Source organism: Salvelinus sp. IW2-2015, linkage group LG9 (assembly GCF_002910315.2).
Source record: "Salvelinus sp. IW2-2015 linkage group LG9, ASM291031v2, whole genome shotgun sequence".
Lineage (NCBI taxonomy): Eukaryota > Metazoa > Chordata > Actinopteri > Salmoniformes > Salmonidae > Salvelinus > Salvelinus sp. IW2-2015.
The window spans coordinates 668,881-740,969 of NC_036849.1; the positions used below are offsets into that span (position 1 = coordinate 668,881).

The 72,089-nt window shown below is 41.3% G+C and overlaps 1 protein-coding gene across 1 annotated transcript; it reads right to left on the reverse strand.

Moving 5' to 3' along the window:
- Positions 1-33,445: 33,445 nt before the first annotated feature.
- LOC111968411 (zinc finger protein 585A-like) lies at positions 33,446-59,278 on the reverse strand. Its single transcript, XM_023993904.2, has 4 exons — positions 59,182-59,278; positions 58,977-59,050; positions 37,033-37,771; positions 33,446-36,638 (listed from the first exon to the last, which is right to left on the reverse strand). Exons 3-4 carry the CDS (start codon positions 37,601-37,603, stop codon positions 33,823-33,825), a joined length of 3,387 nt encoding a protein of 1,128 aa, XP_023849672.1. The 5' UTR covers positions 37,604-37,771; positions 58,977-59,050; positions 59,182-59,278; the 3' UTR covers positions 33,446-33,822.
- Between the last annotated feature and the right edge of the window lie 12,811 nt (positions 59,279-72,089).

Below are 72,089 nucleotides of genomic sequence, written 5' to 3' on the forward strand. Positions count from 1 at the left end.
TATTGATTTGGAACAGCGGAGAGTTACAGTAAGTCGCAAAGAAGACAAGAGCTGCTTCCGCTATTCCAGGACTATTTCAACTTGAACATTTCAACATCATCAAAACACCTATGCTTAGTCTAATACAGTGACAACTAAAATATTCCAAAAACAATTTAGTCCAATCAACGTAAGCAAAATATCATGTGGCAGTCCATGGCACCGATTTCTCTCTGTGCGTGTGTGTGTGCATAAGTAGAAAAACCATGTTGACTCACCCTACTCCAATGCCATCGTTCTCTCTTTTATGTTGCCGAAACGGTCAATGACTCATACAGTACACACTTGTAGTTTTTGTTGTCCTAGGCTACCTGGTTAAAATGCTTGCTCTCTAGCCTAACTTCCTTTCATGGGCAATGATGAGCCAGCTAGTTGACATGAGCCTACTACATCTAGCTAACTATTGAATTTCCATCCTCTCAGGCCAGGAACACAATGTATGGATTTATGGTTGGATCAGAATCGCTGTTATAATCATTGGCCGGTACGGAGAATTAAGTAAAACCACAAGTCCAAATCCCTATCCCCCATCCATGGCTAAATTAGGAAAGGGCCAATTATATTTTTATAGGTAGCCACTGGAAGACAACAACACAACGAGATGCAACAATTACATTTTTTTCTGTCAATGACCTTTGGCTTTTGATGTGATTGGTGTGAAGCCAAATCCAAACTGGCTTCCCTTGACACTTTTTTTTGGTGTGCCAGGACCATTTACAGTTGAGCTCACTCAGTTTAGATGAGTTTTGAAAAAAAAAGAAAAATGAAAAAAAAAATTACATTCCCAAACTGTTGAGCCTTAAGGCTGCTCAACAGTTTCCTTTACACTGGGATATCATTTTTTCTGACCCCAAACGTACCTCTTCCACCACTGAAGAGATGTAGCTCAGTGGTGGAGTTCATGCCTTGCATGTTTGAGGCCCCGGGTTCAATCCGCTGCATCTCCATGGAACTGCCAATCTCAGTTTGCCATTCCTCAGCAAGAAAAACAAAGCTGCTAAACAAATCACATAGATTATTCTCAGCCAAAGAGGATGATGTCATGTTACAAGCAAATTTCAAGCATCTTTTTAAACGGGAGATGAGGTTTTAGTGAGTGCTCATTTGTGCTTTGGACCCAACTACTGTACAAGTAAAGGATGAGTCAACAACATTATTCAGGTTTGAGTTAACAGAATATGAGCTGTTAAGAAATGAGATTTTCACTGGACAGTTCATTTAAAGTCAAATTGTATTGAATTGAAGTAGTGTAACTGAGTTGTGTTGTCTCTCTTCCCCAGCTCAATTGGACCACGGCTCTCTGGCTCCAGACTGTTTCTTCGTTGGTTCTGCTGGTCTTCTCTGCTGTTTCGACACCTGGAGATGCCATGGGGATTATACATTTATTTTTTATGCACTCACGGATGAAAGACCCATCACTTCTACAGTATAGTCTACACTGCTGAGTCTAAATGCATTTGAGTAACAGCACTAATCAGCAACTTATTTTGGCTGTGGTTGTCTAGAGACAAAAGTACCTGATGACATTGACCTTGTCATACAGGACCACCGGAACCTTCCCCGGAATCTGTCACTGTCTCTGGCAGCTGAACTGAGGCTCAGAACCGAGGGAGATCAGATTTATTTTGACCATTATACTGTAGAATCAGGACATTGCACTTCAATTACCTTTGAGAATTGCCGCCGGTGACAAAAGACATACACACAAGGATGTAAAAACATGTAGGCACGCACGCCTGCACACGCCCATGCACCCTTCCCCACCCACGCACACCACTATTCACACATTGTCAGTGTATGACTGAATGTCTATAATAGGAATTGTCTCATGTCCCGTAGAATTCAGCACCAGATGTCTCATAACAGGCTATCCAGGTCCTTACTGTGCTGTCTACAGGGTGGGGGAGGCAGATACACTGTCTGTCTTTAATTAACGCCAGGTTTGACACTTTCTTTTAACGACTGTGCCAGAAAAAGATGTGTCCAGACACGACGATTATAATGCCAAACAATCAGACTTCAGAGATGGGAAACATACCCAAACACTTGGCTCATGCCGTGGATCATGTCTACCTGGTTCACAAATACCAGCCCTAAAAATAACAATTTCTCTACTGCTCGATCTGCAAAAACATAGCAAACTTCTAGACTTCAAAGGGCTAGACATTCCAATATTTCTGAATGTGATCTGATTGGATTTGCTTCATAGGGCAGGCTCCAAGTGATAATTGTATTTTGTAGCAACCACATTATATAATAATTTGATTATGAAATAAAGTTAGAATTTGGGAGAAGGTAAATTGATTCAAAATTTGTGCTATGGGGATACAAGGTTAAACAGAGTACAGTGGCAAATATTGGCACCAATTCACAAAGATACTGTGTACCATGGTGAATGAGTTAGAGATGGCATTATATGTCTATGAAAGATATCCAATCCTTTGGATGGATACATGGAAATCATTGCTCGAAGTCTTGGGAAGTGTGGGAAAAGATTGGCTTTCCATTCTGCTGGAAAAGCTGAGCATATCAAATACAGCAAAACAACACAGAGGTTTGTTGACATTAGGTTGACAATGGATTCTGTGTTACAGCATGCATGGACTTACTTTGCAAAGGGATTTGCTAACATAGCATTCTTCTTATGGTTCTAGCTGAAATTCAATTGAATTATATGCGTCCCTATAGTCCAATGGTCCTATGGTGTGTTTCATCCTCAGAACTTGTAATAAACACGATCATCTTTCCAATTTAATCAACAAAACCCAAATCCAACCCGCAATTATATGATGCCTGGGTGATGCCTTCTGCACTGACCCAAACGTAAAAATCATCACCATCTGATTCCACCCCCATAATCTTGTTAGGGAAGGAAACGGAAGAAACCTAAGGATTTATGACCTACAATTTGACCGTTGTAGCCAGGAGTGCCTCCACTCCCATCCCTAGCCTATTAATCTGCATTGCCCTGAGGAAGAGAAGATAGCGAGAGGAAGAGAGGAAGGAGGCTGGGCAGGAGCCATATCAGCATTCTGTAGGTAGCCTTCTCTTCTCACGGTCCTCGGATGATGCCAAAGTCAGGGCATGTTAAGACAGAAGCACGGGCCCGCTTAGCCCACACAGGTGAAACTTGTGCCCCCTCAGTTTTGTTCCTATTTAAAAAATTGAAAAAGTTCTAAAGATTGCGTGACAGGTTGGCTAAAAATCGGTGTCTCCCCTGCATTGTGTCAGCACAATGGACAGAGTGCACCACGGTGTGTAGGGGGGCTATGGAAAACCACTTGGGTGGTTAGGTATGACTCCTTTAGGTTTCCATAAGAAGCAGGGAAAAAGCGCTTCTCATCAGTGGTAGACTAAGTGAATAACATGATACGCCCCCACCTGTAATATCTTATTTAGATTTATAAGGGCGGGGTCAAGTTTACTGTCGAAGCTGCTTCACTCAACTCTGCCTCACGCTCCACTACTATAGAGTTTAGTTAGCTTCTTAGCTAGCTGTAAAAAGCGTTAGTGTTATTAGCCTTAGGCTATTTAGCAAGCTCGAACCAGCTAATCTGCCACTGCCACGATGTATATCAGAAATTGGCTTCGCCAAAGTACCCAAACAAAGCCAAAAGGAGGAGAGCGATGAGCAGCAGAATCAGCATCAAACCACAGAGGCCGCCACCAAGCCCAGCAGCGATGATCCTGCCGAGCTCCAGCAAGCTCCACGTGCAGAACCTACCCACCCTTCCAGAAGCGCCGCCAGGATAATGGCTCCACAGCCCCCTCCAACTGTTCCCGACGGCAGTGCAGGGGGCCTGCAGTGGTGATACCTCTGAATATTAACCACTAGACCACCAGGTAGAGGCTTGCCACTTGTGGCGACTCAACAGTTTCCTTTTCACTGAGATATCATTTTTTCTGTCCCCAAACGCACCTCTTGCACCACTGAGGGGATGTAACTCAGTGGAGTAGTCTATATTCATTACCAAAAGGGCCTTTACTGTGTAGGGCGCTGTCCATTATGCTGATACAGCGCAGCGGAGATGGGCTACAGATTTCGCGGCAACCTGTTACTTCAAAAGCACTCAATCAATGGTCTTGGAGTGTCGGCATTCTAACTTTATGTTTATTGTGGTATAGAATGGTATAAGCAGAATTCAATATAATTCCAATGCGAGAACCCCCCCCCCCCCCCCCCCCCCCCCCAAAACTGTGCCCTTTCAACGATTTCAACTGCCCCGTTGGCCACTTTATCCTGGTGGAAGGACAAGAGGACATAAGGCTTAGACTAGGTGAAAAATAGAATTACGATGGGAGGCAGAACACAGTGAAACCAGAACGGAACAGAACAGAACACACTTTTTGCCAGGGGCAGCTCCACCATGTACATTACGTGCCAAACAAAAGGAAATTGTATCAGAATTATGGATAACGTTTTCTCCAACAATACGCCATTGTACCAAAATGAAAACAAATAACATTGGGTTTAACTCTTAAGGCCCAGCACAGATCCTGTGGATGACGTCAGGAATCACGCTCGGTTAGGAGGTGATAGAGAGAGAGCGCTGGAACAAAACAAAAAACTCTCCCTGCCAGGTCTTGTTAGTGATGTTTGAACACCTAACTGCTAATAGTACAAAGTAATGGAAGAAACCCAGCCAAGTCTTGAGGGCTTTTGGCATTGTGTTCGAAGGGGCTTGACGTCATCACAAACCACAATGCTTTCAATATCCCCACACAAGACGTAGGACAGCTGACGCATATTGTAAGAAATAATCGCGCCAGCTTCTCTCCCTCTCTTCTCCCTCAGTGATCAACAACAATGCGCCAGGCCTATCTAACGGAAGAGGAACAAACATTGGGAAATTGAGCTGAATTCTATCACAGTTCTAAATCCTCTGATTGTCCCCGAGGTTCCCCCTCTGATCTCCCGGTGGAAATGGGCTCTGGGAAAGACGATAGGATCAACTACACAATGGTACAGGGTTCAGCCAAAAGTGGAACCGCTCTTTCTCTCTCTCCCTTTCTCAACTAACTTTCGCAACCTCCCACTGTCTCTCTCGCTCTCTCTCTTTGTACCCCCACCCACACCCATTTCTTCTTCTTAAAAGCTGCCCTATATCATGGTTGGACCAATGCAGTGTATAACTCCTTTTCTGGTGATGAAATATGACCCCCATATCCCTCCACGCCCCCCTCCCACATCACTTCCCCCTGCTCTGGATATAAGCTTAGAGTTTTGGATGGGAGCATGTTTTCTCTCAGTGAACCATGACCCCCCTCCAGCCCCCAACCCCTTAAAGGGCTACTTTGGGATTTTGGCAATGAGGCCCTTTATCTACTTCCCCAGAGTCAGATGAACTAATGGATACATTTTTATGTCTCTGTGTCAAAAATAAAGGACCCTAGAGGTAGTTTTGCGACCCAATGCTATCTAGCATTAGCGCAATGACTGGATGTCTATGGGTATCTGCGAGCATGCTAGTAGATACCCATAGACAGTCATTGCGCTATGAATCTTTTATTCAATGTGTTTCTATGGGCTAATAGCAGTAAGGCCAAATTCAATGTTTTATCAAATATACATTACCAGTAAAAAGTTTGGACACAACTAAGGGTTGTTCTTCATTTTTTATATTGTCTACATTGTAGAATAATAGTGAAGATATCAAACTATGAAATAACACATATGGAATCATGTAGTAACCAAAAATGTGTTAAACAAATCAAAATGTATTTTAGATTTTAGATTCTTCAAAGTAGGCACCCTTAGCCTTAATGACAGCTTTGCACACTCTTGGCATTCTCTCAACCAGCTTCATGAGGAATGCTTTTCCAACAGTCTTGAAGGAGTTCCCACATATGCTGAGCACTTGTTGGCTGCTTTTCTTTCTCTCTGCAGTCCAACTCATCCCAAACCATCTCAATTGGGTTGAGGTCGGGTGATTGTGGAGGCCAGGTCATTTGAGGCAGCACTCCAACACTCTCCTTCTTGGTCAAATAGCCCTTACACAGCCTGGAGGTGTGTTAGGTCATTGTCCTGTTTAAAATGATAGTGCCACAAAGTGCAAACCAGATGGGATGGCGTATGTCTGCAGAATGCTGTGGTAGCCATGCCGGTTAAATGTGCCTTGAAATCTAAATAAATCACAGACCGTGTCACCAGCAGAGCACCCACACACCATCACACCTCCTCCTCCATGTTTCACGGTGAGAACCACACATGTGGAGATCATCCGTTCACCTACTCTGCGTCTCACAAAGACACGGCGGTTGGAACCAAAAATCTCACAGACTGAAGGACAGATTTCTATCCGTCTAATGTCCATTGCCGGTGATTCTTGGCCCAAGCAAGTCTCTTCTTCTTATTAGTGTCCTTTAGTAGTGGTTTCTTTGTAGCAATTTGACCACGCGGGACTGATTCACGCAGTCTCCTCTGAATAGTTGATGTTGAGATGTGTCTGTTACTTGAACTCTGTGAAGCATTTATTTGGACTGCAATCTGAGGTGCAGTTAACTCTAATGAACTTATCATGTGGCAAAGCTGTCATCAAGGCAAAGGGTGGCTACTTTGAAGAATCTCAAAAAATAACATTTGTTGAACACTTTTTTTGCCTACTACATTATTCCACGTGTTATTTCACAGTTGTAATGTCCACTATTATTCTACAATGTAGAAAATAGTAACAAATAAAGAAAAACCCTGGAATGAGTAGGTGTGTCTAAAACCTTTGACATATACAGTGCCTTGCAAAGGTATTCATCCCCCTTGGCGTTTTTTCTATTTTGTTGCAATACAATCTGTAATTTAAAATGATTTGAATTTCATGTAATGGACATACACAAAATAGTCCAAATTGGTGAAGTGAAATCAAAAAAATTAGTTGTTTCAAAAAAGTATTATAAAAATAAAACAGAATAGTGGTGCATGCAAATGTATTCACCGCCTTTGCCATGAATCCACTAAATAAGATCTGGTGCAACCAATTACCTTCAGAATCCACATAATTAGTTAAATAAAGTCCACCTGTGTGCAAGCTAAGTGTCACATGATCTGTCACATGATCTCAGTATATATACACCCATTCTGAAAGGTCCCAGAGTCTGCAACATCAGTAAGCGGCACCATGAAGACCAAGGAGCTCTCCAAACAGGTCAAGGACAAAGTTATGGAGAGGTACAGATCAGGGTTGGGTTATAAAAAAATATCTGAAACTTTGAACATCCCACGGAAAACCATTAAATCCATTATTAAAAAATTGAAAGAATATGGCACCCCAGCAAACCTGCCAAGAGAGGACTGCCCACCAAAACTCCCGGACCAGGCAAGGAGGGCATTAATCAGAGAGTCAACCAAGAGACCAAAAATAACCATGAAGGAGTTGCAAAGCTCCACAGCAGAGATTGGAGTATCTGTCCAGAGGACCACTTTAAGCTGTCCACCTCATAGAGCTGGGCTTTACGGAAGAGTGTCCAGAAAAAAAGCCCTTGCTTAAAGAAAAGAATAAGCAAACACGTTTGGTAGACTCCCCAAAAATATTGAAGAAGGTACTCTGGTCAGATGACACTAAAATTGAGCTTTTTGGCCATCAAGGAAAACGCTATGTCTGGCGCAAACCCAACACCTCTCATCACACGAGAACCCCATCCCCACAGTGAAGCATGGTGGTGGCACCATCATGCTGTGGGGATGTTATTCATCGGCAGAGACTGGGAAACTGGTCAGAATTGAAGGAATGATGGATGGCACTAAATACAAGGATATTCTTAAGGGAAACCTGTTTCAGTCTTCCAGAGATTTAAGAATGGGACGGAGGTTTTACCGTCCAGCAGGACAATGACCCTAAGCATACTGCTAAAGCAACACTCGAGTGGTTTAAGGGGGAAAAATTTAAATGTCTTGGGATGGCCTAGTCAAAGCCCAGAACTCAATCCAATTGAGAATCTGTGGTATGACTTACAGATTGCTGTACACCAGTGGAACCCATCCATCTTGAAGGAGCTGGAGCAGTTTTGCCTTGAAGAATGGGCAAAAATCCCAGTGGCTAGATGTGCCAAGCTTATAGAGACATACCCCAAGAGACTTGCAGCTATAATTGCTGCAGAAGGTGGCTCTACAAAGTATTGACTTTGGGGGGTAGAATAGTTATGCATGCTCAAGTTTTCAGTTTTTTGTCTTATTTCTTGTTTGTTTCACAATAAAAAATATTTAGCATTTTCAAAGTAGTAGGCATGATGTGTAAATCAAATGATACAACCTCCCCCCAAAATCTATTTTAATTCCAGGTTGTAAGGCAACAAAATAGGAAAAATGTCAAAGGGGTGAATACTTTCACAAGCCACTGTATATACCCTACTGTTCAAAAGTTTGGGGTCACTTAAAAATGTCCTTGCTTTTGAAAGAAAAGCACATTCTTTTGTCCATTTTAAACAAAGTAGTACCTCCACTGGCACACACACACCGACATAAACATTCCATTTTTGCACCGTCTCTATGTCCGCTCACAGGGCCCTACACATTCAAGAACACTGACACTCCAAAACACACACAAACACTACCACACAAATAATATGCACATACATTTATACTGACTCTACACACACCCACTCACATAAAATCATTTTATACGCTGCTGCTACTCTGTATATCATATATCCTGATGCCTAGTAACCTTACCCCTATGCATACAGTATCTACCTCTCACTCCAGTATCCCTGCACATTGTAAATATGGTACTGGAACTGACTTACCCTGTATATAGTATGCTTACTTACTTTGTGTTCTTCACATTTCCTATTTTTACTTCTTGTGTGTTTTTGTTCTACCTTATGTTATGTTAGGTATTACATTGCTATTGACTACTGCATTGTTGGGTTTAGAGCTAGCAAGAAAGGCATTTCACTGTACTTGTGACATAAAAAAACATTAAAAAAGAAACAATCCCTACACCTACACGATGACCACACCGCCCGCGTTGCGTGTGCGAGCGTTGCAAAATAAATGTACACATACATGTTATTCAATAATTTCATCCAAACTGCTAACACGCATCAACGAGCGTCTGCGTAGCCAGTGCTAAAATAGAACTTGGTTCTATTTTTTGACGCCTGATGCGCTGCAAGTCATGCCTCTATCATCTCCTCATTGGTTTTTAGGAGCATATACAGTGGCAAGAAAAAGTATGTGAACCCTTTGGAATTACCTGGATTTCTGCATAAACTGGTCATCATATTTGATCTTGTCACGGCCGTCGTAAGAAGCGGACCAAAGCGCAGCGTGGTAAGCGTACATATTCCTTTTTATTAGAAATGACGCCGACAAAAACAATAAACAATACAAAACAACAGTGAAGCTTAAGGGCTATGTGCCACAAACAAAGTTAACTTTCCACACTGAAAGGAGGGAAAAGGGCTACCTAAGTATGGTTCCCAATCAGAGACAACGATAGACAGCTGTCCCTGATTGAGAACCCTACCCGGCCAAAACATAGAAATACAAAGTCATAGAAAACAAAAACATAGAATGCCCACCCCACATCACATCCCTGACCTAACCAAATAGAGAAATAAAACGGCTCTCTAAGGTCAGGGCATGACAGATCTGGTCTTCATCGAAGTCACAACAACAGACAAACATAGTGTGCTTAAACTAATAACACACAAATTATTGTATTTGTCTTGTCTATATTGAATACATGATAAGTGAATGTTCACACTGTGAATGTTTAAATATTAAACATTCACAGTGTAGGTTGGAAAAAGTATGTGAACCCCTAGGCTAATGACTTCTCCAAGAGCTAATTGGCGTCAGGATTCAGCTAACCTGGAGTCCAATCAATGAGACCAGATTGGAGATGTTGGTTAGAGCTGCTAGGCCCTATAAAAAACACTCACAAAATTTGAGTTTGCTATTCACAAGAAGCATGGCCTGATGTGAACCATGCCTCAAGCAAAAGAGATCTCAGAAGACCTAAGATTAAGAATTGTTGACTTGCATAAAGCTGGAAAGGGTTACAAAAGTACTAAAAGCCTTGATGTTCCTCAGTCCACGGTAAGACAAATTGTCTATAAATGGAGAAAATTCAGCACCGTTGCTACTCTCCCTAGGAGTGGCCGTCCTGCAAAGATGACTGGAAGAGCACGGCGCAGAATGCTCAATGAGGTTAAGAAGAATCCTAGAGTGTCAGCTAAAGACTTACAGAAATCTCTGGAACATCCTAACATCTCTGTTGGCGAGTCTACGATACGTAAAACACTAAACAAGAATGGTGCTCATGGGAGGACACCATGGAAGAAGCCACTGCTGTCCAAAAAAACATTACTGCACGTCTGAAGTTTGCAAAAGTGCACCTGGATGTTCCACAGCACTACTGACAAAATATTCTGTGGACAGATGAAAGAACATTTGAGTTGTTTGGAAGGAACACACAAGACTATGTGTGGAGAAAAAAAGGCACAGCACAGCACACCAACACCAAAACCTCATCCCAACTGTAAAGTATGGTGGAGGGAGCATCCTGGTTTGGGCTGCTTTGCTGCCTCAGGGCCTGGACAACTTGCTATCAGACGGAAAAATGAATTCCCATGTTTATCAAGACATTTTGCACAAGAATGTAAGGCTATCTGTCCGCAAATTGAAGTTTAACAGAAGTCGGGTGATGCAACAGGACAATGACCCAAAACACAGAATTAAAACAACAACAGAATGGTTTCAAAAAAATAAAATACACCTTCTGGAGTGGCCCAGTCAGAGTTCTGACCTCAACCCAATTGAGATGCTGTGGCATGACCTCAAGAGAGCAGTTCACACCAAACATCCCAAGAATATTGCTGAACTGAAACGGTTTTGTAAAGAGAAATGGTCCAAAATTCCTCCTGACCGTTGTGCAGGTCTGATCCGCAACTACAGAAAATGTTTGGTTGAGGTTATTGCTGCCAAAGGAGGGTCAACCAGTTATTAAATCCAAGGGTTACATACTTTTCCCACCCTGCACTATGAATATTTACACGGTGTGTTCAATAAATCCGTAAACATGGGCACCCTCATAGATATTATCCTGACCAACTGGCCCTTCAAATACACCTCTGATGTTTTCAATCAGGATCTCAGCGATCACTGCCTCATTGCCTGCATCCGCTATGGGTCCGCGGTCAAACGACCACCCCTCATCACTGTCAAACGCTCCCTAAAACACTTCTGCGAGCAGGCCATTCTAGTCGACCTGGCCCGGGTATCCTGGAAGGAAACTGACCTCATCCCATCAGTCGAGGATGCCTGGTCGTATTTTAAAAGTAATTTCCTCACCATCTTAAATAAGCATGCCCCTTTCAAAAAATGTAGAACTAAGAACAGATATAGCCCTTGGTTCACTCCAGACCTGATTGCCCTTGACCAGCACAAAAAACATCCTGTGGCGGACTGCAATAGCATCGAATAGTCCCCGCGATATGCAACTGTTCAGGGAAGTCAGGAACCAATACACAGTCAGTCATGAAAGCAAAGGCTAGCTTTTTCAAACAGACATGTGCATCCTGTAGCTCTAACTCCATAAAGTTTTGGGACACTGTAAAGTCCATGGAGAATAAGAGCACCTCCTCCCAACTGCCCACTGCACTGAGGCTAGGTAACACGGTCACCACCGATAAATCCATGATAATCGAATATTTCAATAAGCATTTCTCTACGGCTGGCCATGCTTTCCTCCTGGCTACCCCAACTCCAGGCCAACAGCTCCGCACCCCCCGCAGCTACTTGCCTGAGCCTCCCCAGCTTCTCCTTCACCCAAATCCAGATAGCAGATGTTCTGAAAGAGCTGCAAAACCTGGACCCGTACAAATCAGCTGGGCTAGACAATCTGGACCCTCTCTTTCTAAAATTATCCACCGCCATTGTTGCAACCCCTATTACCAGTCTGTTCAACCTCTCTTTCTTATCGTTCGAGATTGGAAAGCTGCTGCGGTCATCCCCCTCTTCAAAGGGGGCGACACTCTAGACCCAAACTGTTATAGACCTATATCCATCCTGCCCTGCCTTTCTAAAGTCTTCAAAAGCCAAGTTAATAAACAGATCACTGACCATTTCGAATCCCACCGTACCTTCTCCGCTGTGCAATCCGGTTTCCGAGCTGGTCACGGGTGCACCTCAGTCACGCTCAAGGTACTAAACTATATCATAACCGCAATCGATAAAAGACAGTACTGTGCAGTCGTCTTCATCGACCTGGCCAAGGCTTTCGACTCTGTCAATCACCACATTCTTATCGGCAGACTCAATATCCTTGGTTTCTCAAATGACTGCCTCGCCTGGTTCACCAACTACTTCGCAGACAGTGTTCAGTGTGTCAAATCGGAGGGCCTGTTGTCTGGACCTCTGGCCATGTCTATGGGGGTACCACAGCGTTCAATTCTCGGGCCGACTCTTTTCTCTGTATATATCAACGATGTCGCTCTTGCTGCGGGTGAATCCCTGATCCACCTCTACGCAGACGACACCATTCTGTATACATCTGGCCCTCTTTGGACACTGTGTTAACTAACCTCCAAACGAGCTTCAATGCCATACAACACTCCTTCCGTGGCCTCCAACTGCTCTTAAAAGCTTGTAAAACCAAATGCATGCTTTTCAACCGTTCGCTGCCCAAACCCGACCACCCGACTATCATCACTACTCTGGACGGTTCTGACCTAGAATATGTGGACAACTACAAATACCTAGGTGTCTGGCTAGACTGTAAACTCTCCTTCCAGACTCATATTAAACATCTCCAATCCAAAATCAAATCTAGAATCGCAACAAAGCCTTCTTCACTCACGCCGCCAAACTTACCCTAGTAAAACTGACTATCCTACCGATCCTCGACTTCAGCGATGTCATCTACAAAATAGCTTCCAATACTCTACTCAGCAAACTGGATGCAGTCTATCACAGTGCCATCCATTTTGTTTCCAAAGCCCCTTATACCACCCACCACTGCGACCTGTATGCTCTAGTCGGCTGGCCCTCGCTACATACTCATCACCAGACCCACTGGCTCCAGGTCATCTATGAGTCTATGCTAGGTAAAGCTCCGCCTTATCTCAGCTCACTGGTCACGATAACAACACCCACCCATAGCACGCGTTCCAGCAGGTATATCTCACTGGTCATCTCCAAAGCCAACACCCCCTTTGGCTGCCTTTCCTTCCAGTTCTCTGCAGACAGTGACTGGAACGAATTGCAAAAATCGCTGAAGCTGGGGATTTATATTTCCCTCACTAACTTTAAACATCAGCTATCTGAGCAGCTAACTGATCGCTGCAGCTGTACATAGTCTATCTGTAAATAGCCCACCCAATGTACCTACCTCATCCCCATATTGTTTTTATTTACTTTTCTGCTCTTTTGCACACCAGTATCACTACTTGCACATCATCATCTGCTCATCTATCACTCCAGTGTTAATCTGCTAAATTGTAATTACTTCGCACCTATGGCCTATTTATTGCCTTACTTCCTCATGCCATTTGCACACACTGTATATAGACTTTCTTTTTTTTCTATTGTGTTATTGACTGTACGCTTGTTTATTCCATGTGTAACTCTGTGTTGTTTGTGTCGCACTGCTTTGCTATATCTTGGCCAGGTCGCAGTTGTAAATGAGAACTTGTTCTCAACTAGCTTACCTGGTTAAATAAAGGTGAAATAAAATAAATGTAAAAAAGACAAGAAAACTTATAATTGTTTGTGTTATTAGTTTAATCAGACTGTGTTTGTCTATTGTTGTGACCTAGATGAAGATCAGATCAAATTTGATGACCAATTTATGCAGAAATCCAGCTATTTCCAAAGGTTTCACATACTTTTTCTTGCCACTGTACCCACGTGGGTGATTGGAAGTTGAACTGAGGCCCACACTCCAGTCCAGTTGGTGGTGGTAATGCCCCTTGAAGTTGGTTGCCAACCGCCTTATAAAGTCCACAGAAGAAGAAGACTGAAGGAGGAGAGATTACTAGAAACTAACTAGGTTTCCCCTTTTATCTGTGAATTAATTGTCAGAGTAGAGAACACACGATTTTGTATGACTGAAAATGGGTCAAAATTCTACAAAGATCCAGAAAAAAGGGACATTGTGCATTTCAGGTAAAATAACAACCCAATGTTTATATCCCAGGACAAATTAGCGAGCAACAGCAAGCTAACTAAATCAATTTCCATACATTTTTCATGGGTTTCGACCTGTCCCCAAATTAATATAGTTGGTTCAGAGTTAATTTTGATATTTCAACCTGCATGTCCTGATTACTTCTGGTGTGGATGGACAAAATCAACATGAGCGCACAGACGCACGCGCGTGTCGAGTCAGCATGTTATACAGACGTGCACACACCAAGGGCCAAAGTGACTGACGCACCTCCAAACCCGCTCTTCAGGAGAAGCCAATATAAAGCAAATACTTGGCCTACATTTTCCCCTTTTCCGACAAAAGCCCCTCCAACGCTAAACCACTCCAGAGTTCATAAACACTTAACTGACATGCCAAAAAGAGAGAGAGAAAAAACATTAATGGATTTCTCCAGTTTAACAAGATAACTCTTCCTGAGCAGATCTGAATGTGGGAGGACGGGAGATAGAGGATGGAGTCAGAGGGGCATATTTAATAACCCAGCCAACCCAGTCAGTATAGAATCAGCCTGGTGAACGGTTCTTTATGACTGGGTCCTGGTCTATCAAACCCAGACAGAGTACAATGCTGTCTACTGTATCTGGTCAGATATTCATCTTCTCCACTCCTCGCTGGTCCCCCCTCTCTCATAACCATAATGGAGACGGGTCTGATCCAGAACGTCCCACACACATGTACACACAGGCAAGCATACACGCACACACACACACACACACAAATGGGAATTGATGGAAATTATGTAAAAATGTACCACTAGCCACTTTAAACAATGCCACTTAATATAATGTTTACATACCCTACATTACCCATCTCATATGTATATACTGTACTCTATATCATCTACTGCATCTTGCCATCTTTATGTAATACATGTACCACTAGCCACTTTAAACTATGCCACTTTATGTTACATACCCTACAGTACTCATCTCATATGTATATACCTACTCTATACCATCTACTGCATCTTGCCTATGCCGTTCTGTACCACCACTCATTCATATATCTTTATGTACATATTCTTTATCCCTTTACACTTGTGTGTGTATAAGGTAGTAGTTGTGGAATTGTTAGGTTAGATTACTTGTTGGTTATTACTGCATTGTCGGAACTAGAAGCACAAGCATTTCGCTACACTCGCATTAACATCTGCTAACCATGTGTATGTGACTAATAAAATTTGATTTGATTTGATTTGATTTGACACACACCACAGTGGAAATCCTGTATGGTCCTCCATCTTGCCATCTTTCTTGGCTAAAGCTTTTCTCCAGACACGGTTTGTCTGCCTGGGTCGACTGCTCTATAGGTCTGGAGAGGTCAATGCAGACTACAGGAATAAGCTAATGGAGGTTGAATACATTAGTCATTGGCATTGCCTTTATAGGTCACAAGTGCACCTTTCTGTCTTGTCTCTGATGAATCATTTGAAACTCACAAGTGAAAGTCTACTGACATAAGGATTCAAATATTTAAATAGCTGAAAACGGACACAGGCAGCGAACTTCCTCTCTCTTCTCAACACTTTCTACATATAAAATAGTAGTCAGAGAATGAGGAAATCATGTATGAAACGATTTAGCTAAGTTGACTTGGAAGAATATCGGTTTCGTTCTACCCAGCAGAAAACAGACATTTATAAAAAGGCAGTTTAGTCACCGCATTCTCCACGGCTGAGTTTCCTGTATCTGTGAGTCTGCTGTGGAAATTTAATACACTCCGGGAAAAAAACTGTAAGTCTCAGGGTACCTTAGGAAACCACAACACAGTTTTGGAAAGAAATAAGACAGTTAAGTCGGTCACTGCCATCCACCGGAACGGTAGAAAGGTCGGAAGGCTGGAAGGAAGGGTAAGTCCTGTTGGACATAATGCCATAGGGGTCTAATTACATAGAAAACAGAGTGAGCAGTGGGAGTGTGGGACATCACTATGCCCTGGGTAGGAAAGTAGAAAGGGAGAAAGAGGAGAGGGGAAAAAGAAGACAAAAGGAAAGAGGGGGCGTGAAGAGCGAGACAAAAGAAATAAAAAAGAAAGCAAGAGTGGGAGAGAGGGAGAGATAGAGAGGCTAACTGGCTAGGAGAATCTGCTTTCCATTACATATCATCTCCCAGGTCAATATCCAACTCAACCATGCAAGCCTCCATTCAACAACACAATGGAACTCACAACGAGCCTGAAACCCTGCCATAAGTACAGCAATGGGGGAGTGTGTGTTAATATCTATGTGCAGGGTAATAAGTGTGTGTGTGCAGGCTTGGGAACGGAGCGCATTTTGAGGAGTGTATGTACAGTGCCTTTCGGAAAGTATTCAAACCCCTTGACTTTTTCCACGTTACAACCTTATTCTAAGATTGATTCAATTGTTTTTTCCCCCCTCATCAATCTACACACGATACCCCATAATGACAAAGCAAAAACAGGTTTTTAGATTTTTTTGCCAAATATATTACAAATAAAAAACTGAAATATCACATTTACGGAAGTATTCAGACCCTTTACTCAATACTTTGTTGAAGCACCTTTGCAGCGATTACAGCATTGAGTCTTCTTGGGTATGACGCTACAAGCTTGGCACACCTCTATTTGGGGAGTTTCTCCCATTGTTCTCTGCAGACCCTCTCAAGCTCTGTCAGTTTGGTCGGGCGGCCAGCTCTAGGAGAGTCTTGGTGGTTCCAATACTCTTCCATTTAAGAATGATGGAGGCCACTGGGTTCTTGGGGACCTTCAATGCTGCAGAAATATTTTGGTACCCTTCCCCAAATCTGTGCCTCGACACGATTCTTTCGACCTCATGGCTTGGTTTTTGCTCTGACATGCCCTGTCAACTGTGAGACCTTATATAGACAGGTATGTGCCTTTCCAAATCATGTCCAATCAATTGAATTGATCACAGATGGTCTCCAATTAAGTTGTAGAAACATCTCAAGGATGATCAATGGAAACAGGGTGCATCGGAGCTCAATTTCGAGTCTCATAGCAAAGGGTTAGAATACTTATGTAAATAAGTTCTGTTTTTTATTATTAATAAATATGCAAAAATGTTTAAAAAACAGTTTTTGCTTTGTGATTTTGGGGTATTGTGTGTAGAATAAGGCTGTAACATAATAAAATGTGGAAAAAGTCAACGGGTCTGAATACTTTCTGAAGGCACTGTATGGGTGTCAACAACCACAATATCCACCCATACAGTGCCTTCAGAAAGTGTTCAGACCCGTTGACTTTTTCCACATGTTATTATGTTACAGCCTTATTCTACACACAATACCCCAAAATGTAGTGTGTGTAGCGTGCAAGTCGGCCATGTTTCCATCTAGGTATCATTCCAGTTCTTCTTCCACACAGTGAAGGACACTTAGCTAACCACAACATGTTTTCAGGTATGGTATGGTATTCTCTTCAATTCGAGAAGGTTCCTCCTTTACAACAGTGTTTTATTGTTTTATGTCACTATCAGAGCGGTATCAACAATCAGAGTTTTCTTTCCAGGACCCTGATTTCCTGATTTTCTTTTTGGCTGTAGCTCACACACTCCAATGCCGTTGACATGGTGAGGTGGGGAGGTGGAAGGAAACAAAGAAAGAATGAATGAAAGAAAAAGAGAGAAACAGGAGTGTAGTATAAATAGAGTCATTTTGGTGTGGGAGCGGAGGGATTTCCTCCACCCCTAAAACAATGGGAACACCAGGGAGATTCAATGACATCATAGCCTTAGCGGTAGGTAGCCAAGCAGTTAAGAGTGTTGGGCCAGTAACTGAAAGGTCGCTGGTTTGAATCCCCGAGCCAACTAGATGAAAATCTGTGTCCTTGAGCAAGGCACTTAACCCTAATTGCTCCTGTAAATGTGTCTGCATACATAGGTTTGGTTTGTTCCTAGCAGAATTCGGCTGGGCAGAGTGAATGTCTGTAAGCATACTCCCTTAAAATAACTTTGAAAGTGAGAAAAACGAGGCAATATTACTGTTATTAATTATGAAGTTTTTGCCGAGGTCTTATTCGCACAATTTTACATCTAACTAAGATGTTGGGTGCTATATTTCTCAAGTGAAAAAAATGTCATGAAAACTAGACTGGGAAGCACACGGCAAGCTTAAGTCTGGATAAGAATGTCTGCTAAATGACAAAATTGTTTAAAAAATAAGACAGAGAGAGAAGAACCTTCAGCTAGGAGGCCTTAGCACCATTCAGTCATCTAAGTTCACATGGGGGAGCTGACATCATGGCTGAGGTGTTACAATATTCACTGCTCCGTCCACAGCATCCAACAAAGGAAGCTTGATAAACACAGGCCAAGGGTCCCTGGGTCTGTAAATCACCTCTGTGTGTGTGTGTCTGGCATCTGGAAGTCCCACTAACCTTGACGCCTCAGCAGCTCGGTCCTCCTTGGGTTCTGAGACCCACAAAACGGATACAGCAACATAACTTTGACTGTGTGCCATGTCAACATCTGCTAGAAGCTAGTGAACGGCAGCTGGAGGGTCTACCCTAGCATGACCTGTGATATGATTATGTTGTAATTGATGTCACATGGCCGAGCGGAACCAATCAATAATGCCTCTCGTTATAAACAGGAAGTGTTACGTTGTACACCGTATCCTGCCGGCAGTGTTCTACCAGATAAAACCTGGCTCAAAAACAGCATTATCTGGGTTTCATTCAAAAACACACGCAGTCTTCCTCCCTGCCCTGGAGGAACACGATACAGAGGAAACACACTTGGAGATTTCTCTTTTCTTGTTGTTAGGACATCCTTTGACGTCCTCTCCCCCTTTCTCCTCCTCTTTTTAACCCAAGGAAATTATGGGTCAGGGCTGTTGCAGTGCCTGATGGAGTTCTGGGGAGTACGATCTGACCTGGACCTCTGTTCCCAGTGGTGTTGCCTCCCCACACTCCTGTCATCGTCAGGAAGGTAACCAAGGTTACCATTCTGCAGAGAAGAATATTCTGCATGTTTTACGTCGCAGCAGCCATTGCTTCCAGAGTCCCCCTGGCAGGCAGCAGGAAGATCAATTTGTATTTTAGATCATAATGAATAAGATTATATGCACAGGGAGGTCCGGATCCTAGATCAGCACTCCAACTCCGACCCACTGAATACGGGCCAGGAAAAATGAATAACACAATTCCAAATACAATCTATTGTTTACTGTATGACTTTTCTCAAAGACATTCCCAACCCATTGAGAGAGCTATATGACGGTGATGATAAAGTTCATATTCACTTTACATATACATCATTTGTTACAATTTTTGTCATTTAGCAGACACTTATGCAGAGCGATTTACAGTTAGTGCATGAATCTTCAGCCTGGTCTCATAGACTAGACGTAACATAGTAAAAGTAAATCCGGGACACTCAAATTAGTATCATATGTTACGTTTGGTATGGTTACATAAGACAGATGGTTACTTAAGGCAAAACCGAAAGTAGGGTTGTTGGTCAGGGTGGATAGGTAGGCATATAACCCGAATGTCTAGCAACCCAAAGGTTGCGAGTTCGAATCTCATCACGGACAATTTTTGTTAATTAGCAACTTTAACTACTTACTACTTTTTATCTACTTTGCAACTACTTAGTATCCCTTCCCCAAATAATAGCCTTAACCCTTTTAGCTAACCCTTCAAATTGGAACTGACAGTGTTATAACTACTTTGCAGATTTGAAAGAAACAATGATATATCATCTGTAACAAATATACAATTCCCAGTTTATGCTACGAAACCATTTATAAGACGTTTTAAAAGTAGGTTCAATTTGACTCAATATTCCATGGCGTACACTAAGGCATTGTTGGCAGAACGGATGGATGCAGTTCAATGCATGATTAATATAATTCACCAATACATTTCTTTGTAGTACAAAAAATATTTTTATCAGGTTGTAAATCATAGCTGGCCTGGTACATTGTTTGCTGCCTCCATTCAGGATGCACTGTTTCAGTTTCAATGACTCAATATTTTTGACAAAAATAGACGAATGTAACTAAGGCTGAGAATGTCAATTCAATCAAACTAGCAAGCGCATTGATCACAATCAGTCATAACGTGGCTAATATCTTAGCGCATCTAATTATGTAGCAAGCTAAAAACACAGAGCCTAACGTTAGCTAGATAGCTAGCTGCTACGAGGACGTTATGTCATTGGATGAGTGGTTGAGTGACTGACTTTTTCCCTCGTATAATTTTTCAGTGGCTACACAGCTAGAGATGCACGTGTCATTTGGGTAGCTAGCAAGAAATGTGAAACACTAGTTATACGGAACGATTGTTATCCAGTTAGCATATCGCTTGCATTCGCAAATTCACTCTGGCTAGCTGTCTACTCTGATTTCAGAGCATACTTATCTGAGTGTGCCAGAGCGCAGAATAACTGATGAATTTACAAATGCACAACACCAACTGAATATGACCGGTGTCAGTAAACATAGGCAAAAAAGTAAAAGTTAGTCACGAATGCTATATATAACATGTTAACAGCCTAACCAGCTCTGCTAGGGTGAGTAAAATGGTCAGTGAGGTGTTCTCTCATTTGTGTCTGGACGTAGCTAGCTAGCAAACTTTACCCAGTTAGCTTGAGTGCTTGTTTGGGACAACGCATGCATTGGCAGGCAAGCTGCAGAAGGACGAGTAGGCTATTCCCTATCATTTATCAGTGCAATTTCGACAACCAACTAGCTGAAAACATTTGAGAGGGTTTATTTCATGTTTCATTGTTAGATTTGAGCTCATTTTGCTCTGGCTAGCATTAGTTGTTGATCTTGTTGTTGATGTCCATATAGGGAAAGATAGCCTACCTTATGGTTGTTTGATCAATAGGACTGTAAATCCTCCAAATGTAAGAAGACTCCTGTGGTATTTAGCTACATATTTGCAGAAATCCATTCAAGTGTATTTTGTTGCTTTTGCCGAATGTGTTCTAATGATCTAAAGTTGCACTGTTGCAACTTCCTGTAAACACACAGTCCAGTTCAAAGTGAATTATGGCAGGCCTTTGTGGTAAATGGCTTGTTTGCCTATAGGCCTACTGCTCCTCTGATTGGGGTAGACTCTGGTCCTGGACAAGACATGCTGTATTAGGTTTTATTTACTGCAGTGTCTATTAATTGTCCAAACACAGGCCACTTTCTCGCTCTATATGGCTATAGAATTTTCCTTAGTACACAAAGATCAAAGAATTTATGAAAATGTGAAAATGACCATGCTCACTTGTCAGAAAATGTAAAAAATATTAAATACATCCTGTCATATTTTTCCTGGGGGGTATATGAACAGATTTGAATTATTTCATGTTGCTATAATGCTTGCAGTTTCACTTTAAACTAACTCCTAAACTTAACCACTAATCCCTAGCCTAGCTAACATTGGCCAGCTAGCTAACATTAGCCACCTAGCTAGAATTCGTAACATATCATACATTTTTCAAATTCATAAGATTTTGTAAATTGTTAACATTCTCCATTTTGAAAATGTGCAATTTATAATACAAATTGTAATTTGTAACATATGAAATGGGTGATGGACATCCACAAATTAATATATATCATACAAAACATATCATACTAAAATGAGTACCTCAGATTTCCGTACAGAATAATAAGAAATGCTCTGAGACCTGGTTGGAATCATTGGATAGCTAGGTGAGACAACCACATATCACAGACATAGTAAGTCAATTTTTCCCTCAATAAAGTAGCTATCAGCAAAGTCATTGCTAGTACAAAAAGACAAATACAAGTTCAAGAAAGTCAAGGGTGTTACTTTAAATGCTGTCTCTGGTCCCTCTATGCACATATGTCAGAGTCAAGGCCCGCGGGCCACATCCGGCCCGCGAGAAGGTTTTTTACGGCCCCTGGGATGATCTTGATTTATTATTAGAACCGGCCMGCAGACCGCAGCAAGCCGGCAGCCCGCAGATCTTTTACACGCACCAATACTACATTTCCCACAATGCAACGGTGACGCACCGAGCAGTAGGCTGCTTCATTTCAATATTTATTGGCACAGCAGTCGTCAGCATCACAGTAAAATTAACTTTCAGATACCCATCAAAAATGGCAAAACGGAAGGTGGACACTTGAGAACCGGGGTTTCAAACAAGGTGGGAGTCGGAGTATTATGTTCACGGAGGTAGCTGGAAAACCTGTGTGTCTTCTGTGTGGAGAAAGTGTGGCGGTACTGAAAGAGTATAATTGAGACGACATTATGAAACGAAACACGCGGACAAAAACACAGAATATGGACATGGAACAAAGGCTACAAAAGGCAGAGGAATTAAAACGAGGCCTCAAATCTCGACAGGCTTGTTCAAAAAGCCAAATCACAAGGCCAGGCTGCTGTCAAGGCCAGTTTTATTTTGGCAGAAGAGATCGCTAAAATCAGCCGGCCATTTACGGAGGGGATTTCATCAAAAACTGCATGATTAAAGTTTGTGTGACGAAGTTTGCCCAGAAAAAAGGCAACTTTTTTTAATGTGGTCTGAGCAGAAACACCATTGCCGAGAGAGTAGACCGTTGTCCATCAATCTAAAAGAGCAGCTTGTGAAAAAGGGAAAAAATTTCATTGCATATTCCTTGGCTGTGGATGAGAGCACCGACATTTCTGACATTGCCCAGTTGTCAATTTTCATCCGCGGAGTGGACTCCGAGCGCACAGTTGGCTGATAAAATAGGTATGCTTTGCCGCTGACTTTTCGACGCCGATTTGCTGATTTTGAAGCACAAAAAAGCAGGTTGGAACTGCTCGGTAACCCATTTGCTGTTGACGTGGAAGCTCAGCACAAAACCTCCAAATGGAGTTGATTGACCTCCAATGCAATGATGCACTGAGGGCAAAATATGCGGCAGTGGGTGCTGCGGAGTTCGCCCGTTTCCTCCCCGACACAATGCCCAGCTGCGCATCCAGGCTGCTCAACCGTTGTCTATGTTTGGCAGCCACATACCTGTGTGAACAACTGTTTTCTTTGATGAACCTGAACAAAACATCACACAGAAGTCGATTTACTGCTGAACACTCCACTCAATTCTGAGGATTTCCTCAGCTCAGAGCCTTACCACCGACATTGATGAACTTGTGGAAAGATGGGAACACCACCAAGTATCACCCTCAACCTCAAACAAGTGAACATATACTGTGCAATCACATATTTAGAGTTTTTACTCAGTTCAAGTTTAAAAGTTAAAGTTTAATATTTGTTTTCACTGCATGTTACTTCTCCTTAAACAAAGTGTTGTTTTTGATTAATAGATTTTTGCACTTTATTTTATTGTATTTCAATCCAATTATATTTTAAAAATATTTCAGTTGAGTGGATGATAGAAAATTGCTATTATTGTTTTTTTCTTTGAAGTAAATTTAGCCCACTTTTGCTAAAATAGAAAAATATAGCTACTGATGGTGCCTTGAATACCGGTTTCTTTCATTTAATGTTCATGTTATGGGGATTTTTATATAAAGGAAATTTGTCTTTTGTGTCTGTTGAAAATTAAAGATTACTGACAGAGCCATAAGAAAATATTGCTTTATTTATCTGATCATATTGGAATATATTTGTTAGGTTTTCAGTAGGTTCAATTAGGTTCACTAGACTATATGCGTCATTTAAAAWTTTTTCAATGAACATTCGAACAGTCCGGCCCTCGGCTTGTAGCTAAATTTTTTATTTGGCCCTCCGTCCATTTGACTTTGACACCCCTGCTCTATGTCATGGCTGTGAGAGGTGAGAGTGTGTAGAAGTGTAATCACATGATATAGAGATTGAACCCTGTCTTGGCCTGACCTCATGGGTCAGGTTGGAGATTTCATGGTCGATAACTCAGGAAGTAGAGTTAAAAATCCTATATAGGTTTTATATATACGGGATTCTCCAACACTTTGGCCATCTGTTGTCCCCTGCACCATCGAAAGACAAGTCAAAGGGTAACCAGAGTTTAAAGCTGTTACTTTCCCTATTTTCTTTCAAATACGAGGAAACTCCCTGCGAAACAGCTGTGAAGAAATACCCTGCTTTTATCAAACGGCTCTCTGCTGTTTCAAGTGCATGTCCCGGCTCGGCCAGCGTGGCGGTCCCGTCTGTTTGGATAGCGCTGAGTGTTTCCTGGTTGTGATTGGGACCAAACGGCTCAGGGTGAGAAACAGCCGCCATGGAAGAAGGAGGAGGGGACATGAGGGGGAAGGGTGGGAGAAGTGTGGAGATGACTGAGGCCTCTGGGGGTTTGACAGGAGTAAGGGAGGGGGAGGCAGGTCCATCACCACTCTCAGAGCATCTAAATGGGTCACAAGGTGTTTCTGTAGTACCTTATTTGAACAGTACCTACATAAAAATGACCTTATAACACATTCATAAGCCACCCACAATCCTTGCATAAAGAGTTCTAGGTTGCTCAAGGAAACCTCCAACTAGACTGAAAAAGCAGTTAGTGGGGGAAGGGAGGTAGCAGTGTATAATTTTCTATACTTTTGCATATTTTATCAGATCTTCAACCAAAACCTAATATTTGTTCACTCAGGTTACCTTTAATAACACAAGAATGACACTCTTATTTATTTAATAAACAAAGTTATGCAACACCCAATGCCCCTGTGTGAAAAAGTAATTGCCCCCTTACACCCAATAGCTGGTTGTGCCACCTGTAGTTGCAATGACTCCAACCAAACGCTTCCTGTAGTTGATGATCAGTCTCTCGCATTGCTGTGGAGGAATTTTGGCCCATTCTTCCTTGCAGAGCTGCTTTAACTCAGTGACATTTGTGGGATTTTAAGCATGAACTGCTCGTTTCAAGTCCTGCCAAAATATCTCAATTGGGATTGGGTCTGGACTTTAACTAGGCCATTCCAAAACTTAAAATACAAAAAGTTATACTTTTAAATCATCTGTCCATAGAACATTCTTCCAAGAGTCTTGATGATCATCCAGGTGCTTCTTGGCAAACTTGAGGCAAATTTTTTGGACGACATGGGTCCCATTATGCCTGGCGAAAACCAAAGATTGCATTCCACAGTAAGAACCTCATACCAACGGTCCAGCATGGTGGTGGTAGTGAGATGGTTTGGGGATGCTTTGCTGTCTCAGGACCTGGACGACTTGCCTTAATAGAAGGCACCATGAATTCCGCTTTGTATCAGAGAATTCTACAGAAAACTGTCAGGCCATCCATCTGTGAGCTGAAGCTACATGAAAATGGCTAAAAAGCAACACATCTGAAGTTTTAGAATAGCCTAGTCAAAGTCCAGACCTAATCCCAAATGAGATGTTGTGGCAGGACTTGAAACGAGCAGTTCATGGGAGTCCCATAGGGCGGCGCGCAATTGGCACAGCGTCGTCCGGGTTAGGATTTGGCCGGGGTAGGCCGTCATTGTAAATAAGAATTTGTTCTTAACTGACTTGCCTAGTTAAATAAAGGTTGACATAAAAAATATATATATATATAAATAAAGTTGGGCAAATACTTTCACGGCACTGTACGTTTCAGCAATTACATAAACATATGTTTTATAGAGCATCTACACCCATGATGGAAACAATTAGATATGGTTTTCTCATCTGCCCATACATGAGCATTGAGGTCAAACAAACCCTGGATGCACTAGATCAGTCCAACAGGCCTGTCATCAACAAAGCAAAGCCATTGTTTGGCTTGGCCAGTGTTTTCCCCTTGGATTTACCCTGAACAGCTCAGCAGCGAGGGGGAAAAGAAAGCATCGTCTTTGCCAGAGAGGGTTATAGGCATAATTGCTGTTGGATTGAAATACAAGTGATGATGGAAAAGGTATCATGAGCCGAGAATCTCAACATGAACACATTAAGAGCCATTCAATCCTGAGCACTTTTCTGAGTCATGATATTCCATGTGTTGTATTAATGAGGATATGCAGTGGCGAGCTTGTAGATAACGTCACATTCATTAGTCAGGCCATGAAAAGAAGTGCAGTGAAACAACAAAGAAATGCTTCGTAAAGAGTTCTGTTTTAGATTCAAAACAATCTGGAGATATACTCTTAATTAAACTGTTGTTTACTGCGCTTTGTGGTTTGACCTTATAAATTCAGATAAAGCACATGACTGTAGAAAGATTAGGCATACACATGCTTTGTGGCTTTACTATGCCTCACCACCAGTAAACAAACAAACGCAATTTAAAGCTCAGCCATAGCATTCTATCCCAGACAAACAACCAACACCATATGGTATCCTAGAGAGGAGAGACGTTCACCATCTACTCCTTATGACAGTCTAAAGTGGAGAAGAGGTCAAGTCTCTGGGCTGTGTAAATATACCTCTGGCTCTGCCCCTTGAAAGGGCTTTATTAGGGTCTCCCCTTAGCGAGTCTCGGAGTATCCCAAATGGCACCCTATTCTCTATATAGTGCACTACTTTTGATCAGTGACCTTAGGGCTCTGTTCAAAAGTAAAATAGGGTGCCATTTCAGATGCAGACACCGAGTCTCTTTGATGAACTTGTGCCAGAGTTTGTCTATCAACCCAGAAACCCCTCTTTGAAAAGGGTGTTTGTTGCCCCAGCTGCTGGAATCTCATTATACTGAATTCCTTGCTTTTTTTGTTTAGCACTTTACCCCACAACATGGGGGAAATGCATTAAGGTCAGTAACATTATTAGCCCGGGATGAGGAAGGTCACCATGTGACCTCACAGTGGCATGGCCCCCCACGGTGTGTGACAATATGATGCGTAAATGGATGCGTTGAGGTCAAAATGAAAGGGACCTGACACCACTAAGGCAAATGAGCTGAATACCTGAGATGGAACAAGGAACCCTTGTTCCATCTCAGGTATTCAGCATCTGCGAGGCGTTGTCTATGTCATCTCTGCTGTTCTCAGATGATGAAAGACAACTGACCAATATATCTCTGGGGAATTTTGTCTACACTTTTAGTGAAATGTATGCCGTGAGGCATAGAGACAGAGTTACAAATTCCAACACCTCTAAAGTATAATCAGCATTTCTGCATATCACGACCACAAGACAATACCCCCTGAGAAACTAGAGCGAAGGAGAAATAATGTGCAACCAGTGGAGGCTGCTGAGAGGAGGACGGCTCATAACAATGGCTGGAATGAAGTCAATGGAATGGTATCAAACGTGTGGCTTCCATGTGGTTGATATCATTCTACTGACTCCATTCCAGCCAATATTATGAGCCGTCCTCCCCTCAGCAGCCTCCACTGGTTGCAGCTACCTCCACCTAGCATGATACCGTACCTCACTACAGGTCATCCAGGGACAAACATTAAAAACAAACCCTTTCACCGCCATGTTAAAGAGGAGATAAACATAGGTTCCAGGATAATCAGAATTCCATTCATACTGAGACATATGACACAGGCTAAACAGTCCACATAAAACAAAGTTAAGTGGAAATATTGGCAATGGATCGGATCTTACGATAGCAGAACACTGGCTTGAATACAACCGATTGACACAATCTCAATGCCACTAGTCACAGATATCTTGTCTCAGAGCATTTTGTATTACTCTGTACATAAATTAGAGGCACTCCATTTAGTATGATATGTTTTGTATGGAATGTAATCATTTGTGGATGTCTATCTATTTCGTATATGTTAAAAATTGTAATTAGTATGATGTTACGAATTTGTTAAATGTAGATGGATAACACTAACGTTAGCTAGTTGGCTAACATTCACTGGGCTAGGGGAAGGGTTAGCTAAAAGGGTTATTAAGGTCAGTGGTGTAAAGTACTTAAGTAAAAATAAGTATTACTGAAGTAGTTTTTGGGGGTATCTGTACTTCACTATTTAGATTTTTTACAACTTGTATTTTTAATTCAATACATTCCTAAAGAAAACATTTTCCCTGACACCCAAAAGTACATTACAATTTGAATGCTGAGCAGTATAGGAAAATGGTCCAATTCATGCTCTCATTAAAATAATGTCCCTAGTCATCCCTACTGCCTCTGATCTGGCAGACTCACTAAACACAAATGCTTAGTTTCTAAATGACGTCTGAGTGTTGGAGTGTGCCCCTGGCTGTCAAAATGTTGTTGTTTTTTAAAGGAAATCATGCTGTCTGGTTTGCTTAATATAAGTGCATTTAAAACCAGATCGTTTTAGACTTTTACTCAAGTAGTTTTTTACTGAGTTACTTTCTCTTTTACTTGAGTGATTTTATATTAAGGTTTCTATTAAGGTACTTTTTCCACTTCCGGTTAAGGTTAAGTAGTTGCAAAGTTGCTAATTAGATACAATGCTAACGTTGTCCGGGATGAGATTCTAACATGCAACCTTGGGTTGCTAGACATTTGCGTTATACACCCGACCAAACACCCTCTTTTCATTTTTGCCATAAGTAAACTTCTGTCTTATGTTATGTTCTGTCCCGGATTTACATTTACTATGTTACATCTAGTCTGAGACCAGGCTGGTCAAAGAGCCATCTCCTCGATGAGCTAAGAGGTTGGAGCTCACTGCTCATATCCAGATTGTATCACATTCGGCCGTGATTGGGAGTCCCATAGAGCGGTGCACAATTGGCCCAGCGTCGTCCGGGTTTGGCCGGGGTAGGCCGTCATTGTAAATAAGATTTTGTTCTTAACCGACTTGCCTAGTTAAATAAATAAATATCTAGGCCAAAGTAGAGCCACAGCAAATGCTGGTAAAACATCTGTACCCCCCTGCCAAAACACATTTCCTCAATGATTCAAAAGCCATTGGTAGCACTAGTGTAAAGGAACCAGACAAACCCAGTAAAATGTTGAAATAAAAATAATGTAAGAGTTTAGCCTTTAGCCTTTCTCCATGCTTGACATCCACTGGTCAGTCAACCATGAATTACTGCACACATCAGCTTACACTGAGCAGCTTTAGCCCCATGATCACTGCAGTCTCACAATGCAGCATTAGTTCTCCACATCTGAGTAAGAAGTTACACTGGTTACCACTTCAAAACAAAGTAGAAATACTAAAAAGTCTTAGTTTCTATAGAAATTAAATCTGATTCATTATTTCATTTGGTATTTCTAATTCTGTAGCCGTTGCACTCAAGGTAGAAGTTTCTTTAAGTTGCCACAGATCTCCCTAGAGAAAAGTGGTAATTGTTATTGAGTGGAGGGAGAGTGTTGTATTTCTTCTGCCCATTCCGTTTGTGGCATTTTGCATTTTGCTTGGTACATGTATGTTTTGTTGTTTATATGTTAAAAAAGTACAGGAATGTCTTGTACATATTTGAAGAAAGAAATTAATCAATGTCCACCCAGTGAGCAAAGACGTTAGGTTAATTTTCAGTTCTGAATCAAAAGTAGAAAATACTTATTTTTCGGACTTTGAAATCAGTTACATTTTTTTTGTTCTGAATCAAAGTTGAAAACACGTAATTTACGGACGTTGAAAATATGTATTTTTTAGGTCATTGATTCTATGGCCAAATTTCATCTGTACATACAGTACATTCTCAATGAAGCATTATATCACAATATTTTTTGATCCATTTAATATAGGAAAGAGGAGCCAACTAAAGATCGCAACATAAAATATTTATTGCTCCCATCTGTTACATGCACGAATTAGTGATGGGTCGTTTGCAAACGAACGGCTCTTTTTGGAGAACGCCGGGAACCGAATCGCTTCGGTGAAAGAGCTCCCTGATTTGCATACTGCTACTACTGCTTTTTGAGCTCAAAACAATGATTATCTGCAGATAAGTTACAATTATTTTGCTAAAGCGTGTGAATATCACTGCAGAAACAATAAATAGTGGGGAGATTGTTGCAGTGAGTTAAAAATAAACATACTTTTTTTATTCAGGTGATCTGATAATTTGGCCAGGTAAAGATGTATTTGAATGCACATTTCACAATCTGACATAATGATTGACTGCTTTTTGGGGTTTACATTAGAGATGAGCAGTTTTTTCATGGCTCTAGGTACATTTTTAAGCATTTAGAACACAGAGCCATTCAGGAGCCCAGAAAAAAAAAAAAATCAATACACATCACTAGAATTTATTTTATGGTTTCAAAAGCTTAAAAACTGTCACCAATGATGGTCAAAGTAGCCCGACTGACATTAAACCTGTAACAGACCACTTCAACTACCATAATATTCTCAGTAACGATTGTTGTTATCTACCTTAGTTGAATGCACTGCTTGTAAGTCACTCTGGATAACAGCGTTTGCTGAACGACCAAAATGTAAATGTTAAAACAACACTTACAAAGCATACTGGGTATTATTACAATGAGCTCCACCCCCAGACAAGTAAACATTTGGTTGACTCGGAACAGACCAAATCTGAACGAATCGTAGCTGTCTAGGCTGTTTCACAAGTATGAACAGCACAGTACTGCACAGTTTAGTACAGTAGAGCACAGTATGGTAAAGTAGAGTTGTATTCAGCAGAGTACAGTATAGTATGGTACAGTATAGTACAGTTTAATTCAGTAGAGTAGTTGTATTCAGTAGAGTACAGTATGGTGCATTAGTTTATTTCAGCAGAGTACAATACAGTAGTTTAGTGCAGTAGATTGGAGTACATTAACGGGTACAATATTGTACATTATACTGTACTATACTGAAGTATAATTTACCCTACTGTATTGTACTATACTATGCTGTACTATACTGTACTATACTATGCTGTTCAAACTTGTGAAACAAAAATCTGAACCAATTATAGACGTCTATGTTCTGGCCAAATCGGAACTACTCTCACCCACCAGCTGGCTCACTCTCTGTCGAGCGGTCTGGTATCACAGAGCTTCAGACTCCCAGTCAAGTCCAGTTCTATGGCAGGAGCGCCGCAACCAGCCGTCGGTTTTAATTGGCTGATCTCAGTCCGTCGCCATCTAGCACTACCCTTAGAAACTCCCCCCTACATTGTGGACGATTTAAACAAGGAAGTGAGTTTGGAAAAACTGAAAGTACGCATCTTTGAAATAGTTCTCGCATGTAAACTTAATATGTCCGAGCTCAGAATCAAATTGGGCTTCCCAAAAATAATATGGTCAATGTGATAAATAAAACGATTCTTGCCATTTTTCAAAGTCAGTAGCAGTCTGGCTTCATCTCCCGCCTCGATTTTAACCACACCACTTTCAAGTCCCACTTTGTAGCAGTTTTACCAAGCTCTATGCGCCAGCAATTCGAGCCTGGAGACCATGTTAAATCTGAACCACATATGGGCCACATATAGGCTGGTCCGGACCGGATTTGAACGAAACGTATGCTTGGTTCAGATTTGGTTCGGACCAGATCAAATCAAGGCCAGTCAGAGAGAAGAAGTGTCATCAATCCTCATCCCAGTTTTTCTCCATGTGGGGCAGTGATGTTTCCATGGAGATCCACCACAGACCGCTGAGATCTCCACAGCTCCAAACCTTAAAAATGTGAAAAACATGGGCCGTCCATTCATCACTACAAAACAGACTTGACATTTAACCAGAGGGACTCAAACTGACAAGATGATTTATTGTCTTGAAGGAGCAGGACATCTCTTGCCTTCACCACACAATTTAAAGGTAAAACCAAACAAGGGCATTAAGCAAAAACAGAGATCAGCAACAGGTGGAGTCAATAACAAAGAGACGGAACAGTAACTGTTATTTTCTCCCATAGTCTAGTGTTTAGCCTGATTTTAATGAAGTGTAAGCCGGCTGAACTTACTACAACAGTGGCCTTATAGACTTTAACCAGTGTTTTTTCTGGTTACGTCACATGATCAGGAAAAACTCAGGGAACAGACCCAGTATTCACTTACTCAAGCATTATGGCGAGGTCACAGGCACAGCCGTTTCCACAGTGACCACACAACTGCCCAAAATGGCTGCCATGCACGATGCACCAGAGATGGGTGATACTAGCGGGTGTGTCACCGTCTCCTCAGAGGTGTGGTTCAGTAAACGGAAGCAAATCTGTCAGCGCCGCCAGCCCTGTCCTGTTATTAGGGAAGCAGCTGCATCACACAGGAAAGTTGATCAGTCAAAGGAGCCATTTACCAGAAATGTGAGCGATTCAAAACATTGGCGCAACTTTACTGTCCTACATCATTCAATTCCCCTCATCTAGAGAATAAGCTTTCTGGCGCACGCAATATTCTATTATGTTCTCCCTTTGGTGTTACTAGTAGAGTTAGTCCTTGTTTGGTAACTACTCATTCGCTCAGATAAGTTGTCATGAGAATCATTTTAGTGTTCTTGTTTCATTTTCATGACCTAGTAAACTACATCTTGTTTATGGAGAGTTTATCAAGTTTAGAATTTGAGCTCAACAACAACCCATGTCAACCTGGAGACAGAAATCTAGAACCTGGAGCCTGTCATCCATTGAGTAAAATGCTTGCAGCCCACATGGACCTGGCCTCTCTCTGAAACGGGGGCAAGTGTTATTGTGGAATGTTCTGTTTAAACGATCTCAAGGCCCTGTGCTCAGCTGGGGGGGGGGGGGGCCGGGGTTAGTTAGGGCTTGTTCTACAATGGGTTAGAGGGAGAGAGGGGTGGATATTGATGAATGGGGTAACAGGGGGTAGTTTCGACCCTGGCTGCTGTTCACCTTATTGAGCACTAATGAGACGCAGACTCTACTGTACAACAAGAGAAAGCCTCCTCAATACTCCTCTTCTGAAAGTTGCCAGCCTGCTTTCAGGCATAATGTAAACATGATATATGAGACAGAGGCCAACTGAGGCACATAGTATGGATTCCTGAGTGTTCCTGAGATTATTTGAACATGTAATGGACCCATAAAAAGTGACTGACTTGAACTGTGTAAATAGTTCAAGTTTATCCATTCAATACCATCTGAAGTTTTCATGTAAATAAGTTGTATTTTCCTCTCTGCTTATAAACATATGGCTTAAAATAAACAAAACATAAAAAATATAAAGTTACCAATATGACAGCAGTAAATGTGCAATCAATAAGCTTTAAACATAAATGGTTGGGTGCTTTTCAGTGAGGATGAGAGAATATGTTCAAATGTGGTCAAAGCCAACACTGCCATCTGCTGGTGAAATTAACAGTGTGCACAATTGAGACATTCACAATCATTGATTGTGGGAGACTACATCCTTAGATCTGTCCCTATAATACAAGCATTCTAGGATAATATTAGCTTCAGGATGAGCACACTAGAGCCGACCCGTACTGGCTCTGACATTTAATTTTCAGTCCTTTCTAGCAGGGTTCCAGCATATATGGATGTGTTACCAGGCCAGTGCGACTTGACTCGGCTCAGTAAAGGTACAATTATTACACTGTGTCCATGCAGTACATTTGAAAGGACTGGATGGGTGTCACAGGAAAAGTATCTTTATTATCTGACATCGGAATAATTGACCAAACAGACATTTAAACCACTTCAAGTTACAGTTGAGTAGGAGACTTGTAGCTTATCTATTGTGATTGCACATCATCCTACGCTAACTAAACAGTATATTCACATGCCAACTACAAAAGGTGATCTAAGCATGGTAGCAAAGTAAAAGTCTAAATATGGTAACATTACCATTCCTTTACCACTCCTTTTCCATGTTCAGGCCATCATACGAGGCTATTCAGATAGGACAATGATTGTGTTTTGTGACCTGGTGTCTCTTAAAAAGGTCCCCAATTGGGAAATGTTGATCCCATAGTCAAAGCAGTGGTATGGCTTCTCACAAGTTTAGATTTTACAGGTTTACAAAACTCTTTTCATATCCAGTACAGTCATAAAGAGATTCTCCAGTGTGGGTTTGCTGATGTGCTCTAAGGCCAGAAATCTGCCTGAAACGCTTCCCACAGTCAGAGCAGCGATGTGGTTTAACTCCAGTAGAGCGCATGTGAGGAGGCCTATGCGTAACTTGGTGTGTTTTTAGATAATCTACCCGGGTGAAACATTTCTCACAGTCAAGACATTTATACGGTTTTTCTCCAGTATGTTCACGCTGATGTATCTTTAAGTGTTTTCCGTGGCTAAACTGTTTTCCACACTCAGGGCAGACATAAGGCTTCTCCCCAGTATGCATTCGCTGGTGGTCTGTAAGGTTGCCTAGTTTACCAAAGCTCTTTCCACAGTCAGAGCAAAGGTACGGTTTTTCTTGTCTATGTATTATTCTCTGATGATTTTTCAATTGGGTGGAATTATTGTAGCTTTTCTCACATTCAGGACATTGGTATGGTTTCTCTCCATTATGCGCCATCATATGAACTTTCAACCGATCTGATCTTGTGAACTTCTCATCACAATGCGTACATTGAAAAGGCTTCTCTCCAGTATGTAACCGCTTGTGTTTTTTCAAATTACCTTCTGAAGAGAATCCTTTCCCGCACTCAGAACAGTGGTGAGGCTTCTCTCCCGTGTGTATCCTTTCGTGTGCTTTTAGGTCTTCTTCTATAAGGAAGGTAAGACCACAGTTAGAGCACAGGTGAGGCTTCTCTCCAGTGTGTTGTTGTTTATGTCTCTTAAAGGGTCTCCAAGATGTAAAACTTTCGTTACAGTCTGGACAGTGGTGACGGGGCTTCTCTCCAGTGTGTGTGTACAGGTGATGGTTAAGACCTGTTTGTGTTGTGAAAGTCTTTTCACACTGAGAGCACTGGTAAGGTCTCTCACCAGTGTGTATACGCACATGTTCTTTAAGATGTGATCGTTTTGAGTATCTCTTTTCACAGATGGGGCACTGGTGAGGCTTTACCCCAGTGTGAGTTCGCTGGTGGGCATTAAGGTTGCCCAGTAGAGCAAAGCTCTTTCCACAGTCAGAGCAAATGTAAGAAGATGCTGTATGCACTGCTCTCTGGTGAACTTTTAATTTGCTAGAATCATGGAATTTCTTCTCACAAACAGGGCATTGGTAAGGCTTCTCTTCAGAATGTATTTTCATATGATCTTTTAACTGGTCGGCTCTGGTGTACCGCTTATCACACTGTGTGCAGTGGAAAGGTTTCTCTCCTGAATGTAACAGCTTGTGTTTCTTTAAACAACCTGCGGTAGAGAAATTTCTCCCGCAGTCAGAGCAGTGGTGAGGATTCTCTGTGTGAATCCTTTCATGTGCTTTTAGATCTTCTAATAAAGGGAAACTAACACTACAGACAGAGCATTGGTGAGGCTTCTTTCCAGTGTGCTTGTGTCTTTTCAATTCCAATGCATTTAGGAAATATAAATTGCAATTTTCACAATGGTAAAGTTTCTCTCCAGAGTGTGAGTACAGATGCCGCTTAAGATGTATTTGTTTTGTGAAAGTCTTCGCACACTGAGAACACTGGTAAGGTCTCTCACCAGTGTGTGAACGCAGGTGTTCTTTGAAATGTGAAGCGCTATGGTATTTTTTCCCACATTCAGGGCAGTGGTGAGACTTTTTCCCAGTGTTTGTTTGCTGGTGTTCTGTCAGGTTGTCTTGTTGAGCGAAATCTGTTCCACAGTCAGGGCTACGGTCAGGTTTTTCAACAGTATGGGCCATCTCTTGACATTGTTTTTCTACATTTATGGTAATTGATCTATTCTCAGAACCAGGCTGCTCCTCAGCATGAGTCTTCATATGTCCTTTCAACTCCTCTGAAGTACTGTACCTATTCTCGCAATGCAAACAGTGGAATGGCTTCTCTCCAGAATTTACTTGCAGGTGTTGAATAAGATCTGAGCTTTTTTTGACAGCATGTGATATTTCCTGACATTCTTGTTCTTCATGTCTGGAACTTTGTGACCTATTATCAGAACTAGGCTGCTCCTCATGAGTCATCATATGATCTTTTAACTCATCTGACCTATTGTACCTCTTGTCGCATTGCAGACAATGGAAAGGTTTCTCTCCCGTGTGTAACAGCATGTGTTCCTTTAAAGTTTCGTCAGTGGAGAAACTTTGATCACAGTCAGGGCTGTGGTGAGACATCTCCACCTTGTGTAATAACAGGTGGTCTTTAAGATTTGACTTCATTTTAAAACTCTTCTCACACTGACCACATTGGTAAGGCCGCTCCCCAGTATGTGCCATCATATGAACTTTTAACTGGTCTGATCTGATGAACCTCTTGTCACACTGATGGCAACAGAAAGGCTTAATCCCTGAATGTAGCCGCTTGTGTTTCGTTAAATACCGCACTGTAGAGAAAGTTCGCCCGCAGTCAGAGCAGTGGTGAGGCTTCTCTCCAGAGTGCACTGGCAGGTGTTGATAAAGATTTGAACTATTAATGAAACTCTTGTCACACTGTGAGCACTGGAAAGGCCTCTCACCACTATGAATTCGCATGTGTTTTTGAAGACCTGCATTGCTAGAGAATCTCTTCTTACATTCAGGGCATTGGTAAGAACTCACAGAAGAGAAACTATCATCGCTATCTGAACAGTGGGAAGACGTCTTTCCAGAATGTGGCTGCACGTGTCGTTGAGGGTGTGATAGTTTTGTGGAGCTCTTCTTACGTCGAGGGCTCTTTCCTTTGTCAACTTCCTGGTGTTGCACGCCTGATGCAGACAATGCCTCCACTGATGAGTCTGAGGACTCAGGAGGACACACTCCTGTCCGAATGACAACAGAAAAACATGTCAGTAGCTGCAACAAGTTACACTATATCAACTTCGGAAAGGAAGAGGTGCAAAGCTCGCTCACAACTTTTTAAAATCTTATTTAAACAACTATTAAAAGATTGATGTTTCAGCCTTATTCAATGGACTTCATCTGAACATCAAGCTTTAACTGTTTAAATAAAACATGTTCATGATGAGCGAGTGTGCACTTTTGCCTTTTCAATGCACATTTTTTTGGGGTCGCACCTCAACTTACGTCGGTTAATTAAGCACCGTCCACTTCTTTCCACTATATCAACTTTGAATGATAATATCAATTAATGAAGTCCAATGTGACGTCATTACCACTTGTAGTGGATCTTTAATACAATCTGTCTATTCATACCTGCATTAGCAAAGACTGAAATCATATCCTCCTCCTTTTCCACTTTGATGTTGAATCTCTGCCCCAGCATAAACCTGCAGTCCTCCAGCAGCACCGTTGCATCCTGCTGTAACGACTGGGCTCCACTGTCACAATCAGGAACCAGTGACTCCCTCTGCTGTGGTATAATGAGCCACTCTGGAGCTGGATCCGCCGGCTGCCTGTTGTTGGGTAACCAAGCCCCTCCCTCATTCGGTTCACCATCGCAGCTTGCGTGTGAGCTGTCCACCTCTACCGTCGCTGACTGGTTGGTACTTGTAGGCACATCGCAAGCATCTATCTGTATTCCTTTGATGTCTTCTTTCAGTTGGAGTAACTGAGAGATTCCCTGGTCCTCTGAATCCAATATATTTACATTTTCACAATACTCCCCTACTATACGACGCAACGAGCGTTGACTCTTCCCTTTGACTTCTGATCCGTCCTTGCCCCCTATTCCACAACGTCCGCACAAGTAATGTAAATTGTCCTCAGATAAAGTGTATAAACTCAGTTCAATTTCGTCCAGCAACGTTTCCCTCTCCCGACTCATATTGCCCTACTCACGTCACAACCACGACTGGTTAGACAGCTAGCTTTTGTAACGTCTCGGGACACTTTGCCCACTTCCCGTGTGATATGTGCTGATGCTCACGTGAACATAAAGCTGAGCGTTGCCTCCAGGGTGCCCAGAACTTATCTAGGACATGTCCTCGCTCTCCTGAAATAAAATCACACACAGAACGAGGAATGAAAATCAGCCTGCCTCCATTTGTTACCCACTGACACTGTATGAGCTTAAGGTAAACAAATACTAAAAATGTTTACTGAATGGCATCACAAGTGTTTACACCGAAACAGTAACATTGTTTAAAACAATATTTATTGACTTGTTCCTGGAGTGCCACAGGTAGGCAACTGTAGGGTTGTGTCAACCATCACATCTGATTTAAATCACTTCATCAAACAGTGGTGAAATTCAACACACCAGTGCCCAGTTTCCCGAAAGAGATGGAGCTTACCAGTACTTCCGAATTTGGTATACCCACAACAGAATGCTGTTGGTCCCATTAAAATGATTGATGTCAGTAGACCTCTGATTTGCCTGCTCATCCAATGAGCCAAGATTACATAATGTTCTATAAGGAAATGGCAAGCATTTTTGAAACTGAGATACAAGTTTGAGGTGGTTTTTTTCCCCCCTCCAATTTAAGTTTTTGTCAAAAACCTTATTTGGGTAAGAGTTAACAGAAAATGAACTTTTAAAAGTGAGATTTTCACTGGACAGTTACTTTCAGCTTATGAATGCTTTAAATGATGCATAGTTCCTATAAAAACAGCCAAAGATGTCACATGCATTTCCCAATACTTTAAAAAAATATTTTACCTTTATTTAACCAGGTAGGCAAGTTGAGAACAAGTTCTTATTTACAACTGCAAACCGGCCAAGATAAAGCAAAGCAGTGCAACAAAAACAGTTAAACAAATGTACAGTCAATAACAAAATAGAAATATGTATACAGTGTGTGCAAATGTAGAAGAGTAGGGAGGTAGTCAATAAATAGGCCTGAGGCGAAATAATTACAATTTAGCATTAACACTGAAGTGATCGATGTGCAGATGATGATGTGCAACAGATGATGATGTGCAAGTAGAGATACTGGGGTGCAAAAGAGCAAGAGGGTAATTAATAATATGGGGATGAGGTAGTTGGGTGTGCTATTTACAGATTGGCTATGTACAGGTACAGTGATCAGTAAGCTGCTCTGACAGCTGATGCTTAAAGTTAGAGGGGGAAATATAAGTCACCAGCTTCAGAGATTTTTGCAATTCGTTCCAGTCACTGGCAGCAGAGAACTGGAAGGAAAGGCTTGGCTTTGGGGATGTGTTGGCTTTGGGGATGACCACTGAAATATACCTGCTGGAGCCCGTACCACGGGTGGGTGACGCTATGGTGACCAGTGAGCTGAGGGTGGGAGGGTGCGGGCAGCGATCGGTTGAAGAGCATGCACTTAGTTTAACTAGCATTTACCAGCAGTTGGAGGCCACGGAAGGAATGTTATGGCGTTAAAGCTCATTTGGAGGTTTGTTAGCACAGTGTCCAAAGAAGGGCCAGAGGTATACAGAATGGTGTCGTCTGYGTAGAGGTGGATCAGAGAATCACCAGCAGCAAGAGCGACATCATTGATGTATACAGAGAAAAGAGTCGGACTGAGAATTGAACCCTGTGGCACACCCAAAGAGACTGCCAGAGGTCCGGACAACAGGCCCTCCGATTTGACACACTGAACTCTGTCTGAGAAGTACTTAGTGAACCAAGCGAGGCAGTCATTTGAGAAATCAAGGCTGTTACGTCTGCCGATAAGAATGCGGTGATTGAGAGTCGAAAGCCTTGGCTAGGTCGATGAAGACGGTCTTTTATCGATGGCGGTTATGATATCGTTTAGGACCTTTGGCGTGGCTAAAGTGCACCCATGACTAGCTCGGAAACCAGATTGCATAGTGGAGAAGGTACGGTGGGATTCGAAATGGTCGGTGATCTTAACTTGGCTTTCGAAGATTTTAGAAAGGCAGGGCAGGATGGATATAGGTCTATTACAGTTTGGGTCTATAGTGTCTCCCCCTTTGAGGAGGGGAATGACCACGGCAGCTTTCCAATCTTTGGGAATCTCAGATGATATGAGATGTTGAATAGGCTAGTAATAGGGGCTGCAACAATTTCGGCAGATCATTTTAAAGAGGGTCCAGACTGTCTAGCCCGGTTGATTTGTAGGGATCCAGATTTTGGAGCTCTTTCAGAGCATCAGCTGTCTGGATTTGGGTGGAGAAGCTGGCGGGGCTTGGGCAAGTTGCTGCAGGGGGGTGCTGAGATGATGGCAGGGGTAGGAGTAGCCAGGTGGAAAGCATGGCCAGCCATAGAAAAATGCTTATTGAAATGATCGATTATCGTAGATTTATCGGTGGTGACAGTGTTTCCTATCCTCAGTGCAGTGAGCAGCTGGGAGGAGGTGCTCTTATTCTTCATGGACTTTAGTGTACCAAAACTTTTTGGAATTAGTGCTAGAAGCAAATTTCTGTTTGAAAAAGCTAGCCTTAGCTTTTTTAACTTCTCTAGGGTAGGGGGCAGCATTCGGAATTTTGGATGAAATGCATGCCCAAATTAAACTGCCTGCATCTCGGGCCCAGAATATATGATATGCATATAACTGGTAGATTTGGATAGAAAACATTCTAAAGTTCCCGAAACTGTTAAAATAGTGTCTGTGAGTATAACAGAGCTGATTTGGCAGGCGAAAACCTGAGAAAAATCCATTCAGGAAGTAGTTTTTTTTTGTTGGTTTTGTAGTTTTCTATTCAATGCCAATACAGTATCCATTGACTTAAGACTCAAATTGTTTCTATGCCTTCCACTAGATGTCAACAGTCTTCAGAAATTGTTTCAGGCTTGTATTCTGAAAAATGAAGAAGAGCAGTCTGAATGAGTGGACCCTGCCGTGTCACAGAGCGTTTTCCTGCGCCAGACCGAGAGAGTGCGTTTCTTGTTTACCTTTTAAATTGACGACGTTATTGTCCGGTTGAAATATTATCGATTATTTAGGCTATAAACAACCTGAGGTTTGAATATAAACATCGTTTGACATGTTTCTATGAACTTTACGGATACAGTTAGGATTTTTTTGTCTTCCTGTTTTGACTGCGTTTGAGCCTGTGGATTACTGAAGAAAACACAAACAAAACAGAGGTTTTTGGGTATAAAGAGACTTTATCGAACAATATAAACATTTATTTAGTAAATGAATGTCTGCTGAGTGCAACCATATGAAGATCATCAAAGGTAAGGGATTAATTGTATCTTTTATCTATTTCTAAATTGTGTAACTGTTCTACCTGGCTGGCTACTGTTTGTAATGATTTGTCTAGTGGGCTATGTTCTCAAATAATCATAAGGTATGCTTTCGCCGTAAAGCATTTTTAAAATCTAAAACCGTGGTTGGATTTACAAGCAGTTGATCTTTAAACCTATGTAAAATATGTTTTGTTTTCTGAATTTTTATAATGAGTATTTCTGTATTTGAATTTGGCGCCCAGCAGTTTCACTGGCTGTTGAAGAGGTGGGACGCTACCGTCTCACGTGCCCAAGAGAGGTTAACTGACGGAGTATATTGGTTCCTGACTTCCCTGAAAAGTTGCATATCGCAGGGGCTATTCGATGCTAAATACACCATGTAGAGAGATCGTTCATAAGTGTGTCATTGGTGCATGTGTTGATACAGACAGGACTGAAAAGCAGGGCTGCTCTCTGAACAGCTTTCTCCATTAAAATCGTACCTTTACAATTATTTCACAATACTGACGAAGAATCAGCGCCAAGAGAGATATTACCACCTTTATCTGCAAATATTGAGGCAGCTTCAAGGGGAAGAGAAGTAAAGCTAAGCAAAGCGGTGCATTCAATCCACTAATACTAAAACGTGCATTTAAGATAAACATAAATATTTGTAGTACTTTGAACAACGTTTATTTGAGGATGTTTGAGGTATGGTCAGCATTGTAAACAGTCCATTCTGGGACATCGACATGTCTTAAAAGAGTCAGAAAGCTTAAATTCTTGTTAATCTAACTGCAGTGTCCAACGTACAGTAGCTATTAGAGTAAAAAAAAGACCATGCTATTTTTTGAGGATAGTGCAAAACAATAAAACACTTATCACGGCAACTGGTTTGATACATTCACTTCTGAAGGTAAATAACATACTTACATTCAGTAATCTTGCTCTGATTTGTCATCCTGAGGGTCCCTCAGACAAAATTTGGCATAGTTTTGTTTGTTAAAATCCATTTTTATATTCAAATGTAGGAAACGTAGGAACTGGGTTCTACAGTTTGAACCCCCTGCTGTCTCTGGCTCCACCCCAGCCATCTAAATGTAGGAAGGTTAGTGTATTTTCTGTAGGGAAGCTAATGATCCATCATGTATGACATTCCTGGGAGTGTGTAAACTATGCTTTTTTATTACCATAGCATGTTTGTATGTTCTCTATAGTAATGTACTTGAAAATGTATAAATTGACCAATTCAGCACATTTGGGCAAACTCCTGGCAGACCTGATACAAAATATTGTGCAGTGAAGTAATTCTTCACTGGATCAGTCAAACTTTGCCCACCCACTGCTGCCATCTTGTGGACAACATCTAAATTACACCTAGAATCCTCTCAACGTATGGCTTTTCTCTTGCATTTCGAAGATGAAAAGGCATCTTTTTTTGTTGGTATTATCTTTTACCAGATCTAATGTGTTATATTCTCCTACATTAATTTCACATTTCCAAACTGTTTCCTTTGAAATGGTATCAAGAACATGCATATCCTTGCTTCAGGTACTGAGCTAAAGACAGTTAGATTTGAGTATGTCATTTTAGGCTAAATTTTAAAAAATCTAAAAGTGTCCGATCCTTAAATGGGAAATTAAACAATTGTTCAACATATTCACCATCTCCAGCACCACCCCAAAATCAACATATGTGAAAATGGTGCGTTTCTATGTTCCGTAGTAAAAAAAAGTGTTTCAAATGACAACCAAATAGTAGGCCATGCCTAATCACAAATTAGTCATAATCACACAATGCACACCAGGGTCATTAGAAACACTTATCTTCCTCTGTCTTTTTTACAACAAAACATAGAAATGCACCATTTTCACATATGTTGATGTTTGGCGATGCTGTAGATGATGAATGTGAAGTTTCCCTTTAAGGTAGGAAACTTTATACAATTTGTTTTCATGTTCTTTATTATTTTCCCGATTGATTAAGATGATTTAAAAAATGAACTTTTGACACCTAGTGAGAGAGCTAGCTATCTAACATTGTTAGCTAACAGGTAGGGTGTCCAATCAAAAATACAATTTGACCACTGGGTAAAACTAAGAAAATGAATGGTCCAAACGTTATGTCGCGATCATAAGCCAATCAAAAGTTAGAGTTTTTACCCTTGTAGGACAGCCAGAATTAGGGTGTCTAAATCAATGGAGGCCTGAGAAAAAGTGGTCAAAAATCTGGAAAATAGTAAAGCGTCACCTAGGCTTGACTGTGTGCAAGAATTAAGGCTACTGGCTAACTGACGGGCTTACTTTCCCGTTGAACGTGTCATCTTCTCGAATCCACAAGACATAAAACAATAGAGGTAAGATGCATAGAGTTTGAGACATGTAGTATTTTCATATTTTAGTATACACTTCATATTAAATTTGAAATTCTCTGAGATTTCTCACAAAAACAAGCGTATCGCTTGGAAATGTCAGAGCACAGAGCGTATAACAATTTGGATTTTATTTTTACATTTAAATTGAACTAATGCCATGCTAATTTAGCTTTTTGAGACCCACCGAAACAACTTTGAAGACGACAACCACTAAATTTTAAATCCTCAAAAGTTGTTCAAATAAACCTGCAATGTAGGCTTGGGCGGTATTCAGATTGTCATACCGACCTTGTGTCATACCAGGATATTCGGTAATACCGAATATGGGGCGTTGCTTTCAAATCCCACTGATACTCTGTAATTCGAAGGCTAACAAGTACATGTAAAATCTCGTAGAGAATGGTAACTAAATGCTAATGAGCACATTGAACATTTTCTGACCTAAACAATAGAAGTAACTAAAAAATGCTACTCAGTTGGCTGCATGCACAAAACAAATATTAGCCAGCAAGGCTATTGATCCAGGAGGGGATGCTCTGCAGTTACCAAGCGAATGCTTGATTTTGGAAGAAGCCAACCCCTTAGCTAGATAGCTAACATGCTACTAAATTAGCAAAACAAATGCAATGCAGAGCATCTAGCACATTTTAAACAAACATTTTGTTGTGAATTCCATACTGTAATTAGATCAGTTTATAGCAGCATGTGCAAGGTGGTTACCAACTTAATTAGAACAGTAAACGGTATTTTTTGTCATACCCGTGGTACACGGTCTGATATACCATGGCTGTCAGCCAATCAGCATTCAGGGCCCGAACCACCCAGTTTATAATTACAATTATAAACTGTGGTTTGAGTCCTGGATGCTGATTGGCTGACACCTGTGGTATACGGTCTGATATACGGTCTGATTACGGACTCCTCTTTGAATCTGCGTATTCCTCCAGGGCTTAGCTGTCCTGGATCTGCACAACTCTGCGAGGGCCTGGGATCGGGAGAGACACTTAAGTGTTTTAGTACTATATCTCTTGACACAATGATGAAAATAATCATGGCCTCTAAACCTTCAAGCTGCATACTGGATCCTATTCCTACTAAACTGCTGAAGGAGCTGCTTCCTGTGCTTGGCCCTCCTATGTTGAACATAATAAACAGCTCTCTATCCACCGGATGTGTACCAAACTCACTAAAAGTGGCAGTGATAAAGCCTCTCTTGAAAAAGCCAAACCTTGACCCGGAAAATATAAAAAACTATCGGCCTATATCGAATCTTCCATTCCTCTCAAAACTTTTAGAAAAAGCTGTTGCGCAGCAACTCACTGCCTTTCTGAAGACAAACAATGTATACGAAATGCTTCAGTCTGGTTTTAGACCCCATCATAGCACTGAGACTGCACTTGTGAAGGTGGTAAATGACCTTTTAATGGCGTCAGACCGAGGCTCTGCATCTGTCCTCGTGCTACTAGACCTTAGTGCTGCCTTTGACACCATCGATCACCACATTCTTTTGGAGAGACTGGAAACCCAAATTGGTCTACACGGACAAGTTCTGGCCTGGTTTAGATCTTACCTGTCGGAAAGATATCAGTTTGTCTCTGTGAATGGTCTGTCCTCTGACAAATCAACTGTACATTTCGGTGTCCTCAAGGTTCCGTTTTAGGACCACTATTGTTTTCACTATATATTTTACCTCTTGGGGATGTTATTCGAAACATAATGTTACTTTCACTGCTATGCGGATGACACACCAGCTGTACATTTCAAAACCATGGTGAAGCCCAAATTGCCTCGCTAGAAGCCTGTGTTTCAGACATAAGGAAGTGGATGGCTGAAAACTTTCTACTTTTAAACTCGGACAAACAGAGATGCTTGTTCTAGGTCCCAAAAACAAAGAGACTTCTGTTAAATCTGACAATCATCTTGATGTGTTAAAGTCGTCTCAAATAAAACTGTGAAGGACTCGGCGTTACTCTTGACCCTGATCTCTCTTTTGACGAACATATCAAGACTGTTTCAGGACAGCTTTTTTCCATCTACGTAACATTGCAAAAATCAGAAATTTTCTGTCCAAAAATGATGCAGAAAAATTAATCCATGCATTTGTTACTTCTAGGTTAGACTACTGCAATGCTCTACTTTCCGGCTACCCGATAAAGCACTAAATAAACTTCAGTTAGGCTAAATACGGCTGCTAGAATCCTGACTAGAACCAGAAATTTATCATATTACTCCAGCGCTAGCTTCCCTACTCTGGCTTCCTGTTAAGGCAAGGGCTGATTTCAAGGTTTTACTGTTCACCTATTAAAGCGTTACATGGGCTTGCTCCTACCTATCTTTCCGAGTTGGTCCTGCCGTACATACCAATACGTCGCTACGGTCACAAGACGCAGGCCTCCTAATTGTCCCTAGAATTTTCTAAGCAAACAGCGGAGGCAGGGCTTTCTCCTATAGATCTCCATTTTTATGGAACAGTCTGCCTACCCATGTGAGAGACGCAGACTCGTGTCTCAACCTTAAGTCTTTACTGAAGACTTATCTCTTCAGTTAGGTCATATGATTGAGTGTAGTCTGGCCCAGGAGTTTGAAGGTGAACGAAAGGCTCTGGAGCAACGAACGCCCTTGCTTCTCTGCCAGGCCGGTTCCCTCTCTCCACTGGGATTCTCTGCCTCTTAACCCTGTTACAGGGGCTGAGTCACTGGCTTGCTGGTGCTCTTTCATGCCGTCCCTAGGGAGGGTGCGTCACTTGAGTGGGTTGAGTTACTGACGTGATCTTCCTGTCTGGGTTGGCGCCCCCCCTTGGTTTGTGCTGTGGTGGAGACCTTTGTGGGCTATACTCGGCCTTGTCTCAGGATTGTAAGTTGGTGGTTGAGGATTTCCTCTAGTGGTGCGGGGCTGTGCTTTGGCAAAGTGGGTGGGGTTATATCCTTCCTGTTTGGCCCTGTCCGGGGGTTTCTTCGGATGGGGCCACAGTGTCTCCTGACCGCTCCTGTCTCAGCCTCCAGTATTTGCTGCAGTAGTTTATGTGTCGGGGAGCTAGGGTCAGTTGGTTACTGGAGTACTTCTCCTGTCTTATCCAGTGTCCTGTGTGAATTTAAGTATGCTCTTCTCTAGTTCTCTCGTTCTCTCTTTTTCTCTCTGAGAACTGAGCCCTAGGACCATACGTCAGGACTACCGGGCATGATGACACCTTGCTGTCCCAGTCCGCCTGGCCTTGCTGCTATTCCAGTTTCAACTGTTCTGCCTGCGGTTACGGAACCCTACCTGTCCCAGACCTGCTGTTTTCAACTCTTAATGATCGGCTATGAAAAGCCAACTGAGATTATTCCTGATATTATTTGACCATGCTTTCATTTATGAAAATTTTGAAAATCTTGGCTCTCTCTAATTTTCTCCTTCTCTCTTCTTTCTCTCGGAGGACCTGAGCCCTAGGACCATACGTCGGGACTACCGGCCGTGGTGACTCCTTGCTGTCCCCAGTCCGCCTGGCCTTGCTTTGCTATTCCAGTTCAAACTGTTCTGCCTGCGGTTATGGAACCCCTACCTGTCCCAGACCTGCTGTTTTCAACTCTTGATGATCGGCTATGAAAAGCCAACTGAAAATTATTCATGATTATTATTTGACCATGCTTGTCACTTATGAACATTTTGAACATCTTGGCATAGTTCTGTTTATAATCTCCACACCGGCACAGCCAGAAGAGGACTGGCCACCCCTCAGCCTGGTTCCTCTCTAGGTTTCTTCCTAGGTTTTGGCCTTTCTAGGGAGTTTTTCCTAGCCACCGTGCTTCTACACCTGCATTACTAGCTGTTTGGGGTTTTAGGCTGGGTGTCTGTACAGCACTTCGAGATATTAGCTGATGTACGAAGGGCTATATAAAATAAAATTGATTGATTGATTGATATACCATGGCTATGACAAAACATGTGTTATTTTTACTGCTCTACGGCTAAGGGCTGCGATGCGTCGTGCCTAAGAACAGCCCTTAGCTGTGGTATATTGGCCATATACCACACCTCCCTGGGCCTTATTGCGTAAATAAATCCTGTTTACGCATGTGCATAACTATTAGATACATCTGACAGAGTTTGAGTGCTGAAAGACGGACAGCGGATCTCGAAATCTCTGTGCAAGAAACACTTGGACAAAATAAAATGAATGTTAGGCTATTCTCTGACAATTGTGCAGTTTATTAAATGTGCCAGATGTTAAGAGTAGGGGTAACAGGACACACACAGGACGTTAGAGACATTTGGCTAGCCTGGTCCCAGATCTGTTTATGCTGACTTGCCAACTCCTACTGTATTCTTGTAGTCATGTCATGTTACTTTAAGAGTTGGCTATACAAACAGATCAAAAAACCAGGCTAACATTTGCCTGATTGTCAGGACAGAAAGAAACTTCAAAGTACTGGAGAACTACTCTCAAAATGACTTGCTTAATTAGAGGAATGATAGAAAGAAGAATGACGGTTTGTTTATTATATTTTGTAACTCCAGATAAATCACGTTGACAGTATCTCAGATGAATGTTGTAATGTTAGGGTTATTAGGGCAATGTAACTTGCATATTGTTTTCAGGTTTGAATGAGAATGTACTCCCCTAACCTTTCAGTAAAGGTCTGGATGTATTCATATTAATTGTGGATGTCTTTCCTTATATGCAAGACTAACTGCCATGTTTACTTTGTTTCGGTGCAGATATGCCTTCAATATATTGTGGAGTGGGAAACAAGTGCGGTCTAACTTTATTAGCTGGGTGCTCTGCCATTTGTGACTGTAACCAGGTTACCATCGTAGTTTTTTTATGCTGAGTAAAGTAGCTTGGATTAAACATGTCACGACAGGCCTGATGGAAACAGAAAATGTGTTGGTAAAATTACCAAATGTCGACAAAACTAAATATGCTAGACACGTGGTATGTTTGTGTCAGTAAAATAAATAAATGTTTGAGATTGCAGTGGATACATTTTTTTTACGCACAGATATGGAAATAAAAACCATCAAGTCTACAGTTGAAGTCGGAAGTTTACACACCTCAGTTTTTCACCATTCCTGACATTTAATCCTAGTAAAAATTCCCTGTCTTGGGTCAGTTAGGATCACCACTTTATTTTAAGAATGTGACATGTCAGAATAGTAGAGAGAATGATTTATTTAATCTTTCATCACATTCCCAGTGGGTCAGAAGTTCACATACACTCAATTAGTACTTGGTAGCATTGCCTTTAAATTGTTTAACTTGGGTCAGACGTTCGGGTAGCCTTCCAGAAGCTTCCCACAATAACTTGGGTGAATTTTGTCCCATTCCTCCTGACAGAGCTGGTGTAACTGAGTCAGGTTTGTAGGCCTCTTTGCTCGCACACACTTTTTCAGTTCTGGCCACAAATTTTCTAATCAGGGCTTTGTGATGGCCACTCCAATACGTTGACTTTGTTGTCCTTAAGCCATTTTGCCACAACTTGGAAGTATGCTTGGGGTCATTGTCCATTTGGAAGACCCATTTACAAACAAGCTTTAACTTCCTGACTTACGTCTTGAGATGTTGCTTCAATACATCCACAATTTTAATTCCTCATGATGCTATCTATTTTGTGAAGTGCACCAGTCCCTCCTGCAGCAAAGCACCCCCACAACATGATGCTGCCACCCCCATGCTTTTTATTATTTTTTTTGGTCTGGCAGGCTAAAGCGTTTTGGCAGTTATACCTTCATCAGAGCATCCTCTGCTAAATAGAATTCGATTGAACATAACATTGATTTCAATATGATGGCAATATATAGGCCTATGTAGCCTATACTGTAGTAGGCTATTTATCTTTAAGGCAGTCATCCGTTTTCATTTCAAGCACCTTTCTATCATTTGCTTGTTTGTTACAATTGCAAAGACATTGGGACATTGTAGTAAACTTTGTTCTTAAGTCATCAGCAGTCACAAAGAGACAAATAAACGTCTTGATTCTATAACGAATAAAAAAAGAAAAAACACAACATGTAAAGTGTTGGTCCCATGTTTCATGAGCTGACAAAGGATCACAGAAATGTTCCATATGCACCAAAAGCTTATTTCTCACAAATTTTGTGCACAAATTTGTTTACATCCCTGTTACTGAGCATTTCTCCTTTGCCAAGATAATCCAGCCACCTGACATTTGTGGCATATCAAGAAGCAGAATTTTGAAAATCAGACAGAAAAGTATTAGCGGTCACACCTATTCCCAACTTAACCCACTGAGAAAATGTGCTGTAGGACGTTGGTACCCAGCCAAGCGCTAAGGCGTATCTCTTTCTCCTCACTGAATGACACATGGATGAATGGGCAATAATTATGCACCTCACTTCACAACTGAACAATAAGGAGGGTGAAGAGGTTTATTTAATTTAGAAAGACAAGTGTAATGATTCGTTTGTTATGCCTATAATCAGCAGCAAATCATTTGACCGCTCTGTAAAAAGAAGCTGTTAAGCCACTTATTTACTGGAACTATTACACGTCGAACGTATTTAAAGGGAAACGAAAGCATGCTACGTGTTACAGTAGGCCTTTAGAATAACGCAAAACATACCCTTGATTATCCAAGTTGATGGGCGGGAAACAAAACAATGCCAGTCAGCCTGCACATCCGGCCCATCGAAACGTCACCTAAATTATACAGAAACTAATTTCACACATGAGAGTTAGCCTACAGACAAGATTAAATTGACAATAATATTGAAATTCTTGGAGGTGCAGCTCCATTTCCAAAATGTCACTTTTTCTAAGAATATCCGTGCTGTCCATGCATTCAGCAAATGACCGCTCTGGCTACTAAGCAAAAACTACTAACATAATAAAATGAAAATATGCTATTCTGTCATCAATGGACGAAGGACGAATGGGCGATAGAAACTGATAACGGTGCATGTCACTTAAATTAACTGAACGATGAGCATGATGAAGAGGGTGATTGAATTTAGAACAATAGTGTAATAAAGAATTGAGGGCAGTCTATTTTATTATGAAAGGCTGGAGATGGCACAGAATTTCTCCTCAGAGAGTCAAACGGCAAGGCGAACCAAACGAATGGACCCACTGGCTGCAGAATTTACATGAGTTAGAGTCAGATGGAGGATAGGATATTGAGCTTGAAATCGACATTGCTGATGAAGAGTCTTCATCTGATTCTGACGTTGAAGGAGCCTCCGCCTCCGACGCCTGAGCCTCACCAAAGGAAAAAAAAAACAGGAGCCAACTGAGACAGTGATCCCAACTGCCACCGTGAGACAGGAGTCGAGGATGGCGCGGTTTGGGTGAAAAAAAAAATAATTAACGAGTTTGTGACATGCAGATGTTGCAGCATATCAGAGATTGTGATGTCGCTCACGCACACAGAAAATAAAACTGCACATGGGACAGAGCATGGATGTGGAGTCATTTTGGTCTGATGGGTACGGGGTGGACTTTTCCCCCCCAGAGAGACCAGCCACGCAACCGCTTCAGAGAGATTATGCCACACCTGCGGCAGGTGCACATGTGACAACGCAAATAAAAACGGTTTGCTGTGCAACCGATTTGTTTGTGGGGTTTACACACAAAGCCCGGAAGCTGTGCGCTGACTGTGGACCTGAAGCATAAAGAGAAACGAGATTGAATAACGCGTAACGGCACGGGTATAAGGGCACAATACAGAGTCCGATACAATCAACAAATTACTTGTTATATAAATCTTGTCATGAATATATTCCCACAAATATTTCTTTATACAATTCATTATTTTCAATTGTTCATGCACTGGTGCTTTTGTTTAGGAATATGACAACATGGCTGGTGATATCATCTTCATTTCTACTTTGACAAAAGAAGCTGTAACTGGACTTTACTGCGACTATTACTCATCAAATCTACAAATAAAGTGGATCAAATGGATTACAATAATGTTTTTATTGTAAGGCAAAAAAAAAAAAAAAGGCTATAGGCCTACGCTTTTTGTAGTACTTCGTAGAATTATACAAAACATATATTTACACTCAACAAATAACTATTGTTGTTATTTTCTTATATTGACACATTTCAATTAATATTTCTTCATGCAATTAATCCTTTACAATAGTTTATGCACTACTTATCGGTCGACCAATTATGATTTTTCAACGCCGATACCAATTATTGGAGGACCCAAAAAAAGCCGATACCGATTATTGGAGGACCCAAAAAAAGCCGATACCGATTAAATAGGACGATTTTTTATTTTTTTTGTAATAATGACAATTACAACAATACTGAATGAACACTTATTTTAACTTAAGACATCAATAAAATCAATTTAGCCTCAAATAAATAATGAAACATGTTCAATTTGGTTTAAATAATGCAAAAACAAAGTGTTGGAGAAGAAAGTTAAAGTGCAATATGTGCCATGTAAGAAAGCTAACGTTTAAGTTCCTTGCTCAGAACTTGAGAAAGCTGGTGGTTCCTTTTAACACGAGTCTTCAATATTCCCAGGTAAGAAGTTTTAGGTTGTAGTTATTATAGGAATTATAGGACTATTTCTCTCTATACGATTTGTATTTCATATACCTTTGACTATTGGATGTTCTTATAGGCACTTTAGTATTGCCAGTGTAACAGTATAGCTTCCATCCCTCTCCTCGCCGCTACCTGGGCTAGAACAGCCACCCTCGAAGCAGCATTACCCATGCAGAGCAAGGGGAACAACTACTCCAAGTCTCAGAGCGAGTGAAGTTTGAAACGTTATTAGTGCGCACCCCGCTAACTAGCTAGCCATTTCACATCAGTTACACCAGCCTAATCTCAGGAGTTGATAGGCTTGAAGTCATAAACAGCGCAATGCTTGAAGCATTGCGAAGAGCTGCTGGCAAAACGCACGAAAGTGCTGTTTGAATGAATGCTTACGAGCCTGCTGGTGCCTACCATCGCTCAGTCAGACTGCTCTATCAAATCATAGACTTAATTATAACATAATAACACACAGAAATACGAGCCTTAGGTTATTAATATGGTCCAATCCGGACACCATCATCTCGAAAACAAAACGTTTATCCTTTCAGTGAAATACGGAACCGGGTGGCATCCATAAGTCTAAATATTCCTGTTACATTGCACAACCTTCAATGTTATGTCATAATTACGTAAAATTCTGGCAAATTAGTTCGCAACGAGCCAGGCGGCCCAAACTGTTGCATATACCCTGACTCTGCGTGCAATGAACGCAAGAGAAGTTACAATTTTACCTGGTTAATATTGCCTGCTAACCTGGATTTCTTTTAGCTAAATATGCAGGTTTAAAAATATATACTTCTGTTTATTGATTTTAAGAAAGGCATTGATGTTTATGGTTAGGTACACGTTGGAGCAACGACAGACCTTTTTCGCGAATGCGCACCGCATCGATTATACGCAACGCAGGACACGCTAGATAAACTAGTAATATCATCAACCATGTGTAGTTATAACTAGTGATTATGATTGATTGATTGTTTTATATAAAGATAAGTTACCTTGGCTTCTTACTGCATTCGCGTAACAGGCAGGCTCCTCGTGAGGCAGGTGGTTAGAGCGTTGGACTAGTTAACCGTAAGGTTGCAAGATTGAATCGCTGAGCTGACAAGGTAAAAATCTGTTGTTCTGCCCCTGAACAAGGCAGTTAACCCACCGTTCCTAGGCCGTCATTGAACATAAGAATGTGTTCTTAACTGACTTGCCTAGTTAAATAAAGGTGTAAATAAATGTAAAAATACATATTGCTTTTTAAATCTGCAAAATCGGCATCCAAAAATAACGATTTCCGATTGCTATGAAAACTTGAAATCGGCCCTAATTAAATCGGCGATTCCGATTAATCTGTCGACCTCTAGTTGGCACCTTTGTTTGCGCACCTAGCGGGTTGATATGTATCTGATGCATGTGCTAAAGGGCACACCCAGCAAAGTTCACAACGTTCTCTAGTGGGCACTTATAGGCTCTTGTGATAAACAGCATGATCATTACACAGGTGCACCTTGTGCTGGGGACGATAAAAGGCTACTAAAATGTGCAGTTCTGTCACAACTCAACGCCACAGACGTCTCAAGTTGAGGGAGCATGCAATTGGCATGCTGACTGCGGGAATATCCACCAGAGCTGTAGCCAGAGATTTGAATGTTAATTTCTCTACCATAAGCCGCCTCCAATGACGTTATAAAGAATTTGTCAGTACGTCCATCCGGCCTCACAACCGCACACCACGTGTTACCACGCCAGCCCAGGACATCCTCATCCGGCTTCTTCACCTGCAGGATCGTCTGCGACCAGACACCCGGACAGCTGATGAAACTGTGGGTTTGCACAACCAAAGAATTTCTACACAGACACCGTCTCAGGAAAGCATCTGCATGCTCGTCGTCCTCACCTTGGTTTTGACCTGACTGCACTTCAGCGTCGTAACCGACTTCAGTGGGCAAATGCTCATCTTCGATGGCCACTGGCACGCTGGAGAAGTGTGCTCTTCACGGATGAATCCCGGTTTCAAGTGTACCGGGCAGATGGCGTGTTCGGCATTGTTTGGGCAAGCGGTTTGCTGATGTCAACGTTGTGAACAGAGCGTCCCATGGTGGAGGTAGGGTTACGGTATGGGCAGGCATAAGCTACGGACAACGAACACAATAGAATTTTATCAATGGCCATTTGAATGCTCAGAGATACTGAACGAGATCCTGAGGCCCATTGTCGTGTCATTCACCTGCCGCCATCACCTCCATGTTTCAGCATGATAAGGAACGGGCCCATGTCGCAAGGATCTGTACACAATTCCTGGAAGCTGAAAATGTCCCAGTTCTTCCATGGCCTGCATACTCACCAGACATGTCAGCCGTTGAGCATTTTTGGGATGCTCTGGATCGACGTGCACAACAACATGTTCCAGTTACCGCCAATATCCAGCAACTTCACACAGCCATTGAAGAGTGGGAAAACATTCCACAGGCCACAATCAACAGCCTGATCAACTCTAAGCAAAGGAGGTGTGTCCCGCTGCATGAGGCAAATGGTGGTCACACCAGATACTGACTGGTTCTGATCCACGCAACTACTTTTTAAGGTATCTGTGACCAACTAAGGCATATCTGTATTCACAGAAATGTGAAATCCATAGATTAGGGCCTAATTAATTCATTTAAAGTGAATGATTTCCCTATATGAACTGTAACTCAGTGAAATCTTTGAAATTGTTGCAGTTTGCGTTTATATTTTCTTTCAGTTTATGTTTAGCGGATATCTTCTGTGTAAAGAGAGGCCAATGAAAAGACTAATCTGTCTTTTAGTTATCAGAATTCTCAACTTAATTGAGCGAACAACAGGAGGTCTATATCTTATTGGCACCAGTAAAGAGCATCGGGCATATTCCCGATGAGTGTGCACATTCACTCCATCATTGTTGGGTCAATGCCACTTAAAAAAAGTTTTGGGGACAATAATTTCCTCCTCCAGTTTAGATGAGTCATTCTATCTGTGTATCCCCTTCTCATAGCCCTAATTATACAGACAAGGTCATTTTTATTGATCAATTTGTCAGAGTAGGCTACCCTGTAATTTGTCGTAATAAAAAAATATCCTGCTAATGTCTCCAGTCTTATAAAGTGTTGCATGAAGAATTGCATGAAGTGTTTTTCCCGTGCAAAGAAAGAGGACACATATATGATATTTTACCTTTATTTAACTAGGCAAGTCAGTTAAGAACAAATTCTTATTTTCAATGACGGCCTAGGAACAGTGGCAACTTGTTCAGGGGCAGAACGACAGATTTTTACCTTGTCAGATCGGTGATTCGATCTTGCAACCTTCCGGTTACTAGTCCAACGCTCTAACCACTAGGCTACCTGCCGCCCCACGAAGCCCAGGCCTCTACTGTATAAGCGCTCAGCCATGCATTGGTATTTTTTGCAAACAGTGATTGAGTTATATTATTAGCCTCAATTATAACTATCCAACCTACTCATCACATACGTCTGCAAATGCAATGATGCATGGAATGCATTATAATAAAAAGTACATTTTTATGGTGAAAATTTGCTTCCCCAAACATGAAACTCACGCATCGCATACGCTAGTGACTTTGCTGTTCGTTACTCGACTTGTTGGCTGAGGAAAAGTAAATGTAGCCAGTTATTCTAACATTTTCAAAAGGCCACACGTCATTGCATCCTCAACATGCATGTTCTGTTAAGATTAATTATCATCATTCTGAGCATCGTGGGTGGACGCCCTAATCGGGTTACATTGGGTCCGGTAAATTTTCATAACAGAAACCCTGCTCCACTTACAGCTCAGACCATGCGTACGCACAACTTCTAGTGGTTCATTAATTGCACTGAAAGCAAATATTGTTATTTTGGGGGAAATGGTGTTTGATGGACGGGAATTAAAATAATGTTAGGCTAATAAAACATTCAAATGTAGGCCTAATGATAAAACATGAATTTGCCCTTTCATCCTGTTCTTGATACCATGTCTTGACCGATTTCATGTCAATGCTAATATGGCAAAAATATTTGCTAGCTAGCTAATCAACAACTAACAATGTATTTGAGAGAACAGTTGCTCATTGTGCAGATGTGTTTGTTTTCAATAAACCTTGGAGACTAAATACAGTTTACATGTTGTCAACAATCTAACCCAACCCTGTCTGTTTTGCCCCATGGTTGCATATGCATCGGTTTTGTTGCTAAATAACCAACCCATCTATAGATGGCTTGCAGTTGAGTCACAAATCACCTAGCAATCACACCAGGCGCCATGTTGGAAGTCCCCCAATCTTCCATTTTGCTACCACCAGAAACGTTGGGAAGATAGAAAAACTAAATAATTGCTAAGGACCCAGAAAACAGAGGCAGTGGGAGAACCTATTCAAGTAAATAAATATGTTTTGAAAATGATCAAACACAATATATTATTAGCTAGCTTGCTACAGACACTTAGTGTGCAGGCTAACTCAAATGAGCTGCTAATGTAATGTCCGCTAGTTAGCTAGCTATACAGTTTGTAAAGTTAGATAAATCACCAACTTGCTAACCTCACACTAGCTAGTCATCCATCTTGATGTATTTATCGTTTAACTCCAAATCCATTTGTAGCTAGCTAACTAACAGCCATGGGAGAGGGTGAATGGATTAGCAAGCGCTGTCAGAGAAGGGAGAGTAGGCTACTCTGGATAGGGCAGGTACCTTTGAGGGAGGACCTTATGAAACTATTCTCCAGTTCCAGTCCCTAGCGAGAAAAACTGAGGACATACATATAGCAACATAATATTCAAACCCTGTCAGCAGAGAGGTCCTCTAGTGTCAAACGTTTTCATAACTGCATGTTCATTAATTGTTTATGGTTCATTGAACAAGCATGGGAAACCGTGTTTAAACCCTTTGCAATGAAGATCTGTGAAGTTATTTGGATATTTACGAGTTATCTTTGAAAGACAGGGTCCTGAAAAAGGGACGTTTCTTTTTTTTTTGCTGAGTTTATATGAGGCTAATCATTACACTAGATTGTGTACATGCCTTGTGCTGCCATGAAATGTTTTAATGCAACCCTTGTAATCTAGGTGGTGAAAATTCTGGAAGCAGAAGATGGGACCCTTAAAAAAAAAAAACTTAAAACATACATACAACTACAACCAAGTTCAATGCCAGATAGACCTTCTGGGAGAAAAGTGAGTGGCACTTGGAGATGCCACTGCGATAATGAAGATGGTTTGCCTAAGACTACCACAACAATTACATTGTCAATGCTAAACCTTTTTAAATTGTAAAGAAAAAGTAGTTGGGCTATAAGAAATACTTTCTATTCAATGGGGCTAGGCAAAGCAGAGAAGACCAAATATTTTTAAATTTCACCCATACAACAATATCACCTATTAAAGTACAGTATTTTTACAAAATCATAAACAATGGTCTAACTTACATTTTAAATGTTTAAGGGTCACCTAGCAGGTCACCTAGTGGTTTGAGCGTTGGGCCAGTAACTGAAAGGTTGCTAGAATCCCCGAGCTGACAAGGTAAAAATGTGTCGTTCTGCCCCTGAACAAAGCAGTTAACCCACTGTTCCTAGGCCGTCATTGTAAATAAGAATTTGTTCTCAACTGACTTGCCTAGTTGAACAAAAAATAAAAAGGGGGCACTGTTGTTATGACGACAAGGTGAAGGTGCTCTACCCAAATGGCACAACGGAATCATTCAGATCGACCAAAGCACAGCATATAAAAATCATCATATCACCGCCCTTTTACGGCAACTGCACCGCCCACAACCGCAAGGCTCTCCAGAGGGTGTCGCAGTCTGCCCAACGCATCACTAGGGGCAAACTACCTGCCATCCAGGATTGACAACACGAGTGGAACTAGATATGGAATGTCGTTTGGGTATTTGCGTGTCAAAAAACATACACGTCAAATAACACTATTAAGTGTCAAATAAGCTTGTTTACCAATCAGGACCCAAATATGACATACAACGTGGATGGTTTGAGCCTGATAACTAAAGGACTTTGGGGAAAAAAGCACTAGGGTACTGTGTAGGCTGATACCTAACGATTGGGGATCAATGAGATGGGGTAAGGCTGTACAGTGCAATATGAATGTCAATACGCACAATAAACTGACTGTGGGAAATATTTCCGTAAACTCTTCACAGTTGTTCTCTGGGTGTCACCAAGTAGACCGATACCTCATTACATTGCTCCACATGCCAACCATGTTTAACATGATCAAGTCTAAATATGGCCTGATTTCACCAATTGTAACCTTATGCATCAATTTCAAAGAGGGACTTTTATTTTAAAGGCGAAGCGCAAATTCCACTATTGTGGCTAATCCTCATTGTGGCTAGCGTCACAACATAATCCGGTCCAGTCAAACAATTGTATAGTAGTCAAATTATGCTTTCTGGCTGCTTATATTGTTAGTTTTGGGCAACAGCGTTAAATAGTGGACTAGCTAGTTATTTCAATAGGAGAACAACAAGTGGCTACCTAGCTAATACATACTCACATGGATTCCTAAATCATTGCTAAGAATATTGAAAATGACTGCCGTTTCTACTGTTTATTGTTTTCAGGCTGGTTGCTTATAACATCTGTATCGTTTGGTCCTGATCTAATTTCAAATGCTCACACAGACGTTTTCACATTCGGTCGAACAAATAATGCCTTATTACCAACGCAGTATTGTCCAGCTTTGACAGTGATCGTAATGGTGGCACTTGGCTTGCACGTGCAAATTCAGCACAAACAACATTCTAGTCTATAATAGAATTGTGTTATTTGACTTGTCAAATAAATTAAAAGCTTATTTGACACGTCAAATAGTGTTTTGACACAAAGACCCAAACGGCGTTCCATAACTAGACGCTAAGTAGGTTTATTTCACTCACAAGCTTTACGATATGAGAATGTGTAACGCTACCATGCTGAAAAGTAAAGTATTTGTAATCATTCTGTCGTTTCAAGGTTCAATTGCCTAGCTGATTAGCAATACTGGCTAACTAGCGATATAGTTCGTTTGGCGTTCTCTTGGTAGCTAACGATACCGTAGCTAGCTGCAAGTGATTCGAACAATGCACATACTTTGACCGCGTGCACGCGTTCCTCATTGGTAGGTACATTTCAGGACTAAGATATTCGACTTCTCCTGACAAAGCAACATTAGCAATGTATTTAAAATGTGAACAAATTATATGAACCAAAATCGGACCTTTTTACATACCTGCTTCTCCAAGAAAACTGCCTTCTCTCTGAAGACGCTGGCCTGGCTGCGGTTGCCACAAAAGTCAACATTGGCTATACGTACAAATGATTGAAAACAGTAATTCGTTTTTTGGTCTTAATTCAAGGTTAGTCATAATGTTAGCAGTGTGGTTACGTTTAAATAATTTTAAGATGAGAAATGGTAATACTGGTGAGGTTATTACTCTGTGGTAGTTAGTGGCGATATCTATACGGGATCCTTGGGACGTCACTGCACTTCTTCTATGCGATTTAACGGCAGTTGGCATCCAATTTGTTGCATTACCGCCACCTACTAGACTGGAGTAAAACTCCCTTCTACTTTACTTGAAATATCTAATCAAAGTTTATTTGTCACGTGCGCGGAATACAACAGGTGTAGTAGACCTTACAGTGAAATGCTTACTTACAGGCTCTAACCAATAGTGCGAAAAAGGTATTAGGTGAACAATAGGTAAGTAAAGAAATAAAACAACAGTAAAAAGACAGGCTATATACAGTAGCGAGGCTACATACAGACACCGGTTAGTCAGGCTGATTGAGGTAGTATGTACATGTAGATATCGATTTTTAGCATTTATAGCAATACTAAATAAATACCCTACCATCTAGCACTATACTCACTAATTTCAAAATTAGATAAAATAAAATTAACACCCTCCTACTCCACTAATTAAATGTATTTATTCCTACCTCATGCCATCGCCCTGAAAGGATGGGACATCACCACTTAACACATCCTGTAACTCTTCTGCTGTCAAGACTCGCACACCCAAATACCTCTCTGCAGCTGCCACCACAACCTCAATTTTCTGAGACTTCCGATCCATCCCTGCAGTACAATTAATAACCATTGGTATAAATGCTAAATATCCATTCTTACTGAAACTTATTTCACTTTTTGGCCTATCCCTCTGTACTGGAATATATCTCTACTACTCTCACCACTCCTCCCCCTTAACCCATCTTACTCTACTTTCTTCACTGGCTCAGCATATGACAACTTCTGCTCTACTCTAACCCTGGAAACCTCAACCTGCCTCTCTCGCACGGGACATTTCTGATCCCCAGCTACATTGCTGCCACATGCCCATAAGCTTAACACCTGTAACATCTTATTGTATTCGGCATATACGCTCGTACTGGATAACTTATATATCCTAACTTCACTTTGTCAGGCAGACTCAACTTCAAAACTCAAAAGATCAGACAATGACTGTTTCCCCACTCTCACCACCCTGTCTGCGTCGCATCAAACGACGAGCATCGCATACACCGGGAGTCTTTGCTCTCAGCTGGTCAACATAAATATCTAATGCTACTCCAGTTATCACTCCTTTCATTGGTGCCCTTTTCTTGAGAATGAAACAATCAACTTTTCTTGCCCCCATTCATTTTACTTTGAGCGCATTCTTCCTCTGCCCAACAGAAACACAAACAATTATCACTAGACCACTTCTAGTTACCCTCACCGATTCCACATGACCCAACTCTTTTTTTCACCCACCGTGAAACCACAAATGGATCAGCCAAAAGGCAAGAGTCCACTTTTTATATAAACCTCACTCCTACTGTCACAGACTCTTCTTCATCCTGATCCTCGGTGCATACCTCGGTCTCCAATAACTTTACTGTGCATACCTCGGTCTCCGATAACTTTACTGCACCTACCACCTCCGATGCTTCACCCTCATTCACTTCTATTTCTCATCCTGTCTTCAGCTCCCTCTGCTTACACTTTCTACCATTCTTCTTTGACAAACCATCTCCCTTTTTCCCACCATTTTTATCTGACTCAAGATCACCCTCTTCTACCCTCACTCTCTTAGACCTCTTCTCCCTCTCGTTTTCCCTCCATTCCTTCTCCGTTTACCAAGTACACGTCTCCTTGTGATAATATTGCAGCTCCATCCCTGACACCCATCTTGTACTTGCTTTCTCTAGGGACTCCATTTTCCCCTTCCGGATTTCTGCTCATGTCCCCAATAACGTGCCTACAACAACCCCGATGGTTACAAATTTTGTTGACACACGTCTTGGCTCGGGCAGGAAAGAAAGCCATGCAGCGCCTGAGCGTAGTCAGTATCAGATCCCCCCGTCCCTACACCATTGAAGTTGACGTTTAAAATGGTAAAGGTTAGGGACGTCCCAAGGATCACAGATACCACTGACTGGGCTGCAGTGCCATCTGTGGTGCCATCACATCCTTAATGGATGATGAATGGATTTGCTGGCGCCACCTATCACCTCGGAGTGTAAGTCACCTATACAGTTGTGATACACTTTTGGCAAAGTGTATAAATAAATTATTTGTGCTTTTAGTCTTTGCAATTGCAAAATTGTGTTTGATCAATATTGCAGTTAGAGCCTGACGGCCTAACCTGAGGGCCAGCAGTCTGTTTGCGCTGTCATGCCATCAGATTTTTTGAAAAGTGATTTTATTGCTGTGGATTTAAACTAGGGCAGTCAAATAAAAAATAAAAAAGAGAGAGTTAATTGCTGTTATTGATGCCGTGTTCATGTGCTAGTCAGAACTAGGAAACTCTGAAATGTTCAACTTGATAACTGTATAACAACAAAGAGTATCGTGTGTGGGTAAAATCACCGGGGAAGCAAAACCAGGAAAAATATTACAACATATGGTGTGATAATTGTACTGTTTGTTCTATAACCCATTTGTTCATACGCCACTGTGATATACAATTAAGGTTGAGACAACAAAAAGACAACAGTCACACAGTGGCGGAATAAATTCAACCTCGCATATGTTTGTTTCATCACAAAACCGGAGAGCAACATCTGTCCGTTGAAGTCTATAAAGCGAATATTGCATGTAACAAACAAACAATTTACTTACACTACTGATTTAGAACCACAGAGAGTTACTGAAAGTCAGCACAAAGAAAAGAGGAGCACTGCCTCCTCTATTCCGGCACCATTTCAACTTAAACATCGTCAAATCAACTGAACTGTATACGCTTAGTTTAATACTGTGAAAACAAACTTAAAGATACCAATCGATGTCGCTAAATATCCATGGTATGTGTGTGTGCGTGGGCAAGTTAAAAGAAGTTGACTCACCCTACTTGTAGACTAGAGAATGCCATGAGTGTGCAAAGCTGTCATCAAGGAAAAGGGTGGCTACTTTTTTGTTTACTACATGATTCCATATGTGTCATTTCATAGTTTTCTACAATGTAGAAAATAATAAAAAAAATAAAGAAAAACCCTTGAATGAGTAGGTGTGTCCAAACTTTTGACTGGTACTTCCATACATTTTTTAAACTGGTCCCGGGCCACCTGTAGTACCGAGGTGTGTGTTCTAGAGCATTCTTGAACATGGGGTGAGACATTCTTACTAATCTGCTAAAGAACCAGTTCGGATTTAAGTATAACTTTTGTATGATTGAAGCCTTTAGTGTGAGGTCTGATGCTTTAATTTTTAATCATTTCTGCCCTCAGAATTCATATTCATTATATAAATAGGCCCGTTTAATTTTGTCTGGCTTGCTGACTCAGAGGATACCAAACTAGGAGGCCCACGGCAGCCCAACTACACACAGGTTCCACCGGCTCCAAAAAGGGATTACAGAAGCCACCTTTTTCCTAAATACTTACCGGAGAAGCCTGAACTGTCAGAGCCTCATTAGGCTTGAACTGTCAGAGACCCATATAGGGAATCAGAACTTATAAGTGCAACAACACACTGCCAGTGAAGCCCCTAGAACCCACGGTTCCAAGAACAATACTTACCTTGCGAGCCTGAAATGTCCGAACTAGTATAAGGAATCGCACAAGCGCTGCATAGCATCAATCAGAGTTGATGAACCAGCCCGAGGTTCAAACCCACAGGGAACTGTGTTAACCCTGATAAATGCGCACTTTGCGTGCTGCTGCACATCAAGGCAGCCCAAGGTTCAAACCCACAGGGAAACTGTGGTAACCCAGATAAACGTGAAATCTGCTTGCTGCCTGACACCAAGGCAGCCCAAGGCTCAATCCCACAGGGGAACTGTGGTTTCCTGGGATACATTTGCAACCGGAGTGCTGCCGAACACCCACTCCTGGACACAGCCATAAGAACACTATGAGCAACACTAGGAGCAGTTACATCCAAGTGGTAAAACCTCACAAAGGCATGTGGGTAACCCCAACTCGCTGCAGCACAGATATCACCAATCGTAACTACTCTAACCCTGAACACTGCCCAAGAAGCCACCACACCAACCCAGTATCACAGATTATTCTGAAATAGACACCAATTGCTTTTGGAAAATTGTGACAGGCACCAGTAAAAGTATATTTTTTCATGTGCAGTACACAATTTTGTATACAGTGCATTACTATCACAGATAATGTCAGTAGGGTACTTAAAACAGAGGAGAGGATGGATGGGCGTATAACTTGAAGGTCTAGCAACCCAAAGGTTGTGTGTTTGAATCTCATCATCGATAACTTTAGCATTTTCGCTAGTTAGCTACTTTGCAACTACATACTACTTTTTAGGTACTTTGCAACTACTTAGCATGTTAGCCTTCCCCTAACCCTAACAATTTTAACCTAACTACTAAACCGAACCCTTTAAATGTAATTTTAGCTTCCAAATGAGAGATTTGGGTTTTCATAAGTTTAGAGCTCTGCTCAACCAGTGGCCCGCCCCTGTGAAGAGACATGGGTTATAAACTTTTCAGAAACAACCCTCTCCCTCCACTATATAAGCCATTGACAAAAATTTAACCTCCTGTTCCGAGGATGTGAGGACGACGGTCCTATGTCAGAATGGTTCAGATAATAACTACAGAACGAAGCCAACCTCAGCATGAGCTTTGGTTGCGAATGGTATGAACTTTGAACTCTTATTCACTATAGAAGTGATACCTCCTAGACATTGTTAGCAACAGCAGCTGCAAATGTAAATTAGGACAGACAGAGTATCTAGTCTACCACTCAGCAGCAGCAGCAGAGACATTCTTCAAAGGACAAAGGACCCGGTTGGGCAACACGGCCTTCCATCTACCACCAACCTACCGAAGCACAGCTCAGAGTAAATATTTATTGCATTTTCCTTTTCCAAATGGGCGGTAATTTAGAATGCATAAGATATTGTATTTACGATAACACAGCTTCGCCCTTTTTCCTCAGTCTTCCCGCTCTTTCACTCAAACCCCTTTTCTTTTGTGTAACAAGCTGTCATATCTGTTCCGCCCGCTAGGGACGTTTTCCTTTATGACGTAATTTCTAATCAAGGTATGATTTATTCTGTGTATATGTAATTCTGTGTGATTTAGTTAGGTATTTAGTAAATAAATAATTAAACCCAATTTTTGTATTGCTGATTCAACTTGTTAGCCAGGGTTCGTGAAGATAACCAAGAATTTACAACTTTCAGATGAAACTGAAATAAGGTGACGATTAATATTGACTGCTATTGATGTAAAATATTACTAGGTCTTCAAGAGTTTATTCGGAAGATAACAGCTCTATAAATATTCTTTCGTGGTGCCCCTCCTCTCTAGTTAATTACATTTACATGATTACTTGACTCCAATCAAGTTGTAGAAACATAAAGGATGATTGTTAAATCCCTCTCAAATGCCAGCTGGACAAGCTGGGCTTTTCGTTGATGTAACATGCTGCTGTCATGACTGTCCACAAGAATCCAAATAGGTCTGATCAGGTTTGCAATTAATAACTTCAATCAGATCCCCTCTCACCCGTAGAGGGGGAAGGAAATAACTGGTGTAAATCAAGGGAGAAGATCCAGACTCTCCGTCTCCAAATTCACCAAAGGAATGTGTTTTGTCTCAACAGACCTTTTTCCCGCTGAAACGCTAACATGTTCAAAAGCAACTACTGGAACAATATTTCTTACATAGAACGTGTGTCACGGCCGATGCTGGAAGAAGCGGACCAAGGTGCAGCGTGGTGAGCGTACATTACTTTTATTTTGGAATGACGCCAACAAAAACAATAAACAATACAAAACGACCGTGAAGCTTAAGGGCTATAGTGCCACAAACAAAGACAACTACCCACAACGAAAGGAGGGAAAAAGGGCTACCTAAGTATGGTTCCCAATCAGAGACAACGATAGACAGCTGTCCCTGATTGAGAACCATACCCGGCCAAAACATAGAAACACAAAATCATAGAAAAGAAAACATAGAATGCCCACCCCAAATCACACCCTGACCAAACCAAATAGAGACATAAAAAGGCTCTCTAAGGTCAGGGCGTGACAACGTGGCGAATGGTCAGAGTCGACCTATAGAACACTAATGTAATTTTGTTGGTTATTTTAGGAAGGAAAGTCAACTCTGTAGTTCTGTTCAGGACTACACAATAAGTCACCGGACAACTACAAAGAAGGACAACAGTAGAAGACTTGTTGGAACCATTTCGGACAATTAGTGCCTTGCAAGCGTGCTGCAAAAAGGCCCAACCCCCTTTCCAATGCTGCCCTGTTCACTGAGAGATTCCCGACGAACCCAGGCATTTCACAAATGTCTTACTCAAAGTGGGCGGTGGTTGGTGTGCAAAGTATATGGTTACTGTAGGTGAGAGTAGTTTCTGAATGTACCAATGTTAAGTGCCTCTGTCCTTCTCTCTCTCCCTCTCTATCTCGTCTTTAACAAGCAGCCATGTTGTCGTCATTCCGCTAGGGACCTGTTTTCAGCATATTACGTCTCTAGTCAATAACCGGTGCAGAGTGTGTATGTTTATTCTGTGTTCCCATTTAATTCGCTTGCAAATAAATAAGTAAGGCTTGGGTTTTTGCAGATGCATGAGGTTACGACTGTTCAGAATGATTATATGACACAAGGTTATGATTAATAAATTGACTGTTTATAGATGTGATAGGTAAAGAACTTTTAGAGTTTAATTCGGGAGATAGCAACTCTTTAAAGAACCACTCTCATGGTGCCCCAGTTCCTAATGAGTTAATTGTTACATTATTAATTTAATTGGGTAACAATTAAACGTAGTTAGTTAATTAGATAGATAATAGTCTTCAGATTAATGTTAAAGTCAAGTCACGACATTGCGTCTGTGTTCACTGAATACATTTAGTTGGCATTGCTGTCAAAGCCCCACCGTATCTTTGAATAACACTGAGTGGGTTCCATTTGTTGTTGCTGGCTGTGATTTCACTTTGCTCGAATGAATAAACTCCGCTTCCACTGGTTCAGTTTTGGTTAGATCCAACAAGTGCTAGTGGGTGGGGTAACGGAGGTGCTTGTTGTGATGTTACCCTCATGCTGCTGGTGCCCAGCCATTTTCGGATATCCATGCTGATTAGCCAACTAACATTATTCAGCTTGATGCTACCAAAACTTAACAAAGCTAGTAGCTAGCCTATTATTAGCTGTAGCTGTCTGGAAAATTTAACACATTTTTTCCCTCTTTGTGAAAAAAAATATGTCAATATGACTAGGCCCTGTGTTGGATCCAAATAACTTCCTGAACAAGGTAATAAAGGTAGTACCTTACCTTACCAAAAATCAACAACAGACTATCTGACGAACCCTCTCCATGGTGGCTTGAATCAGGTCCACCAGAGGAATGCATAGAGTAGGGTCCAAGGCCACTGATACACCAAAGCATCCGTTCACAACGGAGCACCCCGATCCCTTATTGAGAAGAACAGATGACGATGCAAGTTTTAGCTGGCAAAGTGTGAGCATTCTGAACTTGCAACCCTGAGGTGCTTATATAAAATACGCAAGTCAAGGATGGGACGCAACGTTCCATCGCTTTTTGAAACTAAGTACCAACCTCTCTGTACTTCTGACACGGGGACCACCCGAACAGCCTGCTACTCTCTCAAAACAAGCACTAGGACCTTGGGGACCATTCACGTAATGACGCCACGAAAAGGAGGAGGACGTACAGCGAACTGCAGACTGCAACCCCTCGTCACTGTCCTAATCACTGATGGTCATCATCACCCATGCCCATCTCTGGATGGAGCATGCTGCCAGTCTCCCATAAATTAACTCCTGAAGGGGCCGAGGGCTACCCTGAGGACTGGGATACTTTTTTTTGTCATGCTTGCCTTCAAATTCACCACTCTTGACAACCGAGGAGGGCCCCGAGCCAAACAACCTTGTTAATAATAATGAGGGTCAAAGATCATACCCACAAGACATGCAAGAGAGGTTAGCATGTCTTGGGGCTATGATCTTTGACCATTGTAACCTTTTCACTCATCATTATTCATGATTATCAAGATTATCCGTAATCATGGTAACATCCACATTAATATAGAAGTGTTTAGAAACTTATTCTATTCTGATTTACAATAAAACTGACTCCAAAATGACACAATACCTTATTTACCATTAATTTCTATTGGACACAAGATCATCTAAAACACAACCAAAACAAATGCAAATTCATCCAAAAAGTTTGTAGAGTCAAAAGTTTGATGTAGTCATTGCGTGCTATGAATATGGGACCAAATACTAAAGTTTTGACTACTTTATTTGTAAGACTCTTTAGGGGTGTCAATCATTTATATCTCTGAGAAATTATATTAACATAAAATAATATTTACCAAAATGTTTTGCATACAATTTTTATTTTATTTTTATTTAACCTTTATTTAACTAGTGAAGTCAGTTAAGAACAAAATCTTATTTTCAATGACGGCCTAACTGGGACAATATAGCTTAGTATTTGAATTCTTTATTTTATACAGTCCAGTAGAGGCTCCTCAGAGGAGGAAGGGGAGGACCATCCTCAGTGACTTTCATAAAAATAAAAGTTAAACATTTAAAAAGGCATCCTCTTTAGATAAAACTATACAAAATATATTCACGTCGCCAAATAAATGATTTAAACACACTGTTTTGCATTAAAGGTGTACAGTAACCTCAACAGCACTCTGTAGGGTAGCATCATGGTGTAGCTGGAGGACAGCTAGCTTCCGTCCTCCTCTGGTTACATTGACTTCAATAAAAAACCTAGGAGGCTCATGGTTCTCACTCCCTTCCATAGACTTACACAGTAATTATGACCATTTCCGGATGATGTCCACAAACCTATCAGAGGTCTTGCAGCATGGAATGACATGTTGTTCACCCAATCAATGGATCAGATAATGAATCTTGTACTGAAAGCATAAACTACATCTAGCTAGCACTGCAGTTCATAAAGTGTGGTGAGTAGTTGACTCAAAGAGAGAGAAAGACAATAGTTGAACAGTTTTTAACAAATTCATTTCTTCCAAAATGAAGGAGAAGCAGGAGAGAGAGAGCAAGAAAGATTTTGTCTTTTTTTTTCACTTTAATTTCACTGCAGTTAGCTAGTTTAGCTTACTCAAGCACCCGGCTCAAACAGAGGGATGCTATGTTAGCTAGATGGCTATGACTATCCAACACAACACTGGAACTCATCAAAGTCAAGGTAAGCTTTTGGTTTTACTAATGTATCGCCACCGGGGCCCGCCGGTGTAACTGCTATACTGCTTACTTACTGTACACTGTAATGCATGATTGTACCGGGTTTACTAACGCGTTAGTTCTGTTAGCTATGTTGACCATGACATTACTTTAGCTAATATGGTGACAACGATGTAGGCTGTGTGTAGAGGTTATGATATGGTTTGGCTTGGAATGCTATTTTCGCCTGGTCACATACAGCTGATGTGTTGTGCAGTGAAGTCCACAAGCGAAGTGAAAAGGGGAGAGGAGTAGAGCACGAAGATGTGAGAAGGAATACAATGTGGCTACTATGAAAGTGAACTGTGTTTAGATGTGATCAGGTGTGTATTCCTTCTGCCGATTGTGTTGAAAAAAAAATCTTAAACGTAAGCAAACGGAACTAAACAGGTATAAACATACCTGAATTTGTCCAATAGAAACTCTTGTTTGCAACTGTTGGCCTAATGATTAAACACCCTAGATCAGCTAGATGCAGGCAAGAGTGTGCAAAGCAGTATTGAATGTGTCACTGCCCGTCACCTCAAATTTTTCTCTCGACCTGTGTGCACCTAAATTATAAACTTCCATTCATAGGCTTGATAGTAGCAACCTCATGATGGGTATAGGGCAAATTCGAGTATCATGTAGTGGTCTAAACCTATCGATGTTACATTGAACTGGGTGAATGAAATATGAATGACAGTCATCCAATATGCTGTAATAGAAATAAAGCCATGCTCGTGAAAAAAAATGTGCGTCCTCCAACCTCCACTGGTACAGTCATTATTGCTCATCTTAATCAGGGGGTCAATCATTTCGGACCCCACTGTATGTTATGGAGTTGTGTTGAGTAGGAGGAGACTTTTAGCTAATCTATTGTCACATGCGCATCCTCCTTATAAGGCCCACACAGACTGTACGATTTTAGCTGTCTTATTCCACGATGTTGCCATCCCAGACAAAATGTCTACATCGTGGGAAAATTCTGAGCAAACACTACACATTTCCCGATTTCCTTGTCCTAAATGTTTCATTCTGTCCATCCTCAACCCCAGGATAGACTAGAAGTAACATAGTAAATTTAAATCCGGGGAAACTGAAATTTGGATGATATGGTACATTTGGTATGGTTACATAAGACAGATGGTCACTTGAGGCAAAAACTAAAGTAGGGTGGCTTGGTGTGTGTAACCCAAACATCTAGCAATCCAAAGGTTGCGCGTTTGAATCTCATCACGGACAACTTTAGCATTTTAGCTGATTAGCAACTTTCAACTACTTGCTACTTTGTAACTACTTAGCATGTTAGCTCTTCCCCTAACCCTAACCTTAACCCTTTAACCTAACTCCTAAACTTAACCATAACCTTAACCCAGCCCAGAAAATGTTATCCAGCTAGCTAATGTTAGATACCTAGATAGATTTCTTAACATATAGTACATTTTTCAAATTCTTAACATATAATATGAAATGGGTGAGGGATATCCACAAATTAATACATACCATACGAAATGTAACATACCATACTAAATGGAGTCTTAGATTTACTTACAGAATAATACGAAATGCTCTGAGACCAAGTTGCAGCATCCCAGACAGAGTAGGCCTACCAAAGCAGAAAAATGAAAGCTTTAATTGCTGGCTAATCTTCTTCCGTGGCTTAACCCAACGAGAGAAGGTCACAAGTGTTTCCCTAAAAGCTGTCTGGGTTTAAACATCTTCTATTGTACAAAAAGTGAAAAGCTTAATCAATATGATAGTCACAGAATTAGATTACTTCCCAAGCAAAGTACATGTTTTGTCTCCTCGGCTGTAGAAGGTTGTAGCTAAGCGAGGATATCACTTTATGCATCAGTCACGTCTTTCCTGGGTATTTTGCAGCTTGTTCTAGCATAAAGCATCGCGGACCAAAGCGCTGTTATAGATCACTATATATAATTGGTTCTGTTTTATTTTCTTCAGAATCGTAAGCTAACAAGGGGTAGGCCTGTGCCATTTTCTATAATAAAGGTAGGCCTATGCATACCCTCTCATATATCCACAATTTGAGTCTTGGTTTTAACTTAACTCACTGACATGGAGGCAGGCTATTTAAAGGGTGCATGGTGGGTGGAGGAATTGATTCACCCTGAGGAAGGCACTGTAATGCCGAAACGTTGGTAAATACCCATTAAATTGCTGGGAGTTTATATATGGAATGAGCGACTTTCTTTATTTTGATAGTTTGGAGGAAGTGACTGACAAATCTATGGATACAGCAGCCTATAGCCTAATTTCATCTGTCAAACAGGTAGTCCTAACTCATATTTCTTAAATAGGAAGAAATAGGCTCCATCATAAATCCCTCTTGTTAGTAAAGTCTAATTAAAATGAACATGGTTGAAATGAATTATGCCTACTTGAATTTGCTTTCAGCACCATGAGCTGTCCCATTTCCGATTGAATACGCCCGGCTGCTGCTTCAAGTTTCAGCAGCACAATATCAGTTCCTCGAATCTGGCTTATTGTGAGGTCAATAACACTGACAAATACATCATGGGCTAGAAACATACCGTTTTTAATCAAATCAATTATAGTAGTAGCAAGCTATCAAAGCTGACCTCCAGCTTGTTGTTTACCCAGATAAACGCCTTTAAATACAAAGGCTACTTAAAACTTCTTAGGGCTGCAATCCCGGTAACGGGATCGATATGACAACAGCCAGTGAAAGTGCAGGGCGCCAAATTCAAAAAACAGACATCTCATAATTAAAATTCCTCAGACATACATGTGTCTTATACCATTTTAAAGGTAATATTGTTGTTAATCCCACCAAAGCGTCTGGTTTGAAATATGCTTTTCAGCGAAAGCACCACAAACGATTATGTTAGGTCACACCAAACCACAATAAGCACAGCCATTTTTCCAACCAAAGATAGGAGTCACAAAAAGCACAAATAGAGATCAAATTAATCACTAACCTTTGATGTTCTTCATCAGATGGCACTCATAGGACTTCATGTTACACAATACATGTATGTTTTGTTTGATAAAGTTCATATTTATATAAAAAAATCTGAGTTTACATTGGCGCGTTACATTCACTAGTTCCAAAAACATCTAGTGATTTTGCATAGCCACATCGTTTCAACAGAAATACTCATCATACATGTAGATGATAATACAAGTTATACACATGGAATTATAGATATACCCCTCCTTAATGCAACCGCTGTGTCAGATTTCCAAAAAAACATGCAATAATCTGAGACGGTGCTCAGAACAATAGTCAAATTAGCCGCCATGTTGGAGTCAACAGAAACCAGAAATTACATGATAAATGTTTCCTTACCTTTGATGATCTTCATCAGAATGCACTCCCAGGAATCCCAGGTCCACAATAAATGCTTGATTTGTTCGATAATGTCCGTTATCCTTTTCTCAATAGGGGGTGCTGTTGGCACTTTGTAAAAAATGTGTTCCCAAATTAAACTGCCTCGTACTCAATTCTTGCTCGTACAATATGCATATTATTATTACTATTGGATAGAAAACACTCTCTAGTTTCTAAAACCGTTTGAATTATTTCTCTGAGTGAAACAGAACTCATTCTGCAGCACACTTCCTGTCAAGAAGTGAGATTTCTGAAATCGAGGTCTCTGTTCCAGGGTCAGTTTATAAATTCCCAT

What these genes read in the sequence shown, in the direction of transcription:
- LOC111968411 (XM_023993904.2), bottom strand. Translation starts at nt 37,603, where the DNA reads ATGAGTCGGGAGAGGGAAACGTTGCTGGACGAAATTGAACTGAGTTTA. An exon ending in TTCAGTCTTTGCTAATGCAG is followed by an intron (nt 36,639 to 37,032) that starts GTATGAATAGAC and finishes TCATTCGGACAG; the next exon opens with GAGTGTGTCCTCCTGAGTCC.